General features: G+C 37.1%; 2 protein-coding genes, 1 non-coding gene and 1 pseudogene across 4 annotated transcripts; 3 read left to right on the top strand and 1 right to left on the bottom strand.

Moving 5' to 3' along the window:
• The first annotated feature begins 20,156 nt into the window (after positions 1-20,156).
• On the top strand, positions 20,157-30,008 carry LOC140859665 (uncharacterized; annotated as a pseudogene).
• Positions 24,969-25,074, top strand: LOC140851330 (small nucleolar RNA R71). The gene has a single exon (XR_012134082.1). It is a non-coding gene; the product is annotated as a small nucleolar RNA R71 (small nucleolar RNA).
• Positions 30,009-30,023: 15 nt separating the features above from the next.
• LOC105049741 (O-fucosyltransferase 13) lies at positions 30,024-40,704 on the top strand. The gene is given in 7 exon segments (XM_073261878.1): positions 30,024-30,155; positions 30,230-30,321; positions 30,505-30,575; positions 30,657-30,745; positions 30,832-30,956; positions 30,959-31,052; positions 39,888-40,704. Coding segments are annotated over 7 exon segments (1,329 nt in total). The 5' UTR covers positions 30,024-30,030; the 3' UTR covers positions 40,621-40,704.
• A 3,126-nt stretch (positions 40,705-43,830) lies between these two features.
• LOC105049743 (probable rRNA-processing protein EBP2 homolog) lies at positions 43,831-45,929 on the bottom strand. 2 transcript variants are annotated; one of them, XM_010929486.4, is made up of 2 exons: positions 45,797-45,929; positions 43,831-44,916 (listed from the first exon to the last, which is right to left on the bottom strand). In XM_010929486.4, exon 2 carries the CDS (start codon positions 44,913-44,915, stop codon positions 44,049-44,051), a length of 867 nt encoding a protein of 288 aa, XP_010927788.2. In that variant the 5' UTR covers position 44,916; positions 45,797-45,929; the 3' UTR covers positions 43,831-44,048. The 2 variants fall into 2 exon arrangements, with proteins under 2 accessions (XP_010927788.2, XP_010927787.2); XM_010929485.3 differs by having other exon boundaries at positions 45,724-45,872.
• Positions 45,930-72,089: the final 26,160 nt, after the last annotated feature.

Below are 72,089 nucleotides of genomic sequence, written 5' to 3'. Positions count from 1 at the left end.
CTTCATGACCCTGATTGATGATTTCTCAAGGAAACTCTAAATTTACTTCATGAGAGAGAAGTCAGAGGTCTTCACCAAGTTCAAGATCTGGAGAGCTGAGGTGGAGAAGGAGCAGGGGAGGAGCGTGAAGTGTCTGAGGTCAGACAATGGCAAGGAGTACACCAGCAGAGAGTTCCAGGATTACTGTGAAAAGTGTGGGATCAGAAGATACTTCTCAGTTAAGGGGACTCCACAGCAGAATGGGGTAGCCGAGAGGATGAACAGAACACTTTTGGAAAAGGCATGATGCATGAGGCTGCAAGCAGGGCTTCCAAAGGAGTTTTGGGTTGACACAATAGACGCAGCGGGTTACTTGGTCAATCGATCACCTCACACCAGGTTGGATGGCAGACTTCTAGAGGAGGTATGGTCTGGGAGGACAGTTGGGCTGGGCCATCTATGAGTATTTGGGTGCATGGCCTATGTGCACATTGGAGCTGGTGAGCGGAGCAAGCTAGACGCCAGATCACGCAAGGCAGTGTTTCTAGGCTATCCGCGAGGAGTCAAGGGACATAGGCTGTGGGATCCCTTGGAAAAGAAGGTCATCATTAGTCAGGATGTGACTTTTGATGAGGAGTCAGTCCTACGGAGGCGAGCAGGCATGGAGAAGCAGCAGGAGCAGGAGGAGGTCCAGCAGGGCGCTGCTGGACAGCTAACCTCTTTGATTTTGCCTCTTGTAGGTACTACTGGAGGATATGACATTCAGGTGGAGCACCTACCTAAGGTGTCTCCACAGGTGGAGAGGACTCGGATGGATGATCAAGGTGGAGAGGTCCAGCAGGAGCAAGCTGGACCGAGGACTGATATCGGTGTTGCCCTACACAAGCCCAAGAGGACCATCAGGCAACCAGACCGATATGGCTTCGAGAAGATGCTGTCATATGCCCTGATGACAGTGCATGGAGACCCATATACGTATCAGGAGGCTATTGAGAGCCAGGACAGAGAGCGGTGGGTCCAAGCGATGTCCGAAGAGATGCAGTCTCTCCACAAGAACCAGACGTGGTGATTGGTGCAGTTGCCACAGGAGAAGAGGCCCATTGGCTGCAAATGGGTCTACAGTCGTAAGAAAGGGCCTTCAGAGCAGGGAGGTATCAGATTCAAGGCGAGGTTAGTGGCCAAGGGATACTCCCAGAAGGAAGGCATCAACTTCAGCGAGGTCTTCTCTCCCGTCGTCAGACATACTTCCATCAGAATGTTGCTGAGCATTGTAGCAGCTCAGGATTTAGAGCTGGAGCAGATGGATGTCAAGACGGCGTTCCTCCATGGGCATTTAGAGGAGAGGATTTACATGAAGCAGCCACCCGATTTCAGGGATCCAGGATCAGAGGGAAAGGTTTGTTTGCTACAAAAGTCGCTGTACGGGCTGAAGCAGTCACCGAGGCAATGGTACAAGTGGTTCGACTCCTATGTGCACAGCATTGGACTTTCCAGGTGCGAGTTTGATCCCTGTGTTTATGTTCAGTCTCTTGAGGATGGTTCTAGGGTGTTCCTACTCTTGTATGTGGATGACATGCTTATAGCATGCAAGAGTAGGAAGGTTGTGCAGGATCTGAAGGCATCCTTATCTCGGGAGTTTGAGAAGAAGGATTTGGGCCCTGCAAGGAAGATCCTAGACATGAAGATTTTCAGAGACCGAGCTCGGAGGGTGCTGCATCTATCTCGGGGGGCTACATACAGAAGGTCTTAGAGATGTTCGGGATGAAGGGAGCAAAGCCAGCGGAGCTGCCACTTGCCGATCACTTCAGACTCTCGAAGACCATAGCGCCACAGACTAAGGTGGAGGCTCAGGAGATGGAGATGGTCCCTTATGCTTCAGGAGTTGGGAGCTTGATATTTGCGATGGTCTGTTGTAGGCCAGACATCGCTCATGCAGTGAGTCAGATTAGCAGATTCATGACGCAGCCTGGCAGGGAGCACTGGAGAGCTCTGAAGTGGATATTCAGATACCTGATGGGTTCAGTTGGAGTTGGCATCTGCTACGGACAGCGAGGAGGTGCAGTGGGATACTCTGACATGTCCAGGGAGGCTCAGGGGCTGATTGACAGTTATGTAGATGCAGACTTCGGTGGAGATGTGGATACCCGAAGGTCTACGACAGGCTTCATCTTTAGCCTGTATGGAGATCCTATTTCTTGGAGATCGAGTCTGCAGCCTATCACGGCCCTATCCACTACAGAGGTAGAGTATATCGGGCTGACAAAAGCAGCTAAGGAGGCAATTTAGCTGAAGCATTTATTGACGGAGATGGGCCTTACTCAGGAGGCCATTAGAGTGCACTGTGACAGTCAGAGTGCACTTCTATTAGCACAGAACTCAGTCTATCATGCAAGGATAAAGCACATCGACATTCGGTATCATCGAATCAGGGAGCTTGTGGAGGATGGCGAGGTGGAGCTGGTAAAGGTACATACCAAGGAGAATCCAGCTGATGCACTTACGAAGGTACTTCCACAGGATAGCTTTCAGAGATGTGTTGAGCTGATTCGGCTGATGGACAGAGTGGAGCTGGTTGAGGCCTTGAGACACCAAGGTGGAGATTGTTGTGATCCATGTGGTGTGCCCAAGGCCCAGGAGACCAAGGCTAAGATCAAGGTCCATCATTCATGAGGGATTCATGGAGGCTCTAGGGCTAGTTGGGCCTTAGGTTGAAAGGCTGTGGGCCTTTCGGGTTCTTGAGGTCTAGATTATGTGGGCCTCAAGGGACCAACTCTTTATGGGCCAGGTCTGGGCCCAGGATAGGTGAGATTAAGTCGAGTCATGGGTGTACATGGGCTTGGGTTAACCTAATCTCCCATAGAGTTGGTCAAGGGAGTTTTGGGTTTGGATCACTTGACCCTGTGTTTATATATACATGTACTGTGTATAGGTTTGATTAAGCCAAGAAAATACAGAACTCTTTCTCCCAAGTCTCTCTCTCTCTTCTCCCTATCTCTCCAGCCATTCTCCATGCCCCAGGAGCAAGAAACCCTAGGGTTTCTTGCCGTAAGGTCCATAAAAGGAAAGAAAAGCAAGGAGACGCTAGCCCCTTCCCCCTTGCAGCCGCCGACTCTCTCTCTTCTCCCTCTCTTGCAGCCACCCAAACTCCAGGTCCAGGACCTGGATCTCTTGTAAAGAGGTTGATACAAGTTTTCTTTAGATCTGGAGTTGATCTGAGGTCGTTTGAGGTGCGGGTGAGATCTCCATCAACAGATCTACAGGAAAGACTGCAGCAGGACAGATCTGTAAGGTCTGTCTCCATCTACCTTCTTCCCTGTCTAGAACATCCCGATTCAAGATCTAAGAATTGGAAGACCTCGGTCCAGGCCTGATCTGGTTGGGTACCAGATCTTGGATTTTTTAGAGGTGATTTCAGAGGCGTTCTTCATCTGGAACGAAAGGCTGACGAAGAAGACAGCAACCAGGCTGATTTCGTCAAGGGCCTTTGATCGAGTCCAGAAGTTTTCAGATCTATTCGTTGCTGGTTCCGCTGCACCCAAGGTCCATGGGAGGAGCCAGGATCGTGTTGGGCAAAGAAAAATTCTCAACCTAGAACCCAAAACTTGAGGATGGTCCTCCTTGGACAGCATATCAGTAACATACATGCGGATACATGTCATATCCAATAAATGGTTAAGGTAATTATTTAAGAACAAATTGATTCTTCATCCTTTGTTTTACTATATTTTTATAATTAGAGTTTTCGAGTAATGGGAGATAACCCACTTGGTGCTCTCTCTGGAGCTCCGTAATATAACTCCACAGAAAAATAAAAAATATCATGTTGGAAACTGGTTGATTTATAGAGGTTGCATGTGAATGCACAAGGTCCACATATGGAAAGGCAAGAAGGATGAGGAGATTCAACAGTTTTGAGTGAATGTCCCCTCTTTTTTAAGCTCACTTGGAGCCATCCACTAGAGTCAAATGTCATCAATTAAAGGCAACATCCATGCACTTCTCGATCAAAAAATAAACATTTAGACCTAAAGCAAGAGAGTTGATGACATGAGAGAGAGAGAGAGAGAGAGAGAGAGAGAGAGAGAGAGAAAGAGAGTATTGTTACCATCGAATCAGACCTAACTGGATCAAATTGAGCAAATCCTTCATAAATGGTATAAATATTAGTTCAATAACCTAGAAGTAGCCTCCAAAATTAAGACCCAATCAATCAAAATTGAGAAGGCATCCAACCTAAACCAGACCAAAGGTATGGGTGGGCTCAGGGTCTGCTTGCCTAAGCCCTGACCCACTTCAATCATAAAGTGCATAATACACAAATTGTCATGTTCAACATTCATAACAATCATGTAGCATCTTGGATCAATAGACTCCTAATTACGAGTTATGGCACATTATTGGTTCTAGCATCACCCAACATGGTAATGATGAGTCCACTCTTCAGGTTCATGGAATGTATGAATTCAATCTTCTAGCCAATCTAGAACGGGACTAATTTAATTCCTAGCAACTCTAATTCCAAAAAGAGAAGAGCATGACTCATGCTGCATTTTATTAATAAATAATACATTAATACCAAATGCTAATTAAAGACGACTACCATAGGTCAACCATATCTTATAATTGTTTAGGTGGGCATGTTAATTAAAAAAATCATATATGTAAGAATTAAATTAATACTAGTGTGGGTCTGATGAGAGTATGTGGACGAAGAACTCATTGCAGAAGTATCATTCATTAGTTTTTTTTTGTTTTTTTGATAAGGACATCCATTAGTCTTCAAGTAATAAACTATTGACACCCGAAACTTCCTCAAAGCCTACATCCACCAACCGTGAGTATTTTAATATGAGTTTTGCTTAGAGGAAGCTCCCATGGAGTTCGGATTTTCTGCGGTGCAGCTTTGTGTCGTCAAAAAGCTATAGTGAGACTCCTTGTTGCATGAGGTGTTGTACCTGCCGAATTGTAAGCAACGCTTGGAAAAATTAAAAAAAGAAAAGGTAATAAAAAAATGATTAATTAAGAATGTGTTTAAACAAAGGGAATTTCGTAAAAAGAAAATTATTAACATAGAGTACTCATTATTTCACCAATAAAACCTCTCAGCCAAACTCATCTTCCAGTACTCCTCTCTCTCCCCTTGTTCTCCTCCTCCTCCTACTTCACTATCATCATTATTGATTAAACTTGCATGGTTGTTGAGGTGGTACAAGAAGCTTAAACGGTGGATCGAATGCGTGGGAAGAGATCTCTTCCTCCCAATGATCCAGAAAAGAAAGAAGTCGTCCAAAGTTTTTCATCGTACACCTCAGCTCGTGCTGATGATGAACTTTCTACAATGGTATCAGCCCTTACGTATGTGATCAGCTCAAGCTACCAAGCAAGAAAAGAAGAGGGGGAAGGAGAAGAAAAAACTACCATGATTGAGGCACAAAATCCGATGGTGTTGGTGTCTGGTGCAAGGGAACTTAGTCAACCTTCTGAAGAGAATGGTATCATAGCCTCTCATTGCACCACTTACTTCTACTTGCCATTTAGTATAAATGGCCCCTAATGGTTTTTTCGTTTTTTCTTTTGCCTTTTGTTGCCTTTTGATGAGGAAATACAAGTGATCTTATTAACAAATTGTTTTTTCTCTTTCTTCCTTTCTTTTGTATATGTGTGTTTTCTTATTTTGCTGCAATATTTGTGTGCTTATTATATACTAAAAAAATACATTACTTTTGTTTTCTAGAACCTTGGTGATCGGCTGTCCCAATGATTTTATAAGTATTCAGTTGATCCTTGGCTTTGGCAGCTCAAAGCCTGGTGAAAATGAATGAGATGTGAGGTAGACTTACTTAAATACATGGATGCTTAATCAAGTCAGGTTAATATGTGTTACTGTTATAGCCCAAAACCTAATTCAGCCCACCAAAACGAAAAAAAAAAAGAGAAAAACAGAGTAAAATCGGGAAGAAGACTCCCGGTAGGAGTCTTCTTCTCCGGCGAGACCCAAGCACATTAGGAGTCCTAGGACCCCTCGAAATCCTAGGACCCTCTATAAGAAGGTCTCCCCTCTCTTTAGAATCGATCCATCGGCCTCTTCTCCATTTCTTTCTCTCCGATTTTTTCGAAATAGAGCCGCGGACACCACCTTGTTTTCGCCGTGATTGCTCTCCAACGAAGTCACCGGAGGTCAAGGTAAGCTTCCCTCCTTTTCCTCTCTTCCTTCTCCTTCTTTCCGTGCTCTTGTGCGCGGCTGCCGGCGACGAGAGTCGCCGATTTCTGGTCGGGGAAGAGACCTCTGTTTTGGTCTCTTTCCCGTGGATTTTTCCGGCACCGGCGATCGAAATCGATCGCCGGCCATGCTCCTCCGTGACCGGGGGAGTGGCCCCCGTCGGCCGCCGGCCTCCGCTGCGGCGGTCGTGGCCTGAATGGCCTGGCCAAGGATGGGCCACACCGTCCCCTGTTCCGGCACGGGAAGAACCAAGAAAAAGAAGAAAGAAGAAAAAAAAAAAAAAAAAGAAAAAGAAAAGAGAAAGAAGGAAAAAGAGAAAAAGAAAAGGAAAGAAAAAGAAGAAAAAGAAGAAAAAGAAAAGAAGAAAAAGAAAAGAAAAGAAAAGAAAAGAAAAGAAAATAATAATAATAATAATAATAATAATAAATATATATATATATATATATTTATATATATATAAGTAAGTAAATAAATAAATAAATAAATAATTGAAATTGAAATTGATGAGAAAGAGAGTTTCTCTCTCTTCTTTCAGTCTGAACCTTGACTTTCTCTCTCTAAAATTGGACTTTCTCTCTGCTTTCTCTCTCTAGAATTTTCTCTCTCTAGATTGTTTCTCTCTCTTGATGAATTTCTCTCTCTCTAAGTTATTCCTCTAGGATTAGAGAAGTGGAAGGCTTCATTGATGATCTTGATCGAGTTTAGGGAAGAGTTTGATTTTAAGTGAGATTTTGATTTTGAGATTTGTTAGATTTAATTTTGAATTAAAATTAATGTAAAAATATAATTTTGGATAATAGGCACGGAAGAATCTCCTAGAAGTTAGTCGATCTTTTCATTCAGTGCTCCGTGAAAGGTAAGTAATGAATCATCTTCTCGAGATATTTCATATTTATTCTGAAAATAAATAATTATTCTCTGAAATTATGCATGAATTATGAAATTATATTTTGAAAGAAAAGTACTTTTGAAATGTTATGGTATATCGATTTATGCACATATTTAGTGAAAGATTATGATATATATTATGGTACAAAGTGTTTTGATATAGATCGGATTTATGCTTTCAGCCTAACTATGTTTCAGTGGGCCCTGCCAATGGGGATTATACGTTGGTATTTGTAGACCCTGCCAGTGGGGGTTGTGCGCTGGTGTTTGTGGACCCTGCCAGTGGAGGTTGTGCGCTGGTATTTGTGGACTCTGCCAGTGGGGGTTGTGAGCTGGTATTCTGTGGACCCCGCCAATGGGGGTTAAACGTTGGTCATAGTCAAGGCTGTTGAGTTACGAGTGTTTTGCATCGAATCGGATTTATGATTATATTATATGTGAATATTTAAAAATATTTGATTTGTATTAAATCAGCATAAAATATATTTTTATGTTTATTTGCAGCATTATTCTTGAAAATTATATAATATGTGAAATATCTGGTAGAGATACTTGTTACTTACTGGGCTGTCTAGCTCATTACCGTTTTTTCTATTTTTCAGATTCAGATAATTAATTTCGAGCATGGGACGAAATATTGGGACAGAGCTTTTTAGAAGCGAGATTAGCATTGTCAACTTCATTGAACTTAGATCTATTGTTTTTTTTTTAGTAAAATTTTATTGGATGTAAGACATTTGATTTAATTACTTGAATTACAATTGAATAATAATTACTTGAATTTATTCCGCTGTGATGCATTGATATCGTGATGAGATGCCTTGCATGCTTATGGAGAGAGTTCTTCATGAGTATGCGGTGGTTGCCGCGACCCTCGATTCACAAATCTCGGGTCGGGGGCGTGACAGTTACTTTGTTCTTCTCTGGATGCTCTTGCACATCTCCTTTTCCTTTGGCTTGTTAGTATCATTTCTAATTTGTTTCGCTAGGATTTTGTTTTGCCTTGAAGCTTTCCATCTTTCTGTATTCTTATCTATTTTTATCTTCTTTGGATGATCAGGTTTTGCCGAATCTCTGGACCTTCTTCCTCGTTCCCTGTATTTTTTGATGTGAAAGAAAAATAATTCCTAGTGGTTTTCCACTATTTGTGGTTGGGAAAAAAAAAAAGAACTATTGATTTTTGAACATGATGCATGGCCATATTTACATCTATAGGTAATAACTAAAAGACATAGTCAAAAAAAAATTGCTGAGGTAACTATAATGCTAATATTGCAATTTTGCCGTGGCTTTTACTATTTATATTCTTATTTTTTGAGCTTCCTATATTAAGGTGGCTTTTGTTGTTTTATTCTTTCACATTTTTTTAAAAAAGTTGCTTGTCTAATTTGGTAGAAGGAAGTAATTCTTTCAACATGTTCCACTTAAATCTCTTTAAAAAATTTAGAAAAAAGTAGAAGAGTTAGTGAAAGTAAGGTCTGGATCTTATTTTCTTTCATTAATGAATAACAAACTGAGATGCACAGTCTCTATTTATACTAAAGAGTTCTGCTCTTATATAATTCTGATCGAATTTCTTTTCTAGTTCAAACAAAATATAACTTTTCTAAAATAGACATAAGCAATAGAAATAAACATGAAAAAACTAAAATCCTAGAGATCTCAGTTTTTATATGGACTTTGCTTTTATTTGCTCCACTTAATTCTTCCTAAATTTGAAGATACACTTGATCAAAATATTTTTCGAAAAAAATTTTGGTTAGAAAAGTTTTGATTTGATCGGTGTATTTCAAGACCTAAAGAGCTAAATGATAGAATTTGACCTTGCAATACATCCTTTAAAGGATAGAGCTACATCATAGAGCTCAAAAAATTACTCAATTTTTAAAAAAATTATATTAGTTCGATCGAACATCGTATAATCAGTTATGATCTTTGAAAGTTTGGAATGATTCAGCTTCACAATATAATGGATTTCGGACGTATCTAGTCTTTTTCTTAATGATCAAAGTGGTCCATATCGAGTTTAATTATTCTTTTTGATCATTGCTATAATAAATTAGGCTTTTATTGATGAGTTTAATGGTGGCAAAATAAAATTTGCCTCCAAAAATAATGTACAAATATAGCAACAGTATTAATTGCTTTTAAAAACATTATGGATGCTTTTGGTGATAAAAAAAGATCTTTTAAAAATTTCTATTTTAATGATATTTTTACTGTAATAATTTTTAATATTAAAATATAAATATTTTCATCAAAATTTTAGCAAGGATGACTATAAAGACTTTCTTTTGCCACTAGTCTAATGCTATAAATATCTAGAGACACTTTTATGACTTTTAATAGCTACTATTTTTTTTGCTAAATATTTATTCTTTGTATAGAATTATATGCCAATGGTGCAATATAGGAAACATAATACACTAAATTGATGGCTTCAATTATATCATCACCTTATAAATACATTAGCACCCCTTTATGCTCTCTTTCTCTCTCACTTGACACTGTTTTGGTGTATGAAGGAACACAAAGAGAGCACTATAGAGGAGTGAGGCAAAGGCCATGGGGAAAATGGGCAGCTGAGATAAGAGACCCAAAGAAGGCAACTCGTGTTTGGCTAGGCACATTTGACACAGCTGAAGATGCAGCATTAGCCTATGACGAAGCAGCACTAAAGTTTAAAGGCTCCAAAGCTAAGCTTAACTTCTCTGAACGAGTCCAAGGCCGAGCTGATCTTGACTTCTTAGTATCCAAAGATGTTAGTCCTAAACCAATCCTTGATCTAATAGTCCCCTCCTATCCGGACCTTATTCAATATGTACAACTTCTCCAAAGTAATGATGAGGATTTACAAAATGTGGCCTCTGCACTATATGTTAGAGAACCCTCGCTCTTAGGGACTTCTCAAATGCCACGAGCTTCTACTTTAACATCCTCATTGGCATTTGATGAAATCTATCTACAATTTGGAACAAGCTCATCCTCTTTGTTGAGCTCAAGGACTAAAGATGATCAAGAGGATGATGGTAAGAAAAATAGCCAACCAAGAGAGTGAAAAACATCGGTCTAGTTGGTGCAATGCAATAGTTTTAGGGATAAGAATTATGAGGAGAGATTTATATGGTCTATTAAAGATTTTTGTGTTTTTTTATGGATCTTCAATTTAGTTGATTCTTATATTATGTATCTGACTTTTTTTTTATTATTATTATTGACTAGTCTTATATTTGGTTTCTTGAACATAGGAGAGGTAATTGGTCGGATTGCGTTTACGAACTAGGTTTGGGTCAGAAAACCTCTACTAGAACACTCTATTTTATTTGTACCGATATCCACCTACTAAGTTATTTAACTTTCCATCACAAGTTATACATATAACTAAAAAATTAAACAAAATAGTATTCAAAGATCGTAGCCAGTAAAAATAAATTTAACTTCAACTATATCATCATAACTATGATAAACTTAAAAATTCAAGATGCACAACAATCATAGGCTAATTAAAGATAAACTAATTAAAATACAATCTTATAACCAAAAATCCCATGGCCCACCTTGATCTATAATTTCTTTTAGAAAAAGGTGAAATGAACCATATGAAAAAATTAGAGAAATATCATTATTTTAGGTATGCCATAGTTGGTTGGCACTTGACTAGATCATCATGGGGGACCCATTGGTTTCAGGAGCTAAATTCAAATCCATCCATTTAAAGTCATGTTGATTTAGGATTAACCCAAAACTAACATGATTGCTAAAAGGCACCATCCAAATTTATTTGTTTAGGATTCGCATCAGATTTGGCTACATTATCCTAAAAGCAATAAGGTCATGCATGTGGCTTTCTCTAATTGAATCCATAGTATTATTTCTTAATATGAATCATATGCCTTTTGTGTGTCTTTATTTAAGCTTATAATACAATATTCTATCACTATTTTATAACAAACAAACTGGCCATTAGGTGCATATAGTTTTTTACCTTTTTCTCAAAAAATCATAACACATGAGTATTAGGTGAATTAGCATTATGCCGCTAAACTAGTCATATTATATAAAAGGAGTTATGGATAATATATAATAAATTGAAAGCTTACATATTCTCATGATACTATAAGTAAAATTTCTGTAATTGTAATGAACAAGGCAAAAAGAAAAGAAAAAATATGGAGTTAAGCTCCTATGTAGAGTTTTGGTCTAATAACCTATCACGCCCTCGATCCGAGATTGTAAATCGAGAGTCATGACAACCGCAGTGTACTCATAGAAAACTCTTTCCATAAGCATGCAAGGCATCTTATCACGATATCAATGCTTTACAGTGAAATAATTACTCAATAATTTAAATAAAAAATATAACAATCTAAATTTCAACTTTAATATCTCAATAAAGTCAACAAAGTTTTATAGGCCTTACATCAAATTCAATAAGACTTTCAACCTAAAATAAAAGTATAGAGATTCTGCTTCTAATCACTCTTCCATTTATATCTTGTATCATCTTAATTCCTCAACATCTGTAAAAATAGTAAAATAGGTGTTGGGTATAAAATATCCACAGCCGAAGTCCTCAGCAGGATCGACTACATGACAACTCCGCCCGGACTCCTACGGGAGCCGGACTCCGCCGACAACGTCAACCGCAAGCGGACTCCGCCCGGACTCCTACGGGAGCCGGGCTTCGTCCTCAACTCCAACAGCTGCAAGCAGCCTTCGTCCGGACTCCTACGAGAGCCGGACTCCACCGACAACGTCAACCGCAAGCGGACTCCACCCGGACTCCTACGGGAGCCGGGCTTCGTCCTCAACTCCAACAGCTGCAAGCAGCCTTCGTCCGGACTCTTACGGGAGCCGGACTCCGCTGATAACTTCAGCAGCGAGCAGACTCCGCCCGGACTCCTACAGGAGCCGGACTCCACCCTCAACTCCAATCGCTGGTAAGCCCCCGTCCGGACTCCTACGGGAGCCGGACCTCTCCTTTGACTTTAATTGCAGGGAAACTCCACCCGGACTCCCACGGGAGCCAGGCTTCGTCCTCAACTCCAACAGCTGCAAGCAGCCTTCGTCCGGACTCCTACGGGAGCCGGACTCCGCCGACAACGTCAACCGCAAGCGGACTCCGCCCGGACTCCTACGGGAGCCGGGCTCCATCCGCAACCCCAATCGATGGTAAGCCCCCGTCCGGACTCCTACGGGAGCCGGACCTCTCCTTTGACTTTAATTGCAGGGAAACTCCGCCCGGACTCCTACGGAAGCCGGGCTTAGTCCTCAACCCCGACAGCTGCAAGCAGCCTTCGTCCGGACTCCTACGGGAGCCGGACTCCGCCGACAACATCAACCGCAAGCGGACTCCGTCCGGACTCCTACGGGAGCCGGACTCCATCCTCAACTCCGACGTCTACAGACAGACCGTGTCCGGACTCCGTCCGGACTCCTACGGGGGCCAGACTCCGCCAACAACTACAACCTCAGGTGGACTCTGCCTGGACCCCTACGAGAGCCGGGCTCCGTCCATAACGTCAGCTGCTGGTAAGCCTTGTCCGGACTCCTACTGGAGTCGGACTCTGTATCTGATTTTGATTGCAGGGGATTCACCTGGACTCCCACGGGAGCCGGGCTCCACCCATGACCCCAATCGCAAGGAGGACTCCGCCCAGACCCCTACGGGGGCCGGACTCCGACTGCTGCCGAGCTTCAGCCAGTAGATCTGCACTCCCAGGCCACAATCACGGCCACGACCCTGCTCCACTTCCTGCGACGGACTCCGCGCAGCTCCATCACTCCCTGACAGGCCGCAGTAACGGTCGCAACACTGCTCCACTCTCTACGACGGATCCCACGCCCACGCGGCTCCATTACTACCTGACAGGCCACGATAAACGGTCGCGATCCTGCTCCACCTCCTGCAACGGATATCGCACGATTCTCCCATCCGTTGGCAAGATGCGACAGCATCCGCGCCCCACTTCCCGGGCAGATTCCACGTGGCACGCCCCAGTGATGGCCACGGGTCTACTCCACTACTCTTCGCAGTAGATTCCTCCTGACTATGGGCGGCCCACTACCAGGCGGTTACAAACGTCGCCATCAATCCGTTACCTCCTCTGTCTATAAAAAGAGGGACCCAGATACGTTATTCTATAAGCTCATTTCTTATCTCAAAAACTCTGCTAAATTCTCCGTTCGAGCACTCCATTCTTGTTGAGGCAGAGAACTGACTTGAGCGTCGGAGGGTCTTGCCGGAGCAACCCCACCTCCGGTTTAGACTTCCTTTGCAGGTCCCGGCGGCGACCGCGGCTTCCCCAACTTCAGCTTCTCCGGCGCAAGCAGATTTTTGCACCAACAGGAGGTAATGAGCTAGACAACCCAGTAAGCAATGATCACTTTCAATAAATTTTTTTAGATATTTAAGTAAATAATTATTTATAAAAAATAAACATATAAAGTTTCTCAATTCGAAATCAGTTTCGATTATGCAACATAGTTCATGTCAAATTCATTTCTTTTTCAAAAATTTGAGTTTCTTTCGAGATTTCAATTTTTTTCATTCTTAAGTTCTTTTCATCAACCATGAGTTATGACCATATTTTTCTTATGGCAGAGTCATAATACCACGTATCTTCTTACGGTGAGCTGTGAATCATCTGGCAGCAAAGTTCTTCAGAACTGCTGGTCTCTCTGACGGTTTGTCGCTGGTCTCTCTGGTGACATATCGCTGGTCTCTCTGGCGACATGTCGCTGGTCTCGCTGGTGACATAAACTCTTAGGATAAATTAATTGCCAACGTGTATTCCCCATTGACGGGGTCCTTTATATAGTCAGATTGTCAATTCATATTGTTCTTATATCAGAATTCTTCATAAATCATATTTTATATTCTAATTTCGATAAGAAAATATATAATCATGTAGTATCAAATCAATCGATATAATGCATCATAAAATCAATATGTTCAATCATGCTTCATCATAATATATCAAAATATGATATTTTCATAATAAAATATCATTCATCCAATTCATGCATTGTTTCACAAATTATGTCAGAAAAATATATTATAATTTGCTGATAAATCTTGAAAAAGTGAAATATTACTTATCTCGAATGTATTTCAATAAATCCACATAATTCTATAAATTTTCTTCTAAGTTCTTCAGTTCATAAATCATATCATAATATCCGATTATCAGGTGTCAATGATACCTATACGATATCAAATTCAATAATTAGAAAGAATACAAATATCATATTTCAATGTTTAGATTGGGTCCGATCATCTAATTTCATCTACTCAAAATCTAATTAGGACATAAACGATCCAAAATTTGACTATCAGATCAAATCAGATTCGAAGTGATAGGACCAAGATTTGTTCATCGATTTCATAAAATCAAGTGAAGAAAAAAATCAGAGGAGAGAGAATTCATGAGGTACAATTCGAATTAATCAGATGCCATAGTCCAACATCTCGATTGGTGTGATCAACATAATCTAATCAAATCATGGTTAAATCGAAATCATGGATGATCAAATTGAGAAATATTCGATCTGATCAAGACGAGTACCAGCACATTGTCCGATAATCATAGATCAAGATTCTTCATTAAAATCAGATCAGAAATATTAAAAAAAAATTTATTCATAAATCTTTTTAGAGAAAGAAATCGATCAAAAGAGAGAAACAATTTTAGAGAGAAAAAATTCTAGAGAAAAAAAAATTTAGAGAGAAAAATTCATTTTAGACTCCTCAAATGATATGATTCGACAAATCCGATCGATCAGATCAAATCATGCCGAGATTATCATATGGATAATTTAATAAAATCATGAAAAATAGAATCTTAAAAATACCTAATCTGATCAAATGGGTGCCGGTGTACCGTCCGATGATCACAGATCAAAAATTTATCACTAGGATCATTTAAATTCATCATCATCCTTCTCAAAATTCTAGAAAATCTTAAAGAGAGAAATAATTTAGAGAGAGAAAATAGAGAAAAAGTAGAGAGAGACTAGAGAGAGAAAGAGAAAGTAGAGAGAAGAAAAGAGGGAGAGAGAGAAAGCAAAGAGTCTATATTTTTTTTTCTATTTTTCTTCTACTTTTTCTTTTTCTTCTTCTTCTTTTCCTTTTTCTTTTCTTTTTCTTTTTCCTTCTTCTTCTTCTTTTTCTTTTCTTCTTCCCACGACTTGCCTTGGGTCGAAACAGGGGATTCACACTCTCCTCAATTAGTTAGCCGACCGATGGTCGATTGGCACGAGACTGGTCGGTGACAAGAGGGCGACGATGGGCGGCTCGGAGGGACCCAAACTGGTGGCCGACAGCGACCACCGACGTCCGAAAGATCGAAGAAAAGAGGGTAAAAATAGAGATTTCTTCCGCAATAAAATCCGACGACTTCGGTTGCCGGTGATCGTGCACACGGGCACAGGAAGGAAGGAGGATAAGAGAGGGAGAGAAATCGGGCTTACCTCGAGCTCCGATGACTGCTGTGGCGAGGAATCGAGGCGAGCACGGTGACAGGCTCTTGCGAGTGATTTCTAACGATCCTCACCGTTTGGCTTCGATTTTCTTTGTGAGAAAAAGGGACAAGGGTCTCCCTTTAAATAGAGCCGGAGGGGAGGAGTTTGACTCCTCTCTGCGGTGATTTTTAACTTCGATTAGGAGTCGATCGAGAGGAAGAAGACTCCCTACGGGAGTCTTCTTCAATTTTTTTTTTTTTTTTTCGGCTTAGTGGGCTGGGTTTAAGGCCTAATTGGGCCAGGCCATAACATAACCTCCATGTTCAAACATCATTCCTAGAAAACTTGTTAAAACATTTGCATAATAAGAGAAAAATAGTAGAGAGAGAGAGAAAGAACTTTATAAATCTATTTCAATCACATTCAATAGATCTCAAAGTTTATATATACTAATGTATAAGTTCCTTATAAGAAAAATAATATAGGCTAATACAAGATTATGCTAATAAAGAAAAATATTATGGGCTAATATGAGTGGTCATATGATCCCTAAAACTATATGATCTCTAAATCATATAATCACTTAAAATCATGCTAACAACCCTCCTCAAACTCAAGATGGTATTATAGGTGCCAACTTGAGTTTAGAAACTAGATTATGAATATACTTAGAAGCTAATGTGGTAGATTTGAAGCTGATATGATGGACCAAGAGCTGACATGGCAGCTAAAAATCCGATCTAATAGACTAATGTGTCAAGCTGATGTGACAAAACAGAATATGATATGGCAAAACATGAGTTGACATAGTTGCTCAAAACTGTTATAACAGATTAGGAGCCGACTTGGTAACTCAAAATCTGATATGGCAAACTGATGTATCAACTAATGTGACAAAATAAAATCTAACATGATAGAACAAAATTGACATAGCAGCTCAAAAGTTGATGTAGTAGATCAGAGAGCTAATACAGCATAGTAATATGTCTAGCAATACTGACGTAGCTAATGATATGACAGACTAACACTATAGAGTGACATGCGATTATTGTGGCTATGTTAGATGACGTGGTTATGAGAAGACACAAAAGGTGGCAATTGCAATGGGCAAGCACTCAAAAGAAGCAGTCGAAAGTCGACGATCCTTATAGATGGAGGCATCATAGAAGAAACAAGAGGATCTTTATAGATGGAGGCATCATGGAAGAAACAAGAGACCTCTAAATGGATGGTGAAGGAGCTGAAGATAATAAGTGAAACTGAAGATAGAGAGAGAGGCCAAACGATGATGAAGAGAGATGACCGAAGATCTAAAGCTGAAAAAAAAATGGTGAAGAGGAGCTACACATTCATCAAAAAATAAATGATCTCTAGATATTAATCTACCAAAAATAGAGGATCTATAGATGCATTGAAGAACAGAAAATTTATAGAAAAATAGAGATCGATAAATCGGCAACGGGATCTTCAAGGTCTCTAGACACAGCAATGATGGCCATAGCAGAGGTGAAAGAGATGATGACAACATATTAGGTAAGTGGTGGCTCTGATATCATATTAAAATATTTATAAAGAAGAAAAAAATAAGAGAGAGAGAGAAGAAATTTATATTTCTGCTTCAATCACATTCGATACATTTCAAAGGTTATATATACTAGTGTACAGACTCCTTACAAAGAAAATAATATAGGTTGATATAGGATCATATTAACAAAGAAAAATATTATAGATTAATATGGATTGTCATGTGATCTTTAAAATCATGTATTTTTTCTAAAATCATATGATCTCTGAAATCATATAATCACCTAAAGTCGTACTAACTAAGCTTATGAAAATCCAAAATGTTAAAATCTCTTGAGACTTTTGTTTGTTAATAGAAAACCTTGATTTGATATTTCTTACCATGTCAATATAGATAAGGTCTAGTTGGGTTTTATCTTTTGATTCTTAAAATTAATTTACTTAGCAACAAACTTCATGTTGTTAGTTCGCTAGTCGATACCTTCCTCTCTAAGTGGTCTTAGGTTTAAACCTGAGTAGTTCTGGTAAATCTCAAAAATCTATTCAATAGTACTGGTCAATTTGGCTTTCCTTTCACCTCTCATATAATAAGATATATAAATTTACTTTTATCATGCATCACACTCCCCTTTTTCTATCTTTATAAAACATGAATATGATTCTAAGGTCTTGTCTGAATCCCCAAATAGATTGTAGGGATAAAAAACCTACATGATGACAGAAAGGTGAGAGGAAGAATGGTGACAAGAGTGAAGAAACTAAAGCTATGAATTGATCTAGGCAATCCAATCAAGCTCACCTTGAACTTAATAAAGTTGAGCTTGAACTTGACTCTCAAGCTTAAATTAATTTCAATTTAAATTTGAGAAAACCCTAGGCTTGAAATTTATATGTATACTTTTATAACTATAGATAATCAACTAATAAAATAGATTCAATAGTTGTCGAGGTGCAATTAAGGCTTAAGTTAGTGGATTATTGTAATTGTTAGAATCATGTTAGAACTTTAATATAAGCTCAAATCTCTCTTTCTCTCTCTCTCTCTCTCTCTCTCTCCTTCAAACTTAAACAGAGCTTAGTTCAAGCTTTATACAAGCTAGATTGATGTCAGCTCTACTTATGGTTATCGAGCCAATTAAAATATGCTCATGTTTGGCTCACTTCAAAATTAACTTTGATCAAGTGATAAACTAACTAAGCTTGATCTCAAACTTCATGCTCAAAACTATATTTTTCAGGTCCAATATCGGTCAAGCTTTACTCAATTACAATAGTTCAACAAAAACTAATGCAATTGAAGAAGGCTCTAAATTATACAATCCCAAAAAGTTCGTGATGTTGGCCATCTTTCACAATGTGATTTCTAATATGTCAATTTTTTGAGTTAAAAGACTTGAGATTTCTATAGTAAATAAAAAAGCCTCAACTCCCAAAACACTCGGAGAGAAAAAAAATCTTCTTAAGAGATGTTTGGATATTCGATAAGTTTGGGATGAAAACCTGAAGGGAATTGGGTATATTGGTCTATCTAACATGCATTCTCTAATAGCCTATCCAAATTCAGTCCAGATCCTAGTTCCTGGGTTGCAGGAAAGAAAAGATCTATGGAGATCTTTTTTCTTTCCACAGGATTTGAATTGGGTAAAATTTAGTTGATACAAAGCCTGCTTAAATAAACAACCTAATCTATAAATTCTACAAAATTCTTAGTCCAATCTAGTAGAAATAGCTAAACATGCCCTTAATATTAAACATGTAAGGATTAGTCCATGAACAATTTATGAAGCCATCCCAAATGTGTCCTGCTTTTTCCCTTTTTGTGATTTACATACAAATTAATTTGTTATAGGTTATATACAGATAGCACAAGCAAAGATGTTTACACACACCACTAAATTTTTCAATTACTAAGTTCTTAAAAATTGTCTAACGACCATGTCTACAATCTCATGCACTTGAAAAGGATGATGATAATTTTTTTTCACAATCTAATCGAACAATAGTTGTAAGGACTGATTTTTTGAGCTGTTTGTTTTGGTGCAATGACACTCGTCCTCATTCATCGAAATAAAGCAGGGCATCATGTTAACTACTTGTTTTGGACCCTCACCACCAGTGCGGCTCTCATTTTGACGACAAAATTATTCTCAACATTGCATCTAGCATGTGGACATGCAGATCATCAATTACAACTACTCATTTGAATAAGAATAAGCAACATTTTTGTGCATCATTGGCGGTATAAAAAAATCTGACGTGGAACGTACCACTTTATATAATTAATCCATATAGCCATCGCTTTTCAATACATGTTTGATATCCACAGTTTTATTTTTTGATTTAAAAATTTTAAATGACAAAAATATTCCTGTCCTTTGTAAAAAATTATGACATCTTATGCCATATTATGATATCCTGCAAGCATGCAGGAAGTTATAATTTTAATACAGAATATCATAATATACTCCAGATATTATAATTTTTTTCAAAGAGCAGAGATATTTTTGTCATTCAAAATTTTCAAACGAAAAAGCATAACTGTAATATTAAATGCACTTTGAAAAGTGATTGGACAAAAATGCCCCTTTTATATTATGGCATCCTGAACCATATTATGCATCCTGGACTATATTATAATCTTACATGTAGAAAGTCATAATTTGATACAGGATGTCATAATTTTCTAGGCCATATTATGACATCCTGGTGTATAGAAGTCATAATATGCCACAGGATGTCATAATTTTTTCAAAGAGAAGAATATTTATTATGCAAAATTTTTAAAAAAAAAATAAAACTGTAAGCATTAAATATTATTGGGAAGCAGTGACTATGGGACTAATCACATAAAATGATACACTCCATGCCGGATTTTCTATACCAGGTGCACAAAGAATTTCTCCTCGAATAGGAATAAAGTCCTCCGTTTTCATCCGTACAGCTCAGTTTCAAACCCAGCCCACAGCCGAATTCCAGTCCAGATACCTTCACCATGGGCCCACCAATTGAAGCCCAATTAGCCCAAGCCCAGCCTATCATCAGGCTTTAAAAGAGGAAGCCGGGAAAAAACGCGAGTTATGCAATGTCATCGGCTACCATCAACTCCTCCCTACCCCCCGCTCCTGGCGATTCTCCTCTCCTCCGCCCCCTTGCTTCCACCCCGCCTCCTCGGCTCAAAGGATCTCCGATCCATTCCCACTCCTCCCCCTCCGGCGATAAGCCCGCCTTCCCCAGCGGTCGATTCGCGGTTCAAGAAGGCCCCTTCTTCCCCTCCTTGGCTTCTCGGAAGCTCTCCTCTTACTTGGCCTCCATCTCCTGTTCCTCCCCTTCTTATTCTAGGGTTTCGGGCCGGATCGGGTCCGTGAGGTGCGAGGCTATCCGAGAAGGATCGCAGCCGTCCTTCGATGATCGGACAGTCTATCAGGAATATGCAGCCCGTGGACTGTTGATCCATCGGACGTTCGCGAGGTACAACGTGTTCTGCTTATCCTTTTTAGAATTTCTTTTCGTTTGATTTGTATTCTTGGTCTCTGTGGATTTCGATTTTGGTCTATGTGGTACTTCGATTTTGATAGCTTGGTTTCTTCGTGCTAGCTTCGAGAAAAAAAGATAGAAACTTTGTTATTAAGAGTAGTATGTTTCTCGTTTGGTGACAACGTTGACCGAAGAAGTTGTGTCTTTTCTGGATGCAAGTGTACACTTAGAAAAGGTTGCACAAAGATGTTGTTTATAAATGAAATACAAGTTATGGGGAAAAAAATATAGTATTAAAAAAAGAGAGAAACATACAAGACTCAGAAAGGATGATTAATCAAGGCAACCAAATTGACTTGTGTTGTATGGCAGCATATACGTCTTGCCAGATATGTGCATGATATGGATATTTGATTTCCAACAAACAAGCAATTTCTGTACCAGAGCATCAGTTTGCTTCCAAATTTCAAGAAACAATGACCTCCAAAAAGGCATCTGATATAATGATCTTGTTCCAATTTCGCATAACAAGCATGTTAGCTCTTACTCAGAAGTTAAGAATCTGATTGGTTTGGTGGTGTAAGATAGGCTTTTCATAAAATGGAATAGCATAGAGTCTTGTGGATCAGTTTGTTGAACTTCAACTCTGCCAATCTCCTATCCACAATGCTCACCACCACCAGCACCATCGCCTGTCCACCACCCTTACTGCTATCAATGCCTCCACTAACTTTTGGCCCATTCTCACCTCCTTCTCCAACACCATCCTCCACCATCATGTCAAGAAACATGGATACATCTATCAAGGCCCACTGAAAGACTTTTCCCTATGAATGCCATCTTCTTTCTAGTGTGAAACACTCTAATTCATTCTTAGCCTCCTAGACGCGGTTGGTATTGGCAAACCATAAAATGTGGCGGTTATTGTACATAACCATAAGCAAAATGCTGCCATCATAACTTCCATATTTTTAAGAAGATGTGCATAGTAAAACACCATTAACATTACAATCTGGGACATTGGCTAGCGTGGAAGAACTTGCCATTGGTGGTTGGAGGGTTAGGCTATGCTCGTTATGACGCAAGGATATCTTTGGTTGACTCGCTTTCAAGGCCTCTTTATCCTTTTCTATCAATACATATTCTTCTAGGTCAATGATATATTAACAATCTTAACTTCCAAATCGCTTTGCAAGAACATAGTGAAGTCTTCAAAGCTTGTTATCAAAGTCTTAAATCCTTGGTGTTATCTCAAGATCCCATAACATATCTCAAATCATGGATCACCTTAGAGAATTATAGTGTTTCAAATCATAGGATTGATTGATGCATCAATTGGTGCTGAAGCCTGTAGTGGGATGGCTATTTCTTCTCTTGGCAATCAACACCACCCAACCCACCTTTTGTTCTTGAATGACATAATGAAACCCCATCTTTCCATAGATTTTTGTGTGGATTCTAATCACATGACTAAATTGGCATCTTGAACCAGAGGACGAAATGTTGCTTTCACTTTATAGTGGTTAATGCATGCTAGGTCGATCTAAGTAAGGGAACCTTTCACAAGCATCTTGTACTTCATCCTTATAGCCCTTTGCATACAACTGATAGGTCGTGGGAAGTAACAGTGGCTATTTCCAAATTTAATCTATGCAACATTCTCCTTTATTCATGTTTGTCCACTTCTAATTTTGTGACCTTGACCAAAGGAGAACGATTATCTTCTTCTTAGCTGGTGGCTGTTATGGAGCTGGTCATGTTGAATGATTGGGGTTCATGAAACAAAAGAATTGCTTGATGGCTCGACAAGTGCTAGGTCAACTACTAGACCTCTCTCTCTCTCTCTTTTTCTCTCTCTCTCTTTTCTCTCTCTCTCTCTCTCTCTTTCTCTATCTATCTATCTATCCTGTGGCGGTGGAGTGTGGGAAAAGGCTGACTGGTCATTAATAGGTATGGGTAAGCTAACTAAGACGAAAGAGTCTCAGAGTGGTCATATGGACTGCCAATGTGGAAGGTCTAGAAGGAAAGTTCTATTGGTGAGACCAAAGCGGTTCATAGCACCACCTAAGAAGAACTATCACCTTAAGTGAGCCTGAGGTTTTATTGTTGAGAGCAAAACAGGAGTTTCATGGTGGCATTAGGGGACTGGAGTTCTTACTTCTTAGACCACAAATTGCTTGGTGGGTCCATCAGTGCTTGTACCATCGTTAGCCCATTGTTTCACTTCCTAGGGTACAATTGGAGAGAAGGATGGCTGGTTGTCAGTGGGAATGCGGTACCATGAACATAGAAGGAACATATATCTTGGCTGCTTCGACTGTTTCTGTAGTGTTACTAAGAAAATGTGGTTCGAACAAGGAGATGGGGAGTGAATGTCTGTGATTCTATGAAGGCATGCTATAGGTGGAAGATGGTTGATTTGAATTCTCTTCAATTGTTTTGGCTGTTAGAGCATGGATCCCTAAGGTGAAGATCTGTGTTGAGGCTGCCTTCCTAACAGAATTGCTACTTTCAGCTAAGAGGAGTCAAAATGTTCATGATATTGTTACTTGTGCTCATGATGTTTTGAGGAAATGACATTTATTTCTATATTTCTTATAAGTTGGCATCATGCCATAGATCTTGAGAAAATGGTGGATTAAGATTCCTATATTGGTGTTCTTTCCATATGGAAATCTGTCTTTTGTGCCTTTGGTAATAAGGTTCCTAGTTTTGGATACATGGCTGGAAGGGAATGGATTGGAGATTATGCTTTAAGGTATACAGAGCTTGTTTCTAGATTTTCGATTTTTTTGTTCCATCGCACTTCATTTTGAGCAGTTCCTAAGGATTAAAATGCAGCAAAAAAACCTCGATGATAAAACTATATTTTCCAGCAGTCAAATGGCAATTCTGTTTTATCCCTGTCTTCTTGGAAGCTCTGTCCTTACATAGCTTCTATCCTGATTCATCCCAGGTTATTGTAGATTCCTCATGTCTCTTATTGATAACTAATCATTGTGCCACTTGAGTTAATAGTGAGACTAAAATAAAGTGCAAAACAATAACCTGTCATCGTTGTTTTTAATGAAGCAAGCAGTAACCAACCAATGGCAACTAATTAGACTACAAACAGAAAATCTAGAAAAATAATTTTATGATCATGAATGGAAAAGTTGAAAAATGAAGGATGGGTAGCAACGTTGTCAAGGATTTTGTGATTCTAGTGACCTCTAACAGCATATGTGCCTGACAAACTTTCTATTGACCTGGCTGGTTATCTTTAACATGAGCAAAGAAATCATGAGAGGTCAAAAACAACACAGATTTTCCTTTTTCTAGATCATATATGTTACCATCAAAGTATACTATTATAGCATGCTGGGAACTAAATTTAGTCAGAATCAAGAAAATGGGGCCTTGGGCAGATGAAGAAGTGCTGATAGAGTTGCTTCATCCCTCAATTTCGGATCCTCTTATCTTTGAGCAATTCTGACTTAGTCAAAGTTTCATTTTTGGTCTCATTGGTTTTACTAAGTTGCTTTATGGCCTTTCCATTCCTGAGAGTCATAACAGATTTGGCATATTCTGAAAAAGTTTCAAGGGCATTGGAACTGTTAGCATATATTGCCCCTTCGGGTTACTCTCAGTCTCAGGTTGACTAGGCAACTTTCCTCCTCTCCTATTAAATGCAGTAGCTAGCTGGCCGATTTGGATCTCTAGCTTGGCTATGGATTGCGTATGGGAGTGAAGGATCTGGGTGTTGGTTTCTAGTCCTTTCAATGCTTGTAAAATCTTCTCTTCAAAAGGCGAATTATGGGTAATTAGAGAGGATTGAGGAACATTTTGAAACTGTGGACAGGATGTATGCTTATAGGTCGCATCCAGGTGATTTGGTCTTTGTACAGCCGAGTTATTCACTGATTGTGATTTTCATAAAAAGTTTGGATGGTTTTTCTAATCTGGATTATAAGTATTGGAAAAGGGGCTATTACCTAATCTATAAGCAGTTTAGATTTGGGTTTGGACTTGCTGAATTTGCTTTTGTATAAACTCAAGAAATTGGAGTGCGGCTGGGCATTCACTCACAAAGTTGGTGTAAATCGAACATAAAGCACAAAAATCTTAAGCAGGAAAGGATGGAGCAAGAGAGTGTCTGATGTCTAGTAAGCGATCAAATTTTTGGGACAACTCATCTACTTTACTGTGGATATCTATGAAATTTTCAACTTCATAGATTCCATCTTTTTTGGGCAAAGATGGGTTTATCTCTACAAGAGGCAGACATGTGATGTAAGAAATTTTCACCAAGGGTTTCAAATGATTGTCATGCCTCATCCTCACTTTTAGCATAAATGTCTCTCCGCATGAGGCGTCGATCATTTGTCAGTGTTTCTCTGACAATTTATCATAGAAATACTGAACCAATTGCTATTTAGAGACTGCATGGTGTGGACATTTATGAACGAGGTCCTTAAGTTTCTCTCATATTTCATGGAACAATTCTTCATCCATTTGAAAAAAACTAGTGATGGCTTTCTTAATTTGATTGGATTTTCCAATTGAAAAGTATTTCTTGAAAAATTCTCTTTGGAGTTGGTCCCAAGTTGAAATGGTCACTGAGTCTAATGAATTTGGCTAATGTTTGGCCTTATCCTTGAGCAAAAAGAAAAATAATTTCATTCTAAGAGCATCATCAGAAAAATTTTAGATTTTAACAGTGCAGCATATCTCAAGAAATTTATTTAGATATTTGTATAGGTCCTCGTTACTAAGTCCATAGAAAGAAGGCAGTATTTGAATGATACTAGACTTAATCTCATATTGGGATGCCTCTACAGGAGGCATCTGAATACAAGAAGAATATATATATGAGGATAGGATGAAATACTCTTTTAATTGACAAGGAGGGTTGACTTCACCATGTGCAGCCATATTCCTTGAACGGATAGTTCAATAGTCTTTTCAATTTCTTCGTCTAATGGCTACAATTTTGATTGCAAAGATCGACGACCAAGCATGTAACCAAGAGTTCTAGATTAGAAGAATCCTATTCTATTGTATTTTTTTTTATTTTAATTGCAAACAAGTTTTACACAAAAGATAAACTTTAGCTAAGGTTTAATCTAAATCTAAACAGCTTCTAACTATTCTAAGTTTATCTTCAAGCCCTCCAAGTTCAAAATTAACCAATCAAACTGACCAGATAAGTATAAGATTGATGGGAGGCTTCCTATGCTTTCACAATGGTCCTAATTAAATAACCACGCTCTTCAGGATTGTATATCCCTGAACTACTTTTCTTAGACACCAATCGATCGATCAATTCCAAATTTGGTCCAACTTTAAGTTTCCTTGTTCTAATGAGCTCGAATTCCTTAGGATCTAATGTCTAATTAATTTTGTTTAGGGTTAGATTAATGCAAAATGAAATGAACTTATTTGTGGGTCAAAGAAGAGTGATGAAATCCTTACCTTATCTTGTATTAAGATTTGTGCCCTTAAGATTGATTTGAGAATGATATGCAACAAACAAGATGTCCAAACAAATTAGTTTTTTTTTTGTTTTTGTTTCTAATGTCACTATATGTATTATGATATTTCTTTTTAATGTTGAAACAACTATGCTAATGGTTTCCGACAACGGTGCCAAAATTTGATATTGTTGCAAGCACCAAAGATAATAATTTACTTTGACTCAACTATTATGTAGAATAGTGTGAGATTAAGTGTCGAATCTTAGGGATCAATGGGCTGAGTTGTGTTCAAATTAGAGAATATGGTGAAGAAATAAGAATTTTAGGATTTAAGAAAAATAAAAGAAACAAGTTGATAGAGATAAAGTTTGAGAAAAATCAGGTAAAAGAAGTGCCTCAGGATTTTCGAATTCGTTCTTAATCATATATTAGTATTTTAATTAAAGCAATCTAGATCACTAAAAATTATAAGCCTTAGTGATGAGTAAGAGATAAATCTATAATTTAGTACTCAACATAGTTTATCATACTGAGCACGAATTGTATCTTCAGATCACAACTCATCTCTATGTAGTCATAAACTATTTGAGAACAATTACTACAAACAAGAAGTATTACTATTAAACACCATGAATAAAATCATAGAAATTATTCATATTTGCAAAATATTTAATACTATTTAAAAAGAAAGAAGCCTTACAATATTCAAGTAGTTGATTGCGTAAGAAAAAAATATACAATAAGATTCAAGAAATCAAATACAAATATGGACTTAAGGATTTATTTACTCCCTGAAGATGAAATGTTTAGCGCTTATGGGTTGGATCTTGCTCGCTGCCAAAAGCTCTATCTTCTTTAAATATTGGGGAAGAACTTGAAGAAGAAGAAGAAGCAGAACCTTCTTATGCCGCCACAAACTCTCTCCCAAAACTCCAAAACCTGGCAGCCTCCCTCTGTTCCTCTCTCTTTACTTCTCTACAATTTTTCTCCTTCTCCCCTTGGGCTGCCCACACCTCTTTTTATAGCCCTCAAGACCTCACAAAACCCTAGTCGCCCCAAGTCTTTCCTATCTTGGCTCTTTCCCCTTTTTTCTTTGGCTCTCCTCTTTAGGCAGCATCTCTTGATGGACGGTGGAGATTTAGAGACCTTGCTTTGCTTGTGGTTGCTTGTGTTTTGTTTGTGGTTGCTTGTTACAGCCACACGCCTCTTCCATATTTGCTTTGCATCCAAATTTGCTATGAAATCTTCTCCATTCATCAAGCATTGTGACCCTCGGGCTTGGATGTGCACATGACAGGCTTGGGCTTGGACTCAAGCTTCGTCTTGGGCTTGGTAACAGCAAATGTTGGGGGTCTTTGCTAGTTGGTGTGTAATTAAGTCTTCATAATTAACAATTCCTGGAAAAGAACATAAGAAGTATCAAATACTAAATAATAGAGATTAAATATCAAAATTTTAATACTTCTTATGTCATATTAATGCACTGATCACTAGTCTCAATAGATGGTATGGACAATTAATGAATGCAATTGTATGTAATTAACATAAACAATGCATACTTTTGATCTTGAAAAGACATATCAAATTGATTTGAACTACAATGTGTGTAAGGATATCTAGTTCCTTATGGAGTGTCTTTGCTGCTTGTAGATATCAGGATCCTTCTTGATCATAGTTAGACCGGAATTTGGCTCTAACCAAATATGGTGCTCAACTACTTTCCACAATTTGAGCTTCTTAGATGACCATCCTGATAATAATCTGATGTCCAATACTAGGCTAGCCATCCCATCGAAGGGAAGATCGAGGCAGTAAAATCAGACTCATAATTTGGCTAAGATTGTTGAGGGTAGCAACCACCCAAATGCGATGTTTCAGACATGGGATATCTACAAGGGTCATATTGTGGTTGTGCAGAATAGATTTTGGTGTATCATTCGTATCCAAATACATCTAGGGACCCTATTCTACATGCTAGATCATCTACGATGGTGCTATGTCCCAAATATCATGAGGGGCATGTCTTCTATCTCCTGTATGCTATCATATTCTTGTGAGCTATAGGTTGTGCACCATGGTCGGTATCCTATGAGGCATAAGCGAACTGCAACTTACCGATAAATCGACTAAGATGGTTGCAAGTCACATGCACCCTCGACTAAGACCATAAGGTTATAAATTGCATGCGCTCTCATTGTGTCCATTGCTACTTCCCTAATAATTAGAGGCATCATTACTCGAACCATCATTGTCATCAACACTCGTATTGTGAGATGATCTAGACAACCGCTCATCTGACGGCTCATTGATCTCAGAAAATTAATATCTAAATATTTCTCCTTAATTTTCAAAGAATAAATTAATATATAATTATATAATATCTAAAAATAATTTAGTTTTTAGTTAATTTACCATTAGTTTATTTAACACAATAAGCCCTTTTGTGCTGTATGTATACGCATGACCTAATATTTTCTGTTTTGGCTTCAATTATTAATAAACCTACGTAAAGAACTCCACTATGATGGTAATCAAGTGAAAGGTTCTAAAACCCAAGTTGCATGCACTAAAATAACAACCCTGATAGAAATGCTGTGCCTTCTTTCTAGAGATTAGTTTGCTGCATTTGTTCTTGATTTATAAGCATGTAAAGGTGAAAATTTTGATAGCATGCATAAGAATAACAGCCCATGTTGTCAGTGTTCATATTATGACTATGTTGTGGCCTGTAGGTGGCCAGATTAATGTGCATTTATGTACCATAGATATGAAGTTCACATTCTTTTTATTGCATGATTAAGATTTACCTGATTGGTTAGTTAACTTGTCACAGGTGATCTTATATAGGTCTGGATTAGTAACAGCAGCTTTGTCATTAGTAATTGCTGCTTCTGCAGCTTTTCTTCCTGAAGGCAATATCTTGGGGGATGTTATCAAGCAGGATATTGACTTCTTGTATATTATTGGTGCTGGAGGTTTAGGTTTATCATTATTACTGATTCACATATACATCACTCCTATTAAACGCTTCCTCCAAGCTTTATGGGCAATTGGTGTTTTTGGATCTGTTGGAACCTATCTAACTCTTGCTCAACCTCTTGATGAGAGCTTGGTAAGATATGTCATAGACAACCCAGCCGCCCTGTGGTACGTTGGGCCTCTCTTTGCAGCATTGACTGGTCTTGTCTTTAAAGAAGGTACACATAAACTTTTTATGTTAATATATAATTTTCTTCATCAGTAGCATGCCACTTTTCAATGGTTTCTTGCATTACCATAATTATATATTTTTTCTATGCCTCAAATGTTTAACTGTTGAATTATGTCTCATATAGAAGATATTGAATTGTGTGCCTGCAATAATACGTCTTTTCTTTTTGTTTGACTAAATTTCTTTCAAGTTCTCTGAAGTGGCTCATTTTATGAAGTGTAAGGTTCTCTGATGTGGCTCATTTATGAAGCCAGTTTTATAAAATCCTGTTTGGGTAAATGTCATAGCTAACACAAAACCAACTGTTTGCTATTGGATTTGTTCCCAGCTTTTAAAATCCTTTTAAATTCTAGATTTCTCTCAATATCGGCCTTTCTCGTCTGATTTTTTGACACATATCTGAAGCATTCTCTGATCCAAGTACTTGTTTGTCACTACATTGATCCATACCACTTTACTTCGTGCTTAAATGCATGCAGGATGTGCCTTACTAACATCTCTCCACATCTATTTTGACTAAGGTTTCAATTTCAGTTCTGCATTGATAAAAGTAGTCATTTCAGTAATTGCTTTATTATTGTTTTTTCTAGATCTTTTCCCTCTAAAGCTTTCCACTAATTCAATTTGGCCTTTGAATAAATCCAGATTAAATGGCTATCATGTAATGACACCTCATTGAATCCAGATCCCATTCTGTCTATTGAACGAGTTCCAGATCTCATTGTTCTCCAGTTCTTTATCATCGTCCCAGTTTCCCTTCCCCTCTCTTCTAATCCACACTAGAATCCTGTACGGCTTTCAGCGGTGGTGGTGCGATGCTATCCAGCTTATGGAAGAATCCCATTAGACCCCTCTCTTACGGCCTCTTCCTCCTTATCCCCTTCCTCACAGCAGTCTTCTTCTCTTCCTCCAACCCCTTCTCCGCTTCCAGCTCCTTCAAGTACGTATAGATCTCTTTTCTCTCCCCTCCTTCCCTTTTTTCCAGCCTTTTTCCCCTAATTCCCTTGCAAACAGGTCCTTTTCATGGGAGAAATCGGAAATCTGGAGCGCCCGTAGGGTGGTCGACTGGAGGCCTTGCGACTGGTGGAAAACTGGAGCTTTAGCTGGTCGGTAGAAGCCCCGACATGCCCTTTTGTATACTGTTAAGGCTAGGGTTTGCAGGATCTTGGTCATTTGTTTGTGCTCTTGTTGGGATCTGTTTGTGTTTGTCTTTTATTTGTACACCTGAATTTATGGTAACTGGCTTCATTGTAGAAGATTTCCATTGGTTTTTTGTTGAAATGCTGCAGCTTTGCCAGTGAGGAGCAATGGCTTCATCAGGGTGGACTGCTATGGCGGCCTCAACCAGATGAGACGCGATGTTAGTGATGTTTGACTTTTTAATTTTGGCTCTTCTTGTGCTTTTAATGAATAAAAATCTGAACTTCGGTGGTAATTATAGTTATGTGATGGCATTGGGATAGCTCGGCTTTTGAATGCCACTCTAGTTTTGCCGAAATTTGAGGTCGCTGCTTATTGGAATGAATCGAGGTATAGTAATAAAACTATTGAAAAAAAGGGGTATATCTTTGAATCATGATTCATAGAAATTGGTGTTGATTGGAAGTTTCTATCAGTGGCTTTGCAGATGTGTTCGATGTAGACTACTTTATTCATCAAACAAGAGGTTACATAGAAGTCATTAAAGAGTTGCCAAAGGAAATTGCATCAAGAGAGCCATTCAAAATTGACTGCAGCAAACGGAAGGAAATTTTGACTATGTTGAAGCAGTCCTTCCTGCTCTGTTGGAACATCGCTATATATCTATCACACCAGCTATGAGCCAAAGAAGAGATAGGTATTGTTTCTGACTTGTATGTTCATTGTGTCTGATGTGTTATTTCCAAACACATTCTTCTTCCTGTTTAGTTTCTGATTGGTTTGGGTAATGCATTACTCTGTTCATATATCTACTAAGTTTGTATGGTTGGTGAAATGTTTTCAGCCTTCCTATGTGATTTTTGTTTATTGTGTTATGGGTACATCTTGTAGTTCTTTGCTAATGCTGGGAATGTGGGAGAAGTTAGATCTTGCTGCTTGGAGAGACACTCTTTTTGTTCATGAAAAGGGTGTTGGTTTCTATGATATGCTAGAGAACACCTTTATGCAATTTGTGCTGACAATATGCTGAAAAAAGAAATCATATAGAGTGCAGAAGCAATCAAAGATGATTGCATTACTTGTTTGATCAAAATTGAGTTTTGTACTGACTACCGATATAAAGCAAACAAAGTATTAAAAAAGCAAAAGATCTAATTCAAAGTGTGACACGAGAGACACCCAGCAATATTAACAACTCATCTTGGAGGATCTGCCCTCTCAAGAAACGATTTGGAGCTTCTTCTACCTACTCAACTGCATAGAGTTGAAGCTCAAAGACCTAGCACTCCTTAGATAGCCTTTCCTTAAGAATGTGATGGTCTGTTTTTGTTGTACCGAAGATTCGCAGACTCAGTATCGAAACTTATGCTAGTCGGCTGTGCGGTATAGATCCGTATCGGACCAGACTGGCACGAACCGACACAGGCAAAGGAAGCGAATTGGGAGAAGAAAAAGAAAGAAAGAGAGAGAAATAGAGAGAGGAGGGGGAGAAAGAAAAAGAGGGAGGAAAAGCCATCGGAGAGGCTGTCGGACAACCTCCGGCTGGCTGCCATGGTCGTTTGATGGTGCACTCCACACGTGCGGTGCCACGGACATGAAACAGGAGCATCGCCCCTGTTTCACAGGTATTTTTTTTAAAAAATCTGAAAAATCATGAAGCCGACAATTGGCTTGCCGGCTTTACTCAAGTGAAGCAGGCAACTTATTGCTGACTTCATTATTTTTTGATTTTTTTAAAAATGCGATGAAGGAACAGGGGCAATAGTGAAGCAGGCAAACCTATTGCCGGCTTCACTGTTTTTTATTTGTTTAAAAAATGCGATGGAGTAGGGGCTATCGCCCTTGTTCCACGGCTGCGGCTCCACTCGCGTGGTTTCCGTCGTTCGGTGGCCACTTGGCAAACTCCGACGGCCTCTTTGCCGGCTGCGCCTCCCTCCGATACGTTGCTTCTCCCTCTCTCTCTTTTCACTTGTTTAAAAGCCCTGTCGCGTGATAGTCAGTCTTGGAGGCTTCCACAGCCCTCCGACAGCGTAGCAGGCCATCGTCGGCCGCCGACGTGTCTATGCTCTCTCCCTCTTCTCTCTCTCTTTCTCTCTCCCTCCTTCAGTATACTGCTTTCTCCGATCGAACCATCCCGATTTCTGTCGGTTCGGCTCGGTACAGAATGTACGGACCGGTTAGGGCCGATACGGAATTTCTTGGTTGTACCTATTAAAATCTATGGAGGGGAACAAGACCCATTCCCTCATCCTTTCCTTATTCCACCCAACCACATCATGAGCTATTTAATGTCTAAGAATGTTATTTTTGTTTTGATCTTCTTCTACATAAGTAAGATATTCAGAATTATCTATCCGAACTTTGTGTAACAAATATGTTGTTCAATTACATTACCTCCATGTTAAAATTGTCTCAGGTTAACTAATCCTTATTAGTTCATCAATCCGATAACATAAGCCACCATCAACAAGAAAAATAGGACTGCACAAAAAATTCCAATATTGACCTATTACAGTATTTTTCAACATCTTAAATTGAGAGCATTGGTAATTATGGGGAACATTGATCTTAACTTCTGTTGCTCATATATTGGATATCATGCTTTTGTGTTGAAGGGCCACTAATGTTAACAATTTTTCTTATGGAGTTATGACTTTGCTCAAGTCCAAGAAAACCTATATCTAATAGCAATAGAACCTTCCACCTGATTTCTTTACTGTTTTATGGACAATTGAATCTCATCTTGTTTTCTATTGTTTCCCTTCTGTTGCTGCTTTCTTCACACAATATACATATAGAAGAAATTGCTCCTTGGAATGATGTTCTTGTCTCTATGACCATTTTCAAAGAGGCTTAATATTCATGGATTTCCATGTCCTAAGCTTAAGATCTTTCCTCGCACCAGAACCCATCTATCATCAAACTAGCTACAGGTCTAATTCCCTATCTTTTTGTGATATAGCTTAAGACCATCAACTAGGGGCCTAGACATAGATAAGTTATTAGTCTAGACTTAACTATTTCCTTTTCTCCAATATTCTATTAGGACCGCAGGTCTACCTTTTGAAATTTGAGTACCTTTAGCTAAATTTATGGGGTTCATCAGGTAAAACTCATCTTTTGGATGTGTTACATATTCTAGCTGAAAATGTTTTGACTAAGTTCTTATGGCATGAAATTGCTAGGACAAGATATGAGACATAATGACATTTCCTTCAACTATTGTCATGGTAAGTTTGGTTTAGCAGTTGAGATTTGTTTAGTCAATAAAAGACTCAAATTAAGTCTAGATCTTTTACTATTCAAGTTATTATGGCTTGTATATATATGGGAAAGGCTAAAGGCCATATCAAGATGTCAAAGATGGTTTATCAAGTTCTAAATTTATACCCCATTGTGGGAAATTGGTAACTTTGTACCATTATCAATATTTTAGTTTTTGTTTCTCAATCACTTCAGCAAACTGGACAAGATTATGAATGTAAAGGAGAAACTTGGGCTGCTAAGTGCTAATAGACCTAGGCCAAGCCCATAAGTGGGGCCTTCTTTGGGCCACGAGGGGTTATAGAGTAGGCTATGGGCCAGCCCTGGGCATCAAAGTTCTGGGCTCTAATCTGTTGCAAGCTTGATTTGGGCAGGTCCAAGCTTGGCCCTGGGCAGCCCATGGTACATTGGTGCTTTAGAAATTGAGCTCTACCACCTATTCTCCAAATCCCCTCGCTTCTCCTGTGTTGTGTTCTCTTCTTCTCTACAAGACACAAGTCATGGCACTATTGGACGATGACGTGGAGGTGGTGGCAAGAGTTGGAGGGAGGGCACAACAGTGGAGAAGAGCTATGGAGAGGATGGTTTGACAATGGTGGTAGAGGAAGCATGCAATGGTGGTGGCAAGTGACAGAGGGAGCATAGGGTGGAGGGAGCACATATGTGGGTTTAGGGCCAAAATTCGATGAGATCCAGGCTGGGTTCTTCACGAACTGCTTAGAGTTTAACCTCTTATGAGTTAGGACTTGGTTAGGGTTTTTTGCTGTTTGAGATGGGTTAGGGTTCTTCATTATTTTTTTTTTTAGTTTTGCTTGACAGTGAGAAGGAGATCATGTACTTTTGTTGCCCTCTAGTTGAGAAGGATTTTTTTTTAATTAGAAGTTTATCTGGCTGTAAGCTAGGTCTTGAGTAAGTCATCATGGGCCTTGGTAGGTCCCAGGCCTTACAATATTTTTGAAATGAGACCTGGCCTGGGTTGCCTTCATATTTCTGTGAAGGCTTGAATTCATGACTGGTTGGTGTAAGGTTAGCCAATTAGCAGCCTCGGAAGAAAATGAGCTGCTGTTGTTGTCGTGGCCTAAAGTAGCTATGAACTTCCTTTAAGAAGAGATTTGGATACACAAGGTGAATTTTAAGCATTAGAAACTATGTTCCTTTGGTTGCTAATTGGTCAACTTGTTAAGGATGGTAAGCATGGTTTGGGTGGTTTATAATTGAGCATTATCCTTTCCTTAATGTAAGTATTCACAAGAGTGAAAACTTGCTAACCGTGAGAAATAGATTGGGCTTTGCATAAAAAGCTAAGGTTCTCCTAAATTGGATGAAGCATGGCAAATAAAACTTAATGTGCCACTTTCACTATAATCCACTTATATAGAATAGTAAAAAGAGCCCTTCTATTAATCATAGATCATAAAGATCATTACAAATATGAAACAATAATTTTTTGCCTTACCAACTTGGTCTTGTTGCACCTAGTAACAAACATACATAGACCATTTCTTGAAGTATGCATCCAAATAGCCTAAAGTCTTGATAGTTGCATTGATTTCACAATTCATCACCATCCTTACAAGAAGGCAGACCTAATATGTTGATCAAATCCTCTTTCACATCTGTGGTTTGTTTTGTTGGGGGGGGGGGGGGGGGGAGTAGGCTATTTGACAGAATGGTTAGGTGGCTATTGGAGTAAGTGATAAAGTGGGCTAGATGGGCTTAGTAGGCTCCAAGCTACAATGTCACCATTGTGAGTGATATGTTTCAACCGGTTAACCATAAGCTCCTATGGATATGTACATGTAGTTCCTTCAGGAAGAAGGATAATAAGAGGGGATCTTCGATTTATCTGCTTCTTCCTCTTCTGGGATTCTTACTTTTTATATAAAGTATATATGTAAAGTTGAGTCTGTCCACGTGAACCAACTTGCAATGTTAGAAGAAAAGAATAAAGGTGTATTGGGAAGAATGAGTTCAAACAACCTTTTCATTTATCATCATTCTCTTATCGAATAACAAGATGAGAATAGCATGTAATTCTGGTGTATTTGAGCAATTGACAGTGTTGCTATCATCAAAGCAAAGAAAGGAGCTTTCTCTCAAGAATGAACTGTGGAAATGCCGCGGTGTGAAACTGAATTCATCTTTATGGGTAACATAGGAGACATGTCACCTTTCCCTCGGGTATCTTAATTACCATTATTTAGCTTTCATTTTGCCACTAATTATTAAATTACATATGAATAAGTCATCTTGTCTTTGAAACAAGGGGTAAACTTCTTTGTGTGCTTCAAACAATTTTATCTTCTCCATATTATCAGTATCTCTAGAGTCAATAATTTTCAATCAGGAACAATATTAAGTAACCCACCAATGGAGTATGCTCACAAGAACTGAATTCAAAGGAATTGACAAGGGCCCGTGTAAGCGATGGAGCATGTGGTTTAGTTCAATGCAAAGCAAAGAACCTTACCAGAGCTTGGCATGCTGTGAATCCTCTTGAAAGACGGTTGTCTTCAGAATTGCAGACACAAGTGGTTGAATGGCTGTTGTCAGCTTGTGCCATAAGGTGTTGGATTTATCTTGCTATGACTGCAACCCTTGTGTTTGGTTGTGGCCGTTGAATTTGGGACCCTTAATAGACCACCCATGACAAGCTGGAGGAATGTGAGGATGGCATCGAATCACCATCAGTTTGATTATCATGTTATTATTTATTTATTAAAAAATATATTTCATCAATCTTTATAATGTAGTATCTGTCTTATGCATTGTTTTTCACAAATTAAATTTCATTTTGCATGCACGTGTGACCACATTAGGAATTTTTTAAGAGTGAAGTGTCAAATACTATGAAATGCCTGGACTTGATGGATAACATGGCTACTATTCTTGCACCAATTTCCAGATTTAAATTTCACACCCAGATACATTTTCCAGTTTGCAACAGTCACCTTATCAGGAGTTTTTGGAGGTTGAAGTAACCATGTGGAATGCTTTGACAAATTTTCCAATTGCATAAATACACAACATATAAAGATGCAGACACAAAGAGATATATAGTGTAAACCACTTGTAAGAATATGTTTTTACATGCTACTGGATTCAAGATGGGGAGCTCTGACATGGAAACATGGACTTTCAAATATAAATTCTACAAGATTAATAATGCTTATAAACTGAAAATTGTCTTTTCAAGACTTCTTGTTTATTTATTAAATTGTCCCAAAATCAATAGTTCAAATGACAATACAATGTCAATGTGTTGATTTTGGGACAACTTGATGAATTAGCAAGCATCTTTAGAACATAAGATTGTTCCTTGTGGGCATTTTTAGGCCCTGTAGGCTTATGCAGTTTAGATTTTCATTGAACCTGGTAGTACATGTAAAATCCCTTTTTTTTTTTTTTTTGCCCAACTTGTGTGCATTATGACTTATATCCCCTCTCCTCTGAATGGGATTGGGAGCTCCAATCCTGCTTGTTCAAAATCAAACATGGAAAATTTAAATTAAAGATCCAATGGTTGATCATGATCTGCAAAAATTAAAATACCTAAACTAGTAATCATGTGTTTTGAAGGTCATTGGCAGATGCATCAAATGGCAAGCCTATAGACAACATAAGGGCTTGGTGCAATCTTGATATGATTTAAAGTTTAGAAGCACTCAAATTAATTAGATCATAATCAGCTTGGTTGATGCAAAGGTCGTGTGCATTTATGATCTGTTTTGACATAATAGTGGTATTGGCATTGTCCCTTTCATGTCTACTTGATGCCTAAGTAAATAAATTTCCTAAACATTCGATTTCTGATCTCTAGGAATGTTTAGGTGTTTTACATCATGATCAATGGTTTGGATCCTTCATTGAAGACTAATGTTTTAGAAGATTGGAAGCAGTACAGAGGTGGATTGGGGCTTCGTTACGCCTAGGCGGTAAGTGGATGCCCAGATGTCAAGGCAGCCTGAAAATTATAAATCTGAAAAACTTATCAGAGGGGTAAAATAGTTATAATCCAAAAAAGTGAAGAACATCTCAAATAAGATGTAATATGTGCCAATTCATTAATAAATATCATCCTTCATACTTTTGAGCTTGATGTAAAACATAAAAATGTGCCCCTTGCTGACCACCATGGTAGCTTTACAAGACATTGTTTAAAGTACTTTCCAGTAGGATGGAAGCTACGTGAGTGAGAGAGAGAGAGAGAGAGAGAGAGAGATGATCAGAATTTTCTAAGCATTAAGTTGCAGGAGTTTTATTTTCCATTTTTCAGACTTCGTTTCAGTTTTGATGATATCTATTAGGAAGTCTACTTGATGTAAGGTTGAGATCAACTGTTCTAGTCTCAACATTAAAGTGCTGAATCATTATAATGTATCGTTTATGCCTTATGGGTATTGTTCATGCTACAGTGCTATGAACAGTAACTGTGGCTTATAAAGGATATTTGAAAGTAGTTTAGGCATTTGATTTGGGGGTTATAGTTAGCTAATTTCAGTTTTATTTGTATTTTGGGAGTCCTAATTGAAGGAGGAATAACTGCTGACCAAGACTGTTATATAGGAGCGATTGGCCAGTTGTTAAGTGGTCTATCGGAGTTTTAGGAAGTGTTCCTTTTGAGATTAAGAGTTGGCCACAGGTCTTTTGCTTCTCCTCTTCCTCTATACTTCTCTTATTTCTTTCCTCTCTTCTACTCTTCCACTCCATTTTCTCTCTCTTCTGTGCTAAAGCACTGCTATTGAATAGCAGATTCTTTTTTAATGTCAGATATAAGAACAGCTCTAAGACTTTATGCTTGCGGCAGCGAGAAGACATCAAAAAGTGCACAGAATTCAGATCAAATTTCACATCTGCATTTGAATCCATGAGCGATCCCTAACATCCATGGCCTTCTTGTAAGAGGAGGGGGAGCGATTTTGTTGGGTGGGTTAAGAAAAGCGGCTTTGATGCTTCTAGGGCACCCATATGAAGAAAAACCCAAATCATTGACATATGAATGTCTATTATATTTCTGAAAACTGTTCATTTAGTGATAACATCATAGGAAGTAAGTCTCCAAAACTATGAGATTTTGTTTTTTGATAGTGTAGAGATGAATGGTGTGGATTATCTTTTATGGATATCCCAGCATACATTTTAAGTACACAGCATTATTAATGTGGTTAGGACAAGAAACCACTATGCTACTGCCATTGCCATGTGATTTTGTTTTTACTTATTTCCAAATATTATAATTCTTCGTGATATTTTGCCCAAAAATTTTGACCTTATGATCCATATATGGCCTTTATATCTTCATTTCCTTGTTGCTTCAAGCTAAGGCTTTGTTATTGTTAGCTGTTTTCCTGTTATAGGAGTGGTTAGGACAAGAAACCACTATGTTACTGCCATTGCCATATGATTTTGTTTTTACTTATTTCCAAATATTATAATTCTTCATGATATTTTGCCCAAAAATTTTGATCTTATGATCCATATATGGCCTCCATGTCTTTATTTTCTTGTTGCATTCAAGCTAAGGCTTTGTTGTTGTTAGCTGTTTTCCTGTTATGGAGAGCCCATGTCCTTTGATGAATATTATCCTATTCTGTGACTGCAGAAGCTTGCTAAAATTTATGTACCAAAGATTGAGTCCGGAATCCCAGTGGATAATTGTGGACCAAAGAGCAAAAGTTGAGCAAAATTGCGGCATATGTGCAAGAAAGCCATTCAAACAAGCTTACGTCAAAAGTTATTTGTTAGAATAACAGATTGGTTGTTTAAATAAGCTTCAGAGATATGTGCCTTAATCAGTTGACTGGAAGGAGTGCAAATGAATTTCTATGATAACCCTCCTAGTTAAGGGCCTGCATGGTGGTGTTGTTTTGTGCCTTTGTTCCCCAACATCTAAGTGAAATACCACATGGTGATTGTTGCTGGAGATAGCATTTGCATGGAACCTCTGCCTTCCAATGCTTTTATTTTTCCCTCTTTGAAAGTAATAAATCTTTGCTGGCAATAGCTCTAAAAGTTTTACAAACAATTTAGAAAGCAGAAGGGTTTCATCAAATGGTTTAGAGTCTTCCAACATGAATTAGCTTATAAGAGTCATATTTTATCATGATGTTTGTTTTCTGTTTATATTATACCAAATCTGTAGTAAAACCTTCCTTTGCCTTTTAAAGAATCTCTTAGGATGTTGTTTTCATTGTTATACTATTCAAGAGAAAGGACAAGAATGCCAGCAAGAAGTCAAATGTTGTTCTTATTGTGGCTTTCATTGCAGATATCCATTGTATGCTAGAGCTGCCCTTTGTCAAGGTTGTTACAATGCACTGCGCCTCAACAAGGCCTTGGAAGCTAAGGGTTCTAAGCTTCTTGAAGCCATACCGAAACCCTTCCTATCCCTTCACCTAAGATTCGAGCCGGACATGGTAGCCTATAGTCGGTGTGAATATCCTGGGCTTTCTTCCACATCTTTGGAATCCATTGAAGCTGTTCGTGGGGATAGAAAACCATGGACTGGTGAGGCTGCTAGTGTGTGGAGGAACCGTGGGAAGTGCCCTCTAACACCAAAAGAGACTGCATTTATTCTCCAAGCTCTGAATATTCCAACAAACACAACTATCTATCTGGCAGCTGGGGATGGCATAATGGAAATCGAAGGCTTTACATCTGTGTATACTAATGTCTATACTAAATCTTCCCTTCTAAGTAGTAAAGATTTTGTTCAAATGCATGGCAACACAAAAGCTGCCATGGATTACCATGTTTCAATAAACAGTGATGCTTACATTGCAACTTATTTTGGGAACATGGATAAGATGGTGTCAGCAATGAGAGCACTGAAGGGGCTCTTTAAAACTCTGGCTTTGAGCAGGAGGGATTATGCAAACTATACTGCACAGGGGCTATGGGGTGAAGAGTTGGCTAAAGCCACGTGGAAGGCTCACAGAGAGGATTTTGTGATGGGTATGGGGACTGCTTTACCTGATTGTTTCTGCGAGCTCAGATTGTGATAGTTTATTTATTTTTTTGTAATACGCAAGAGTGCTACGGCGAGTTTCTTCTTTGATAATGCAGAATGCAAACATTTTTTTTCAGCGAAGAAGATTGCAGATATTTATCATTAGTCACAATAGAAAATGGTTAATAGGTTCCTTCTTACTATATAAATGTTGCTAATATGGCTGGTTGCTATATTCTTTCGCTGCTTATCTATTCTGCCAATCGTTGTCTTTGTTGGTGATAATTACATAATTGTCGCATCATAATATCTAATAACGTTCATGTTTGATGTTGGATTCCAAGGTGTGCTCCCACCGTTCTCCCACATCCAGGGTGTAAGATACCTAAGACGCCAATGATTGACTTCAAAAGACAAACCTAAGAAAGTTTAGATCTCAATAAGTGGCACATAACAGCAATATTTTTAAGAAAAAGAAGAAAAGAAAATTAATGTACCCCAGAAGAATTTGCTCAGTATAATAATTTCTTAGGCCCAGAAGCATGGTTTAAAATAATGGCAGTCTTCACTTTATGGTGGCAATGCAACAGTTTTGGAAACCTCCCGCAACATTAGGTATATATAGAAATTTTTTGTGCACCACGTGTGGTGTAGAAAATCCGATATAGAATACATCGCTTTACATGATTGATTTATATATCACTATTTTTAATGCATATTTAATGTTACAGTTTTTTTTTTTGTTTGAAAATTTTGAATGATGAAAATATTTTTTCTTTGAAAAAATTATGACATCTTATGTCCATATTATGATATTTTACGTGAAAAAATCATAATTTTGATACAAGATATATAATATATCATATGATATAATAATTTTTTTTAAAGAGCAAAGCATTTTCGTTATTCAGAATTTTTAAATGAAAAAGTAAAACTGTAGCCATAAAATGCACGTTGGAAAGTGATTGGACAAAAATGCCCTTCTATATTATGATATCCTATGACATATTATGACATCCTGGACTATATTATGACATCCTGCATGCAGAAGTCATAATTTGACATAGGATATCATAATATACCACAGGATGTCATAATTTTCTGAATCATATTATGACATTCTGCGTGAAAAAGTCATAATATTACAAGATGTCATAATTTTTTCTAATGAGCGGAAATATTTGTCATTCAAAATTTTCGAACAAAAAAATAAGCTGCGACATTAAATATGTTGGAAAGTGATAACTACATAGACCAATTACATAAAATAGTGCGCTCTATGTTGGATTTTCTACCCACCCATGGTGCACAAAAATTTCTCTAGGTATATAGCAAAGGAGTTTAAAACTGTATGTAATGTGGCTTTAATTTGATGTTTTCAATTTTCATCAAAACTAAATAATATTGTTTGTGGAAAATAAAATAAAATATCTAAATTCAAATCTCCATTCCAAATTAGAAAGTTGATTTTATAATTTGATGACAGCTACTTAGTCTAATAAGGCCCATTATTTTTCCATTATCATCATTAACTGGGTGTTATTATCCATTATTTCCTGTCGGCGATGACTACTGTTAGGAAAGCCAACATTTTTATTTTTTGAAAAACCTAGAGAATAATTCATACCGGTAAACAAATAACAGCTCTAAATTATTTTTTAAGAGTTAATTAGAGTAATGAAGGGGTTCATTATTTGTGGGTTAACATCAAAAGATTTAACATTACTAAACTACCTCATCGAGTTTAGAAATGATTCGATAACACAAATTTTCTGCAAGAATAATCACATCGGTGATGATGCGTCTCTTCCCTATCATCTCCTCTGACGGTGTCAGTATGAACTGGCATAATAAAAATTTTCACGTCAATCGTAAGATTTTTCTCTTTTTTGTTTTCGATACACATAAAGATTTTCTTTTAAATGGCACGTGATTTATTTCTTAAGTTTTCCCGTTACTTTTTTCTAAGCCAGCTTCTTGAGCGGCAAGAACTGATTAACTACTAATTTCTCTTGTGTAAGACTTCCATTTTACAACTTAATCAAACAACAAAGATTTCAGTTTCACCAAGTAGTCCCCCAAAGGAAATTAAAATACCATAGCTGAAAGAGTTCCCTTTTGAAAAATTTCATTTTGAGGCAAAATAATGATCAATTGTGACAACAATTCATTTGCTTAACAACTATTGAAGTTAGAAAATGCTGAAAAACCCTTAATCTGTTTGCCCGTCCTAAAATATCATGAGTAGTTAATGTAATGAGAACTTACCCATTGTTCATAACATGAACAATGCACGCAAAGCTATCTTAATGGTCAGAGGAAAAACCCTTTTTTTTTTTTTTTTTTTCTTTTTTTTGGTTACAAAAAGACCCGTAGGCCATTCCGTTTAACATCAACTGGACAACAATCCGGTGCCATTGCTCAACCCGGTGGACCCAGTTTACCATGAAACAGCAGCACCCTCTCTTCTTCGTCATCAATGCCATTTGGGGGATTACTTGCAGCATGTTCTATTTTTGATGGTTAATCACGTAATCATATATGCGGGTGAGCTACTCACAATGTGTGGTGGGTTGTCTGTAGCTTTAAACACTGCTTTATTTCCTTTTTGACTCCAGCAGTAGCTCTGTTTTCTACCAAAAAAAAAAAAAACACCTAGACAAAACAATCATATCCTCTCCAAGGAGATGGATCAAACACAGCCATATCTTGCTCAAACAAGTACATGGACTGGACCTCACAATTTGGATGGCCAGTCACCTGGTTTGATTTTATTCCTACCAATGTATATGATGGATACATCAATCACCTGGTCTATATTTTGGATCTCTATTTTCGTATCCCGCAGACCATACCCACCAAAACAATATAACATAGTCCATGTGCTGTACTCTCATGTTCCTCCAAATTCTGAGGGAAAGGGTAAACTGTGCTTTATCAATGTGCAAATCAGACATCTGAGTAGCATCACTAGACAGATATATTTAAAAAGGTTGACAAAAAAAAAAAAAAAAAAAAAAAATGAAGACCTAGAAAATTAAAAGCATTCAAAATTTAATTTGGGCAAGCGCAGGCAACAAAACCAAAAAATGAAATGTAAAAGAATAAAATAAACATACAAAATCTGGAGAAAAGAAAGCAATGGAGTTGAAAGAGGTACTTCGCAGCCCTTAGAACTCTTACAGAGTCTACTTATCTGCAAAAGCTATCACATTAGTGCAGGCAAAATTCCTGGAATGAAAAAAAAGACAGAAAACTGCAATATCAGTAAATGTTTGCAAAGATCTAGAATACTTCATGTCTTAATAAAGCGCAGCCCCCAAACACTGAGTGCTTTAAGTTCTTGAGTACAAGCTGATTAATGCGAGAGAAATTTAAAAACTAGATATCACCAAGGTTTCCAGACACATTTCCTATTTGAATTTAATTGTGAAATTAAGCACGAGCCTCCTTTTACATCACCCTTTTCTTCCTTTTACATCACCCTTTTCTTCTCTTATTTTTGGACATGTCACCATCGTTGAAGCCTCTCAAGTCATTTGTTGTCTCAGCAATATTCTGTTTTCTCATGCCTTTCCTACCACCATGACCAAACTTAGCATCTCTAAACTCCCTTTTCTTCCCACCTTTCTCATTGCCTCTTTTTCTTGCGAATCCTCCAGATCTATCACCAGGAGCCACCCCAGGCCTCCTTTTCTTTGTCCTCTCAAAGTCATCGAAAGCCAAATCCACTTCATCACCCTTTCCTCTGGCAAACCCATTTTGCTGCCTCTGTTTTCTCCATTTTTTAACCGACTCAATCTCCTCTTTCTTGCGCTTGGCCCTTTCCTTGGCCTTTTGGGCTTGGAGCTCTTTTGCTATCTTTTTGGCCTCCCGTGCCTTCTTCCTCTCCTCGGCCTCCTCAATCTTCTTCTTCTCTACTAATAGCTTGCCTTTGATCTTTAACATGTGGGCATCTGACTTCACCATCTCAGCATAGTAATCAGGAGGCCTAAGAAAAGGGATCCCCATAGGCTGTAATTTCTCAAAAGCTTGGCGAGTCCCATCCAATGCCTGTGTGTAAAATGCTAGCTCACGAGCTAAGTCGTCATTCACATCGATTTCCTTCTCCTGATCATGATCATGATCGACAGTTAGTTTGTGAATCCATTCAACATTTTCTGGCCATGATATATCATCAAGCTTCTCGAGAAGGCCTTCTTTATTGTACACAGCATTCTTCGCAGGTTCAGATAACGCCACTTCTTCAGGTTCAGACTCTGATTCTTCATCATCTACATCTTCCACATCATCAGCCATCATTGTTTCACCATTAAGCAGAATTTCTGTTTCTTTGAATGCAACCATTCTGTATGGAGAAAAAAAAAAAAAAAACTTACAATTGCTTCAAAGTACACATCACAGTAATCTAGAAGTTCGAATTGTTTAAAGTAGACGAATATAAAAGTGAACCAAGAAAATATTACCTGTCCAAAAAAATATATATAGCAAAAGACTCATATGAGAATATCAATGTAAAGCACAAAACAAACAGATTGAAGGCCTATATATTACCATCCAAAAGTATAAAAAAATAACAAGAATATATTACCTATCCAACCATGATATTCACACCAGTAAGCTGATGTGCACATTCAACTGTTCAAGAGTAAATCAGAAGCCAAAGTACAAAGACAAAAATAATAAATAAAAATATTTAATCTTAATGAAACAACCAGGAAAGAGGAGTCGTTTAATCTATTATCTTCGCAAGAAAATAATGCAAAATATACTGTTCAAGAGTAAATCAGAAGCCAAAGTACGAAGACAAAAATAATAAATAAAAATATTTAAGCTTAATGAAACAACCAGGAAAGAGGAGTCGTTTAATCTATTATCTTCGCAAGAAAATAATGCAAAATATAATATGCTACTTCACTGCTAATCGAACTAACAAACATATATTCTCTTGAACAACAAAGAATAGGTGAAACAGGCAGCAGAACTTGAGAAAGCAGAAATCCCTAAAATTTGGAACATCCAACAAATACACGTATAGATGCAAGAATTTCTTGGAGATATTAAAATGATTTAGGCTGCATCTTAGCAACAAAAAGTCGTGATTGATAATAATACACTTAAAATTATAATCTTGTTTCAACGCAACGAAAAAAACCTCATCCAAGAGCAAATCCAATAGAATCGGCAACGTGGAATTCGAGACGAGATATGTGTGTCTGCGCGCGCACCTTGAGCGGGGGCAGGGGATATTCGGCGCGGCGGTGGTGCAGGCCGGCGGCGAACGGGTGGTATGAGAGCTGTGAGAGATGGGGAGAGGGATGGGGGAGAGGAAACGTAGGGTTTAATGAAACTAGACTAGACGGGGAGGTTTAGATGGACGGTCGAGATCTTATCAATTAAAATTGTTAGTAGTATTTTAATTAAAGACTTTCTCTATTTTAATTTATACCAGCAAGTTGAGCATGAGCCAAGAAAAAAATAGTAAATATATTCGTGGAAATACATGTATTGAAAGAAAACTATAATTAAAATTTTAATATTCTCGACATTTTCGGTTGGAAAATTCTAAGAATGAATTTTCTTTTTCCTTTCAGTGCATTTGATATCTGTCTGTTGGCTGCTTTTGTGAATTAAACAAGACCCTTTCTAGCCGACGTGCTGTTCGAATCTTACGGTTAACATTTTATATGAGTACATGGTGATCAAATGCAAGGATTAGAAAAAATAAATTATACATTAGTTAGAATTAATATGAAATAATTTTAGAAAATAAAAGTAAAATAGTTATGAAATATAAAATCATAGAAATGAAATATATAAAATTAAATTTTTGATGAAAATCTTAATAAACTAATAAAATTATAGAGAAATTATGAATTGTCGGGATAATCTATATATATCATCAATGTAATAAATATAATTTTTCATATCATTAGCAATATTAACAATGATACTTCTGTCACCTTTGTCAAGGTTAACTTGTTCTTCCCTTGAGAAGGTGAAGAGGAGAGAAATAAAGTACCAAAAATATAATATTAGATTATAAACATGATCCTTAATTTTTAATATAGAAGTATCAAGAAACGATGATCGTGTGATGATCATAATGATCAAGTTTCTTAATTAAATCAGAATATTTAAATATTATGTTACTCTTTTTCCAAAAGAAATAGTAGGAGATTCATCTATATTATAACTATTAATATAAACTTTGGTTGTAATTGATTTGCTAGAAACTCAAGTATTCTTAATTGATTTATGATTAGAAGTGAAAGTCTTTAAGCTTTTTATCGAGCCTAGCTTCTAAGTTAGAGTCATCTAATTTTAATATCTCCCCTTCTCTCTCTCTCTCTCTCTCATAGAAAGGAGAGATTTAATGCTAATTTTTTAAATACCAGTTATGATTAATTTAACAATACTGACTTATTGTATTTCTTAAAAATTGATCTATTATGAGTGAAGTCTATATTAAATTGGAGAATATTTTTTCAATTTTAAAAGAACAAGAAACTCAATAAAAATCAAAGATTGTAATGCTCTGTGATAAATATAGTGGGATTAAGGGGCTAAGGATCCAAGTGATCTCAGCATCTCAAAATCCCATTTTAAGAAAAAGGTAAGATCCTAAGTCTCATGTAAAATTTGACTTCTAGGTTTTATAAGATACATATATGTTCTTGAAATCCATCATATTATCTTGGCTATTAGAGTTTTCATGAAGATTTGGAGGAGGATTTCATCATCTATAAAGAAGCAAAAACCAAAGTACTCCTTGTAACTGATTGTTAATAAAATCTATAATCAAACAGACACTATATTTATTTGGTAAAAGGACTCTTTGTAATTAATTGTGAACCATACCTAATTAGCACCGTAAGTGTGACAAGTGTAGCATAAATAGTGAGATTGATTTGATAAGATCAAAAGTGCTTTAATGATCTTTGAAGAGAAATTATGGACACTTTATGTATAATATTAAAATAGAATAAAAATTTATAAGTAATTAAATAATATTTAATATAGCATAGATATTAAATAAGAAATCAATAAATTTAATGCATGAAACCAAATTAGAGAGAAGGTCATGTAATGTGGACTTACTTGTTAGAGAGAAAATATGTCTAAAGACTCTTGAATGATTTAAATTTGAAATCAGTGGATAGATTAGTTGGATCGGACAATAATTTAGGGAGATATAAAATGCAACACATTATTTTAGATATTAACTAAAAATATCATTAATATTATAATTTTAGATAGTATATATCTCAAAAAATAAAGATTATTTTAATTAGCAAATTTGATAGATGGAATATTTTCAATCTATTCTCTTCTATTATAATACAGTTTGTATAACATCTATATATTATATATTTATAATTTAATATTTTAGAAAGGAAAAATTTTAAGGCTTAAAATATGAACTATGTGGTTCTTTGTTATAAGCTAAAAGATGCATTATTCGGAGTCTTTTTAGTTCTTGATTCAACCGAAGGGATCTAGTATTTTAATTGTGACATCTTACATACTAAGGTTCTGATTGAGAGGACTCATATAGTATATACGGTGACAAGTTGTATAATAGCATGTGAGGCTCTCATAAAATATGGATAATTGTGATTGAATATTGAGATTAGACCTCTCTAGTGCAACCCTAAATTGGATAGGATCTGAATTCGGTGTGCATAATTTTTAGATGCACAAAAAAAAGGCAATTAACAAGCTCTTTGGTTATTTAAAGAGTCTATGAAGTTGCACCTATATGCAAGGCTTTTAATTTTTTTTCATTATTATTATACCTTTGTAAAGATGATTATAATATAAATTTTTTATACACATATTGAAAAAAAACTACTTAGACCTAGCCTTTAACCCCACCCTTCACTTTCTCTTAGCACCTCCTTCCCTCAAAAATTTATAGAAAAGAATAAAAAGAGAGATCTTAATGGGCTCACAAATAAAAGACTTAATAGTATACTTTATTTGTACCACTCGGTCTCCACTCAATCATGAGCTCTAATGTTGGCTCAAAAAACCCTCACATCTCTCATCCTCCCTATCTCCCTCTCCTCTATATCTCTCTTTCCTCTTCTTCTCCCTCTCTCGCTGATAGATAAATACTTAAAAGAATATTTTATCTCTACATTAGTTATTTATTAATATAACGTAAACTCCAAGAGGTGAATCTCCCTACTTATCTCTTTTTCTTTCACATGGATGCCCAACCCTTTCATGAGTACATCTTCATCCCATCACACACCCTTCTTTTCTTTTTTTCTTTTTGCTTTTACTCAACTAAGAAAGCATGTCAATAGTAGATAGAATCATTGGATAAGGGACAAACATGTGAGAAAAAATATACATGGCTAAATAATGTGATCCATCTAATTGAAATTTTTTTTTACTCTAAACATCTTTATAAATTTAACGCAATTTTCAGCTAGTGAACAGTCATATATTTCTATCTATTATACTTAAATTAAGTTGATAAATCAGAGGAACAAGTAAAAAAAAAATGGGTGTGTAAAGTAAAATATGAATTTATCTAAAAAATTATACAGAAAAATCTAGTAGAGTGCACAAACTATGTATTAGAAAATACAAACAAGAAAAATACAAATATTGTTTAGAAAAGTTGGTATCAACCTTGAAAAGAAATGTTCTAGTTGTCATTATAATAGATGACCATCTATTATACCAATATAACTTAAATTAAATTCACTTAAGATTAAAAATTTAGTAGTAATATTTCATCATGTAAAGTTGTTTAGCATTTTGCAAGGAAATTATGCAATTTTTGTTATTACTTTTGTCAAGTACTGATTTGTTAATTTTAAGACGGCCTTAAGGATACTCATGGAATAATCATATAGTAGAAGTTGATCAAGTGAACCATTCAAGCTCTATCATTATTTTTACTATATAATGGCTATGGACTTTCAAAACTATCATGAGCCATAGGAGTTTGGCCAAAAGTAATTTAAAGACCAAGCCTGATGCTTTTTGATCATTAACCAAAATAATAGGATCTATAGATTGAATATCCACATGTGCTTATCTATAATAGATGTATCATACTGTTGTAGTAAAGTATTGATACTAGTATATCCCTTCTATATTAGTAAGTTAAAAAGGAAATTATCTAGTGATGGAAATTAAAGAATCTAAAAAGATTTGCTCTTTGACTATTTATGTACTCATGGGAAAAGGCTAAACAAGAAGAAGCAAAAATCATCGGAGAAAAATCTATTAAAAAGAATGAAAAGGAAGAATTGAGGTGAAAAGATTCAAAGAAAAAATGGTTGAAACATCTAAGATATGGTGATGAATGAGTATTACATAATAACAATGAAGAAATAAGTCAAAGCCAAAAAGGAAGATATGAAAAAAGATTTCATTAGGTTAAAGGTCTACTGAGCAAAATGCACATTTCACTATCATAAGATTGGTTATAATCTATTAAAACATTGATTTCATAAACTAAGTTGAAGAATCTAATTATTGTTAGATAAAACATCTAATTTTATAATATTTTCATGATAAACTTTATAAAAATTCATTCTACATACCTAACATGATGTCACAAGAATGTCAGCTCCAAATCCTCTTTTGAATAATAAAACAAATTCTCCATTGAATAGTGGTAAAAAAAAATTCTCCTTTGAATAGTAATAAAATATATCTCTAAGTGATTGGCTTGTTTCATTCTGCCTAGCTAGATCTTTTAGTATGTAGGACCAAATAAAATATTTATAGACTTCCAATATCATACCAAGAGACTTCTCTTTATGAATTTCATAAACTATATTTAACACCTCAATAAAGGTGACAAAAGAAGATAATGAATTTTGAGAGATAACATCTCATGGGAGTTATCTTTCTACCTCTCATACAAGATTAACACACTAGCCACAAGTTCTTTGCATTGAATTTATACATTGAATTCATTCCTATTTATACACATAATTTAATTCCCACACCTAAAACCATTACATGACATATTCCAAAATTCAATGTAGAATTAGATTATAAATTTAGTTTAAAATCCTTTTTTGAAACCAAAAATCCAATAATCTTCTACTTGGTTTCAAAATATATATATGTACCATTATTTAGTCAAAATAATAGCTATTATATCGAATCTTCTAGTATATACTTGTGTAAGCAACTCGGGTCCACACAACATATATATTTTTGGATTAGAGATTGGGAGTAGAATCTATATAAATCAAAATTAAATGGTCCACCATTCATATCATACTTAGAACCTAGAAATCTGGATAAGGTTTCATTCCAATTTGAGTGTTAGTTACTAAAGAGATATGCCCTAAATACCCCATAGGCCTGAACACTTTGAGATTTAATCCTTCCCATTGAGACCCTCATGTATACACTTGCAAGTGCAACCTAGTAGGGAGTCTAAAACTCAAGGTATAATTGTAAGCGCTCACCAAAACCAATTCAATGACTAGTCATAAAATAAAAATATGATATATCATAAAGTATTCATTCCATAGAATTATTATTAATGCTCAAAATATATGTTACAATTCAAAGTTTAGAATACATCAATAGAGCATTAAACCCATATTTTCATCATAATTATTAAATACCATTGCAATAAGATACTTAGTGAATGGATCTGCTAGGTTATCTTTAGAAGACACCTTTTCAATAAGAACTTTTTGGTTTTTTTAGCATATCTTTGATGTAGTGGTATTTCTCTTCAATATGCTTTACTTTGAAATGACATTTAGGATCTTTGGTGATAGCAATTGCAAAAGTATTATTATAAAGAATCACTATAGATTGCTCCGTACAAGATACCATCAAAAGAATTCTTAAAAATTTTCTAAGATATACACAACTTTCTTTGTAGCTAAATTAATAGCACTATATTCAACCTTCATAGTAGACTGTGCCATAGAATCCTGTTTCTTACTCTTTTAAGAAATTATACCTCCACAAATGTAAAAACAAAACTAGAAGCAGAATTTCTACTATCCATATAGCTTTGAAAGTTGAAATCAGAGTAACCAATCAACTGTAACACATCAGCTTGATAAGTCAGAACATATGACTTAGTTCACTTTAAATAGCAAAATACTCTTTTAATCACTTCCAAATGAGTTTTTCCAAGATTAGATTGAAATATACTATGGATTCCTATTACATACACAAGATTAGGCCTAGTACATATAAAAGCATATAAGAGACTCCCTAAAGCTGAAGCATATGAAAATTTGGATTCATCAATTTTGTCCTCTAATGAGTCTGGACAATCATTTTTAGACAATTTCTTTGTTCCATCATAGGGAATTGAACCCTCAAAGAAGCAATCTATTTTAAATCGATGTAAGAGTATCAATATATTTCACTTAAGACAAATAAAATTTTCTTTGTAATCTATCTCGAATGATCTTGATTCCAAGAATATACAAAGCTTCATTAAGATCTTTCATCTCAAAGGTGTGGAATAACCAACCTTTAATCTCTATAAAAAAAAACTATGTTGTCACCAACTAGGAGAATATCATCAATATATAAAGTGAGAAAAATAATATTGACTTTCATTATCTTAACATAAACACAATGATCTTCTGGGTTTTAAACAAACTCATACTCTTCAACTTCATTATGAAATCTGATATTCCATTGCTTGGATGCTTATTTCAAGCTACAAATTGATTTATTCAACTTACATTTATCCTTATTCTCAGCTTCAATGAAACTCTTAGACTGCTCCATGTAGATATCTTCATTAAGACTTTCATTCAAAAAAATAGTCTTTACATCCATTTGAAATATCTTATAGTCATAGTAGGCCACCGAAACAAAAATTATTCTAATGGCTTGGATTCAAGTAAGTGAATCCATGTAGAGAAAAGATCTCATCATAATCCACCTCAAATTATTAAATAAAGCCTTTCACTACCAATCTAGCCTTAAATCTTTCAACTTGACCTTTGAAATTGTTCTTTCTAGTAAAAATCCAACTCCACTTCAAGAGGGCTGTGCATCAATAAGTCTCCATACTTTATTCTTATACATTGGTTTCGTTTCTTCTTCTATAGCTAACTTCTACTGCTTAGCATCCACATCAATAATAGCTTCCTCATAATTCTTCAGATCAAAAATATCTTCATTCAAACTTATCCATTCAATAATTTCACTAGCAAATGTATAAAATATGGATAAGGAAAGTATTAAGCTCAGCTTTCTTTCTCTACTTCCTTTCCATGTTGGCTCAACATAATCCTTCTTTTTATAAGATGCTATCTTGGGTACATTAATCGGATTGGAAGAAATTTCATGTCGAATATGCTTTTGAATTCTTCAAAAAAAGATTTTTTATAAAAAAATTCAGTACAATCAAATCTATCTTCATGGAATCTCACATGCCCACTTTCTATAATTGCCTTATCCACTAGATCAAATAATTTGTATCCTTTTCTTTTTGTAAAGAATGAAAATTAATATTAATACACAATAGCAATACAAAATATAAGAATGTTTAAACAAGCCACATATGCCTGAATAGCAAAACAACAATCCAAACTAAAGAAGACAAAGAACATATGCCAAAAGAACAATAACAGCTTACAACCAATAACAAAAAAAATCTGAAATACATCACTCGACACAAACAAAGCTACTAACAAAACTCAAAAAGCACATAGCAGTATCTAAAATAATAGAGGCAAAAGCAAAAATGCTATAGCTATGAAGAAGTAGCTTTAGAAAAAACATCCAAGATATTGGCAGATAGCTAACCGAAAAAGTGCCTCCAAGAACCCAAGTAGTAAAGAACTTGCTGAAAGCTGAGCATAATGTGAAACTGAAAAACATCCCTGAACCAAATAAATATTAAGATTAAATTGAAGGTAGGAAGAATAACACTGTAAGACTCAACAAGCTTTAGATATCATTGAAGATAGTCTATAGATATAAGATAATATATCAAGGTAGCTAATAAGAGAGAGATGGGTCTATTGAAGCCATGCACAGTAAATTCAACTAGAAAATGGAGAAGATAATACAATAAGCACCTTTGTCCACTGAATGTTGAAGAGGAATAGTAGCTTTTGCAAGAAAAATTGATTGATAACAACCAGATGAACCAAACATAACCACTAATCTTTATGTAGTAAATCTAGGAATAAGAAAAAAACCCCTAGTGGTATACAATATAACGACAACCTAACTTCCTTTAAAGAATGAGAAGAATGGTATATAAAAGAAACAAGATTACCAAAATAGTTGAAACATTTGAATAATATAACGGCATAACACAGCTCTAAACTAAGAATACTATGCATGGTGATAGAAGGAAATAGAAATAGCATCAGCTACTAACAAACGGACTAAATCTGAATGATAATAGTCCTGGTCAATAATTGAGGAATCATCATTAAGTACATAATTAGTAGCCCAATCAATAGGCTGATTGCCTTCTCTTTTAATAGGGGATACTTGAAAGTTAGTAAAGAAAATCCTTTCGGTATAAAATATCTTGAAAAATGGGAGAATGAAATAGCTAAGTAGAAGAGTGAAATCTAATCCAAGAAACCACTACTATTGAATCTCCCTACAACCAAACCGAGCATTGAGCTATGAAATAATTGTGAACAAATCCAACCATGCACCAATCATCTTAGTATAAGGAATAGAGCAGTAAGAGAGTTTTTTTACCACCCATGTGATGCAAAGCACCATCATGATTTCTAATAACAAAATCTAGTGCAACAAAGTGATCATGAACTGTCCCATCCAAATTCACCATAAGCACTCCTAATGGAGGGGGTACTGAACGAACAAAAGAGGATGAAAGTGTCATAGATCAACCAGCAAAGTAGTACCCCACTACTTTAATGAAGTACCAGATGAAGTCAGAAATAAGAAAGAGGACGATAGAAAGGAATCATGATAGAAACATAAAGAAACTCTCATCAAAGATATTGGCATGCTATGTTCCTACTAAAACAAGCATTTATTTCTAGTATTCCATATAAGGCTAGCCATATATGCCATCATCGCTCGTACCTCCTTCCCTATGAATGCATTAGCTAAGAAATTAAGTGAGGCCAGCAAAAAAGATGGTTTGAAGCTAGTAAAATATTGAGCTAAAAGGGTTCAACACTATTCAACAAAAATACAACACACCAAAATATGATGACTATCCTCCGAGCAATGAGCACACAAGTCAATAGGCAACACTACTTAGTGATCGTTTCTTCTTTTTCATTGTGCCATGAGATCACCACTGTGGTCTATTCCCATTAGATCATCGGTGATCTGACCAGTCGTCGCGAGTGTCAACGTCGGAGAGGATGGCAAGCATCCTTGGGAACCACCTTGGGGCCTCGAAGGCAGGAGATGGGCCAGATTCAAACTGGAGGAGGACTGTGCAAGGGTACACCATGTGGATCTCGCCAGAGCTATCACCAGAGGAGGTGAAAGAACTCATCAAATGATTTTCAAAGGTGGTTGAGATCTTAGAGGAGGATCTAAAGGAGGAAGCGAAGAGTTGGGCAACCTCGGTGGTGGCGATGAGCCTTGGTCGGAGTAGGACGACGATAAGCCTTGGTCGGAGTGTGGCGGTAGAGGTGGTGGCGAGAGAGTTTCGACTATGGACTGGGTTGAAAGGGGAAGTGGTGGGGTACAGTCTTGAGAGAGATTTCCCCTCTTCAGGTTCGAGGAGATCGGAGAGAGTGTTAGCCATGTACCAGCACACACCCGATGAGACCTAGGGAGGGGTTGCCAGTTGGAGGATGGCTGATTATAGCTGAGGGGTGGCTAATGATGTGGCAATAATTTTTTATGGGTTGGTAGGGATTAAATGGGACTGACCACCTAGCCTGCCACATGAGGATGATCTGGCTTGATGCGGGTCAACTCAGGATTGTAGGGTTCTATCCAGTTAATAAAGATTAGTTGATTAGGGGCTAAAATCTAATAACTAGTATCAGAGTGAGATTGTGGGATCGAAACCCGATAGGCCCCCCGAATGTCATTGGGGGGAGGGAGATTATTGGCCATATACCAGTGCATACCCGATGGGACCCAGGAAAAGGTTGCCATAAAGAGGGTGGCTGATAATAGCCAGGGGTGGCTGATAATGTGGCAATAATTCTTGTGGATTGATAGAGATTAAATGGGACTGACCACCCAGCCTGCCGCATAAGGATGATCTGACTTGATGCGGGTCAACTCAAGATCAGAAGATTCTGTACGGTTAATAAAGACTAATAAATCTCATCTTCCCTTAGGCAATTATTTTTTGAAAAGTTGATTAGAGGCTAAGGTCCAACAGAGAGAGATTTGGTGCTCTATCGACCGTGGATGGTTGTCAGACAAGTGATGCAGTGGAGCCCCGACGGCTCGAATTTTTTTTGTTGGAGGGGGCCATCAGTTTGGCCCTGATTTGGGTCCTACTGTCATGGCTCCTGATGGAGTTTTGGGGAGAGGCAGCAATCTAGGCATCCTCTACCTAGTCGAAGAGCTCTCATCAATGGATGACTATACGATGGAGTGAAGAAGGATCGATTTCGCCTGAGCATGTGTGAAGGTCGACATCTCTCAGTCATTAAGATCGGGGGTGCAGATCAAGGGCCTGAAGGGCTTCTTCTGGTAGAGATTCATCTACAAGAACATTGATGGGATCTGCCTTCGGTGCAGTTGGTTATATTTTTTGGGAGAGGTGTGCCCAGTCAAAGGGGGAGGAGTCTCAGTGGCTAGTTTAGGCTTGGAGATGGGTGCCCAAGCCGAAGGGGAGAAGTTGGAAGTGGCTACGGATGAGCCATGCATGGGGCCATGGCCGGTGGCTGTTTGGCAATGGTAGCCCACGCTGGAAGGCCAGTGGCTTGAGGAAGGAGGCTAAGTCAACTTGGCCCTTTAAGTCTGAGCCAAAAGCAAGTCAGACGGGCTTGGATCAGGCTGACTTAGTGGTGGGATCCTATGGCTGAATCCAGCCAGCCAAGATCAGACAGCAGAGATCACCGATCTGACCTAGGCCCGAATCAATAGTCAGATTAGGCATTTTGGGCATCGAGATTGGTTCAATGAGCCCTTTGAGCCTAAGCCCAGGTGCGGTCCAGCTCGCTAACCGCTTTAGCCTACTGGCGCTAGGTTGGGATGTAGGCGAGGGTCCTTCTGAGGGTGGGCTAGAACGATCTTTTGTGACAGGCTCAGCCCAGCCCAAAAGGGCCTTGCCCCCTAGTTTTGATGTGGGTCGGGCACTTGTGAAGACTAGTGGACAAGTTTTAGGGCTTGTTGGGCCCAAAAAAGAATCAATGAACCTGAACAAGACTAGAGGCAAGGCCCTGACCATCTCGGAGGCCCAAGTAGAGTCCACAGCTAGTGTTGGAGGCCCTAGGGTCTTAATTTTCTCTACTAGGCCCTCAGGGGAGGAGGGGAGGGCATCTTTCAGCCGAAGAAGGTGGCATGTGACTCCGGAGCCCAAGGCAAGTAGGGGCATTCTAAGTAGGGGCTAGAGCCTCTGAGGGAGCATGACCTTGCACTTCTTAGAGGAGAAGACCCTGTGCATATGGCAAGGTAGTGGGAGGTCAAAACAAAAACCATGAGAATGCAATTGTTCAGTTGAGACAAGCCATCCAAGGGGAGAGGAAGAGTCTATCAGTAATGGACCTAGCAGCAGTTGGAATGGAGGTAGATATTCAAGCTGAGGGGGGTTTTAGTGTGGATCCCCTTCCCCGCTAGTTGTCCTATAAGGATGCTAATCTAGAATACCGAAGGGGTAGGGAAGTCCTCATTCTGATTGACTTTCAGTAGATTGGTCCAATAGCATAACCTTGATATTTATGTCCTGCTTGAGACTCGACTTTTGGAGGTGAGTCTTGCTTATGCCAGAAGGTGGATTCTAGTGGAATAGAGCACCTACGTGATGGAATTTAGAAACTTGTCAAGGGAGATCCTGATGATGTAGAGGCATGGTTCAATTAGGATGGATGTCTTTCATAGATATGAGCAGCAAGTAACTTTAGTCATCTCAGAGCAGATTAGAGAATCTTGGATTCTATCTGGGGTGTATGTGAGCACCAAGTACAGGGAGCGGAGGATGTTTTAGTCCGAGATCTCCAAGATGGTGTCATAGTGCTTGTCCTTCTTTGTTGCTGGGGACTTTAACTACATTCTAGGATCCTACGAGAAGATGGGAGGTAGGCAGCATGCAGATAGCATTGATTTCAAAGAGTTTAGGGAGGTCATCAGCAATATGAGCCTGATTGATCTTGACTACTCTGGATCCAGATTTATCTGATGCAATAATCGGTAGGGGATGATTAGAATTTAGGAGAGGATCGATCGAGTGCTTGCCACCACTAACTAGCTCCAACACTTTTTTGGGCACCAAGTTTAGCACCTTTCGAGGATTGCATTGGATCATTGCCCGACTCTCATTGGCACTGATGGCCTACATTTGTCTAGGAGCCCATTCAAGTTTGAGAAGTTGTGGACCTTCTATCTAAGATTATGAGATATGATTAGGGAGGTATAGAGGATGTCGGTCCATGAGGATGCAAGATATTGGGTGACATAAAGATTGGAGCTCATCAGACACAGACTCCATCGATGGAACCAACTTGAGGTTAGTGACATCTTCAGATGGATCGAAGGGGTGGAGGTGGATATTGTGGAGTTATAGATGAGAGAGGATCAAAAGAGTGGCCTCCAAGAGTCTGACTTAAGGAAGCTTCGTCACAAGTTCTTGATGCACTATTCTTTGCTAAGACAACAGTAAGACATTATAGAGGCAAAAGTCAAAGGTACAGTGGATCACTGAGGATGATCGAAATATCAAGTTCTTTCATCAGTTCATTATGATATGGAGGTCGACCAACTATATCAGGTAGCTGAGGAAGAGCGACAGTAGAGTGGTGGATGATAGTGAGGAGATTAGGGGGCAGATCTTTCAGTTCTTTAGATCATGATGGATGGTGCCTTTAGATGAGGATATCTTCTTTTAGAGATCCTAGCTGATGATCCACATCTCTGATCAGGAGAATGAGCCCATGACTCACTCAGTGTCTGTTGAGGAGGTATGGGGGGCCCTTTGATCTCTTGGAGAGGACAAGGCCCCAGGACTGGATGGCTTCCTCTCCTTCTTCCATCAACATTGGCCTATTGTTAGGGAGGAGGTGATGGAGGTGGTGCAAATGATCTTTGATTCGAGAGATCTTATAGAGGAATGGAAGGGGACTTTGATCACCCTCATCTTTAGAGTCTCGATATATTTATCCTTGGCATTTCAAATTGATTAGCCTCTACACCGCTCTCTATAAAGTATGTGCCAGGGTCTTGATCGGATGGCTAAAGCTGATTGTGCCTCATTTGATTAGTTCGAGTATGGTACTTTTGTCAGTGGCCATTGCATCACCGATAATATCTTGCTTGCCTAAGAATTCATGTATAATTTACGATATGCTTCCATTCATCAAAATTTTATGGCAATCAAGCTAGACATAGAGCGAGCTTATGATCAGATGAGCTGGCACTTCCTACGTCAAATGCTTCAGGAGCTCTACTTCCAGGAGAGATGGATCAACTGGATCATGGACTATGTGGAGACCCCAAGCTTTGCCATTCTGATCAACGATGCTCCGATGGAGTCTTTTCACTTGATGGTTGGGCTTCGCCAAGATTGCCTTCTCTCCCCCTATTTATTCACTTTATGGGCTGATACTCTATCCTAAGCATCGAGGACGATGGTTCAAAGGTTGAAGATGGAGCCCTACTAGCCCACCCCTAGGGTCCAACCTCCTTCGCACCTCCTTTTTGCAAATGACTATCTTCTAATTGGTCGGGCCTTAGTCCGGAATGTGAGATGCTTTGCATCCATTATTGATGCCTATTATCGGACGTCGGGCTAGCTTGTGACTCTATACAAGTCTGCGGTCATCTTGAGCCCCAAGATAAAGATCCAGATGAAGTAGATGATTTGTGATAGACTAGAGATACAGGAGTAGACTGGGGCCCTGACCTATCTGGGGGTTTCTATCATGGGTCGTCATCTTCAAAGGACCGACTGTAGACCTATAGAGCGCAGATCCATAATCATCTTGAGGGCTAGCAAGCCAACACTCTTTTCATGATGGGCAGCCAAGACTCTTTTCATGATAGGCAGCATGACACTCATGAGATCAGTCCTGAGCTCTATTTTGATCTACCTCTTGGCAAACATAATGGTGCTGGGCACTTATCTTAGGGGGCTGGAGCAACTATTCTAGAACTTCTTGTGGGGCTCAAGGCAAGATGGCCGTAGGCTCCATCTATTATCTTGTGAAGTGGTCTGTCTGTCTATAAAGGATGGGGTTCTTGGGTTTCAGTCTTTTTTTTATTAGGAGGGAGGGTTTGATTGCCAAACATGCAACTAGATTTCTTATCCAGCTTAGTGTTTGTGGAGCAGGATGATGAGGGCTCAATATGAAGTATGGAATTAGGGATCTAAGGTCCTAGCTAGTCATGGCTGCTCCTTCATCTGGAAGGAGATCTATGCTTGCACCCCTATAGCTTTGGCTCAGGTCAGATGGTTGATTGGAGATGGGAGATCGATGGATGTGAGTCAGGATGCCTGGATTTCCAACTTGTCTTTTACTCATTGGCTAACTTATATTAGCAAGGAGATGGACGACCAACTTTGAGTCTGTGACTTGATCACTACTGATAGTAGGAGTTGGAAAGCATAAGAGATCACCCATTTTTTTGAAGGCCCACTCACTGATTAGATTCTCGCCATGCCAATTTCTATTCATCATAGCCAAGACTTGAGGGTGTGGGGTTATTCATGTTGGGCTAAGATTTCCACGAGGGACCTATTCGAGATGTGCAGGCCTACAGTGAGTAGGAGGATTAAGGTAGCTTGGATGTAGAGAGTGGTTGCTCCTCCCAAGATGAGGCTCTTTCTCTAGAAGATTGCTTAGGATTGGCTTCCAATATGTACATTACTTCGGGATAGGGGTATCGAGCTTTCAATTTCTTGCCCAGTCTGTGGGTTGGAGGATGAGTTGATGAAGCATGCCCTCCTATATTTTTCAAGGGTAAGGTTGATTTAAAAGAAGATAGGTGGTCAGTCTTGAGAGACAAGTAGTGGCCCTTGGCTAGACCCTTCCTAGATGAGATCTGCTAGAGTACTGCTGAGGGGCTGATCTATATCTGCAGGGATAGGATGACATATGTCTCCTTGCAGATCTAGCTATCTAGGAACAGCTTGATTTTCAAAGTCGAGGTGGTGCCTGCTCATCCGGTATTGGAAAGAATCTTTTGCTTAGTTATGAAGTACAGCTGCTTCGATGCTACCAATCTGTTCCTTGATGCTTCTAATTGTTAATACTCTCATGCTACTCCTGCAACGGCCTATAGAGTAATCTTCATTTTCTGGAACCCCCTCCTTCAGGGTTTGTCAAGATCAACTTCAATGGTAGCATCAAGAATGGTAGGGGTAGTGCTGGTTTTATTATCTGGGGTTTGGATACCAGGTTGCTGGCTGTGGGGAGCTCACATCTCTTCAAGCCTTCTATCTCAGGAGCTGAGCTTTGAGCCACTTAGATAAATATTATCTATGCCAGATAGGAGCTACGGATAGAGAGGATCCTCATTAAAAAAATTTTTGCCACGATTATCAGCTGGATTCGAGATGATATGGAGCAATTGGAGGCCCATCCTCTCCTTCGTGACATTTGGACTTCCCTGCGCTAATCCATTGTGGTGTCTATCCAGTATGTCATTTGGGAGATGAACAGTGCGACTGATTAGATCGCTTCTTATGTAGCTGAGTACTCTAGTGACTAAATCTGACGATAGAATCAGACGTATCTACAAGCCCTACAAGATATTTTATTTTTTGATTTCATGGGGTGTTCTTGCACTAAAGTGGTGTGAATACCAAAAAAAATAAGCACACAAGTCACAATGAGTAGATGAATAAGATGAAAAGATACCATGAGAATGCAAAAACTATTTAGTAGCTAATCTACCCCACTAAAGCTTCCAACAAAAACATCGAGTCCTTTTAGGCATGGCTAAATCCCAAATCCATCCAAAGGAACCCAAAGTGAAAGAAGGTTGACAAGTAAAAATGAAATACATCATATCCTTAGTTGTGATGGAATTTGATTTAGAAGAAGCCCATCCAAGTTGATCAAACCAAGAATTTTGTGTTAAGGGCAAAACAAGTATATTGGTCATCATCTCAGTAGGAAATAATCGAGATAAAGTATTGATATCCCATTACCAACTAGAAGTAATATAATCTGCAATAATGAAGTGGGCAGATCAAGTGAAACATTTGTACAAGAGAGCCACCTACTTATAGGAATTTGTGAGATCAAATGATCATTCCAAACATTAAGGATTCGATTGGTTCACGAGAAGTGGAGGGGGGAAGAGGTAGTTTTTGAGAAGTAGAGAGTAGACTTCTTGTTTGATTAAAGTTTTAAGAGGAGAGAGAGTGAACAGATCTTTCTATGGGAAGATACTTCCCACATTTCATAGAAAGTGAAAATCCATGGGGGAGGTGGTTTTTGGCACTTCTCATGGGATAAAAATTGATGGTGCTTTTTTCTTTTCAAAATATCTTTTTAAGATTCATAATTAAGATTTTACAAAATATCAATAAATGATTAGGATAAAATACTGAATAGTGATATAATATTATATTAATATATTAATTTAATATTATATCTAATATTATATTTATATCTATATTAATAAATTTATTCTATTTAGATATTAATATAAATAATATTATACTAATATAATAAATTATTATGATCTAATATTATTTTATAATATATTAATATTATATTTATATTAATATAAATATAAGATTTATATTTATATAAAGTTTAGGAGTTAAAAGGTATGATTTTATATCCACTAAAAATATAATAGATATTTTACATAGTCTTTCCAAAAAAATGAGTGCTCAACTAAACATAAGCTACTCTATAATAAATTACTTTTTAATGGTCAATCAAACATGTTAAAATTTTATTTTCAAAAAATAATTTTTTAAGAAGTAATTTTCTGAGAAAAGTTTTTTTTCTGCGAACCAAACGAGTCCTAATAGAAGTGCTATGACCCACCAGCCACAAAAATTGAAATTGATTTTTTCTCCTTGAGCATGAATTTTACACCAAATCAATGAATAATTTCTAGACTTCTGATAAAATATCCAAGAACCTAAAAATTGATACTTAGTTGAAGTAACAGTGCCCATAGAGAATTTGGATTTAAGACAAGATTCACTGCCACCTTAATAAGCCAAGCTTACTACAAGTTGAAGATAGAATGAATGCCCAATCCAAAAGAAGACTTAGGTGAACAAATCCCAAGCAATGTGATGAAGACCTTTAGAATATGGAGAATGACCTCATAAGAAAGCTTCAAATTCACAATCCAATATTCTTAAACTACAATTGGAATGGAAAGACAAGACATGGCATAAATAGGAATAGATGAAAAAATTGATTGAGGAAGGGTTGCTTGTTTAGCAAAGAAAAGAGCTTTCCACTTTCAATCAGCCACTTTGGTCAATACCTTTCTACTAGAAAAGTAAAGTCAGCCACTTTCAATTGTTTATCATCCATCGGGACCCCAAGATATTTCCAAACCCCTCTTTTTCGAGGTATATCAAAAAGATGACATATGAGATGCCAAACATTAGGTGATGTAGAGAGACTAATAAAATAAGATTTAGCTGCATTAATTTGCTATCCCAAATAGTTAAAGTAAGCATCTAGTAAAAGTTTGAGATATAAAGCATCATAGACTATTGCAATTGTAAAGAAAATACTATCATCTACAAAGAATATATATGATAAGTAAGGCCCATGACCCCCACATAGATAAACATGCAACAACTTAGCTCGAAAAGTTGCTTGTAAAGGTAAAATCAGCATTTCAAAATAGAACAAGAATAAAAATAATAATAATGGATAACTTTGTCATAGATTATAGGCAATATCAAACCAAGAAGAAAGAGAGCCATTAATCATAAGTACAAAAGATGGATGTGAGACATATTCCACAATCCAAGGAATAAACTGAGGATGAAATCCATATCTTTAAAGAATCAGTGAAAGATAAGGCCATTGAATCCTATCATACACTTTCTCCATATCAACTTCAACATCATGAGAGGTCTAGAAGAAGAAGCTCGAGACAGAGAGTGCAGAACTTCCTAAATCAACAATATATTGTCAATGATACTTGTACCTAGAACAAAAGCTCCTTGTACGTGAGAAATCAAATCAGACGTAAAAGGTTTGAGCTTGTGAAGTAAGATAGTGGCTATTATTTTGCAGATAGAATTACAAAGACTAATTGATCTAAAGTCCAAGGGAGTCACCAAATTAGGATTCTTTGGAATTAAAACAACATAGGTTTGCTTTCAATTAGCACTCATATGAAAACTCACAAAAAAACTATTGGACAGCTTGACACATCTCATTATGCAATACGAAAAATTTTTGAAGAAAAAAATTGAAAAACCATTTGGTCCTTGTCCAAAGACATGGTCTGACTAGAAGCTTCAATATCGATAATAGTAATAGGAGAAATAAGAATACTATTCTACTTCTCAGAAACCAACTTAGGGGGCTTAGATAACCATAAATCTTTCAATGTACCATGAACATCCCATCGCCAACAAAAATGATTAAGAAGTAGAGTCTTAACATTATCATCCCCCTCCATCCGACTCCCAACTATAGGTTGCAACAAAAAAAATTTATTCCTATGATGACAAAGCACAATGGACTGATGAAAAAATTTAGTACCAAGATCCCCTTCCTTTAACCAAGAAACTCTTAATTTTGCTTCCAAAATAACTCTTGCATTTACAAATTAAGATGATATTTTCTTAGAAAAGATATCAATTCAATAGATTGTTGAGAATTTAGCCCTCCTTGTTGACTTTAAAGATGTTGCCGAGAAAGATAACAACTCAAGAGAGGGAGGTAGTTTAATTGGGTTCTTTAAAAAAAATTCAAGTAAATCTGAAATCTAAGCAATAATATGCTTCAATTAACTTAATTTATGTGATTGTGAAATGAAAGTAATATACAACAATAGCAATAAGAGATAAAATAAGCTATGCAAGAATTAAGACAATGCTAAGCAAGAAATAAAAAATAAATCAAGCAAGAATGAGAAGGCACAATAAAAATATGATCAAATTTATAATGATTCAGTGCAACTCCACACCTACGTCTACTCCCCAAGAACCTTTTAAAAATTTTACTATAATCTTTTCAATTATAGTATATTTATTTTAATCGAGATCACAGACAAACTCAATTGATTTTTTGGGATCACCAACCACAGCCTATACATCGATTATTTTTTAAATTTATAATCAACCCAATTGATTTTATGAGCTCACCAATCAAAATCTATATTATCCAATTTTAGGCTTGGACGGGCCTAAACTCTAAGTTTTTTTTTTCAAAGAAACTTGTAAGAAAATAAAAATACAAGATGTAGAATTTCAGCATAAAAAAATAAAAAAATAGAACTTTTTTTGACTTAAAGAAATCAGTGAAAAGCTACTCTTTTGATGTTTGACTTCTCTTCTTTGATGCTTGAAAGGATATTATTGATGATGGAGAAGATTGCTCTTGAAAGCTTGCTGAAATTTATGGATAAATTTTTTTTTTTTTCTTTTCAAAGATATTCAATGAAGCTCTTATAAATTCTTGGATTTCTCTTTTTAATCATTTTCTCTTGCTTTCTACTTGATTCTTTAGCTTTTAATAGATTTGAAAGAGACTGAAGAATGAGTTTTGATCGTTGGAAGAGTTGGAATAACTGTTAGAAATAAAAATTAATCATTAAAAATAATACAAAAAATAAGCCATTAGTACAGTTCCAAACTATGAGTCGACTCACAATCTAAACGAGTCGACTCAAATTGCCAAACGAGTTGACTCATAAACTTGAGTTGGCTCTTGCAAGGATTCTAAAAATGTAGTATTCTATCTTCTCTGAGAGAGTCGACTCACTGTCTTAATGAGTTGACTCGTCGTCCATGCCAATGCATTCCAACATACTAGAGTCGACTCTTCACTCTCAGGAGTCAACTCCTCTTAGCTAAATATGTGAAAATTATTCTTTGAAGTACTTTGGCTTGGCAACTTAAGAGGATCTCTTCCATGGATGATTACTTCATTGTGAGCATTTAAAAAATTCTGCATCCACTTTTAAAATACATGATTAGTATCATAATTACTCAATATTTTATGATCATCAAAATCAATATAGGGTCAACACAAGGGATTATAATAACAATAATTTGCCATACAGCCTTTCTCCTTTTGCAATGATATTGCCCACCTGTTGCCTATCCTGTAACAATACCCCTTACTAGCTTTGTCCAAAAGATAAGATAATCGAGAATGCAAAGGCAAGTCTTAATAACCTCATCAAGCTTTTTGAATCACCTTGTAAACACCAGGACATAACATCCAAAACTTCTCAAAACAAAAAGGCCTAATGAGTGACTCGTATAAGGAAGGCGAAAGAAATAATTTTGGAAAACCCTTCATCAGGAGGGTGATGGAGCTAGAAGGGGTGGTTCATCCCCTCGATCCAGCTTGTTCTTCGAAGCTCTCTTCAGTGTGATCATTTGATCAATCTAATGGGCATAAACAAGGAGTGGATTCTCTAATGCCTTTGGTTGATCCAAGGTCCAAACTAGCAATAGGGTTCTGACAGCCAAGTTCAATGGTTATGGATCTCGATCCAACAGTGTTTAGGAGTTCTTCCTCGATTTGACCTAATGACTCCTCTATTCATTCAAGGAAAGAGGTTTCTTCTTCTCCACCTATGGTTTCAATTGATCCTACAATTTTGAGATGAGGAAGTACTGGGCTCAAGTGGTTTAGGGTGCTTGAAGACTTTGCTGGAAAATGTCTCATGCCTTAGATGCAAATATCTTTCTCCAAGAGCACTTCTCCTAGGTCATAGCCTTCACCAATGATGAGTTGTGGTGCACTTAGGGCTGGCAATTCGTGTTCATGGGTCGTAAACGGGTCGTGTCCATTTGGAGATATAATACAGATTAGCTCTATCTGAATACGATCCATTTAATTAAATAAATTGATCTGTGGAACACGAACATGACACGAATATATATGGATTGACATGACACATCCATCTGACATGATTAATAATCGTGTCGGTGGGTCAAACGGGTATACGATCTACCTAATGATCTGTTTAACTATTTGACTTATTTATAAAATTTAACTAAAATAATAAAAATTTAATCAAAAAATTAAAATAATATAAAAATAATTTAGTTATCTGCTATACTAATTCACAGCTCTGAATTTCATTATTGTTTATTTTAGATTAGGATTATAATTTTTTGATTTTTCTCATTTGTCCTCAAATAATCTTAAAACAAACATGTTAAATATATTTAAACATGTCGTATAGTCTATTAATCTATTTTAATCCATTTAGTTAAATAGATCAAAATGGATTACGTGGGTCAACTCGCTTAATATCTGAATTTGTTGTGTCATAAATGGGTCGATCCATTTATGACCCAAACATATTTATCTCAAATCTAAACCTGCCTAAGCATGTGTCGTGTCATATCCGTATCAATGGATCGTGTCAAAAATTACCAGCCCTAGGCTCATCGCTCATACTTGCAAGTCTACTCTTATTGCTCAATTTTTAGGGTTTGGTTTTCCCTTAGAATTTGTTCAATAAGAATTAAGGGTTAGATGGCATTTGGAAGGTGATTTCAAGTGCTGCCTCTTTCTGAGGGTTTCTTTTTGTTTAAGGTCCCCTCTTAGGAGGCCAAATAGAGGATCCTAAATAAGATCCCCTAGATGTTGGCTGGCCAGTTACTGACCTTGGATAGTTGGCATTTGACTTTCAAGCTGACTAAGCACTCTTTTCAGCATGTTGTACTATTCTAGATGTGATTTTCTGATCTTTTTTCGCAAGTATGGGATTAAGAGATGATTCTCAAAATTGCTTCTATGGCTGGAGTGCCTGAGTTGATGACTAGATGGCCATTTTTGCTTGTATGGGATTTACTAGGGTTAGTATTTGGATCAATCTTACTAAACCTATTTGTCCCAGTACTCGTATCTGAATCAAGGATGATTATGTCTAGCAATAGTTTGTTTATGAAGATCTTCCTGACATTTGTTATGGGTGTAGGCATATTAGGGTTACTATTGATACATGTAGTACTTGTTAGGGATCAATGGATTCTCTTTCTAAATTTTTATATGGTCCTTGGATTCGGGCTTCCCGAATACCAATTTCATTGGAGTAGCTCTGAGAGGGTCATTAGACTTCTATTCCCTCATCTAGTGGTTCTCCATAGGATTCCTCTTGGTCAAAGTCCAAACATCCTACTTTTAAGAAGTCACCCCCAAAAGGTGGTAGTGCTGACTAAGGAATTGAATGTTAGGGTTGAAGATTTCAAGCTTTCCAATCAGAAGAAGATATCGTTCATCAAATTTGACACCAATGGAATTGTAGCTAGGTTACTAAGCAGCATCATCAATAGGTGGCTTCTACAGTTCTTATAGATGAGGAAGTGATCTTCTATCTAGGTGTTGGCCTCTGGTTATTCTTTTGATTCAACTTATTCTCCTTAATCTAAAGTTGTAGTTCAGAAAGAAGTTTCTAGTGAGGGTTCATTCCCTGCTTTAATGTCTATAGTGGTGGTGGCAACAACATGGAAAAAAGAGGTGTGGCATGCAGTAGGGACCAATCTTGATGATGTTTCATGTTAGTTGGATAGGTCTTTTGCTGTGTGTCAACCTCATGAGGATGTGGGTGAGCCTCACCATTACTCTCCTACATCAGCTACTCAACCACATGACTCTTTAGTTTCTAATGTGTTAGGTGATCATGTGGCTGGTTCTTGGACATTGTTGTAGATCATCTTATGCTGAGTCCAACTATTTGTCCTATAGGTGTTTCTTCTAACTCAGGTCAAGGGATTGATCCTTCAACTATTCATGAGGATAAATAATATTCCTTAACTACTAAGTCACTATGAATGTGCTTTTATGGAATTATAGAGATGGGTGCTTTTATTGAATTGTTGAGGTGCGGCAAAGCCCCCTTTTGTTCGATACATTACGTTATTAGTTCGATGTTTGTTCCTGATATTTATTATTTGGTTGAAACTCAATTGGATGAAAATTTTCTTCCTTGTATTAGCCAATTGTGGGCCTAGTCTGGGACTCTTATATGATACTAGCTGATGGTTTGTCAAGGGTGAAGGAAAGAGTGACGGTTTTGTGCATACATTTTTTAAAATTTTACAGTGAAATATATATAGATTAAATAATTTAATCTACAATGCATGCATAGATCAAATCTAAAACTACCATATAGAATCTATGACATGAATTAATATGTATGTATATAAATATGAAATCTAAAATTTAGCAAACATAGATCTTATCTATATTATATTTAGATCATATCTAAATATGAATTGAGATCAAACCTCGATATCTGAGCACGGATAGTAGATCACCGCATCTAAAATTCATAGTAGTTGATTCTTTATAATGCTCAGCAGTCGTACACGTGTTCGACCTCTATGGATATCCATACGAAGTCCTTATACTGATCGATATCTCTGGAAGTACTAGCTCATGAAGATACTTTTTATTGACTGATTAAGAGAAATATGAAAAAGATGAAGAACAAGGAGATCCTCTCTTCTTCTTTCTGGATCTACGCATCAGATCTCTACGATAGAGATTAAGAGAAGAATCATTTTTTCTCAATTCTCTAACACACAAGAGAGAATCTTTCTCTCTTCTTTTTATGCCTTTAATTTTTTTTTTAATTTTTTATGATAAAAATTAGATCTAATCTAATTTTTTATATAAAAAATAATATAAATTTTTATGTCTTAAAAAAATCAAAAAGAAAGATTCAAGAGAAGAACCGTTCTTCTCTTTTCTTCTCTCTTTTTCTCCATGATCTAGAGCCCTCGGAAGCCCCAAACATCCAATCAAATTTTTTTGATATTTTTTCTCTAAATTTTTATATTAAAAATTAGATCTAATCTAATTTTTATATTAAAAAAATAAAAAAAAATTAAAGAGAAGAACTCCTTCTTTTTCAAGACTGTGCACTAGAAAGAAGATATTTCTTCTTCCTTCTCTTCCTCTCATAAGGAAGAATCTTTCTTCTCTTATTTTCTATTATAAAATCAATAAGAGAGGCTCTCTTTGATACCTTAAAATTAGCAACAAACTCTCACAAAAAATTCCTTCAAAAGGGATTGGAGAAGAGGCTTGATGTGGAAGAGTATAGAGCATCCAACCCTTGGACGCCCCATCCTAAAATGTAGGCGACAAGGGAGAGAAGGGAGTGCCAAATTTCTTCATCGAAGAGAAAAGAGGGCATGACTCTTCTTTGGGCATGGATATCTCACAGTGAAAGGAGTGGGGCATGGAGAATAAATAGGCACATGGGGTTAGGAAGTTAGTTAGCCAAGTTTGGTTGAGTCCTAGTCCAAATAGGACTCTTGATTCTTGATCAAACTTTAACTAATTTTTGGATCCAATCCTAACTAATTTAGGATTGAGTTATAACAAACTAACTAATTAGGTTCTAGCTCAATTAGAAAATTAGTTAGATAAAAATTTTGTCAATATAGGGATTGATTTCTTGGATATAAGATCATGTCATAATCAATAGGACTTGATCCAATCAAGTCTATTATCCAATAGGATTTAATCTAATCAAATTTAAATCAAATTAAATTATTTTTTTAATTAAATCTGATTTGTATCCCTAAGATCAATTGAAATAAGTCCTGTTATCCATTAGGACTGGATCCAATCAATCCAAAGCAAACCTAATTGAATCCAATTCAATTAGATTTGATCCAATTTTTATTGCTCAATCAAATTGAGCCATTTAACAATCAAATTATTAATTAATTATTCTTTTAATTTATCAACTATTAGTAAATAATTTATTATAATCTTTACATATAATTAATTATCAATCATATTAATAATTAAACTCTTCAATGATTCATAATCATCGATCAGTCATTTGATCAGATAGGTATTTCTATATGTATGACCCCATAGGTTCAAATCTAAGTCGGTAGTACAAGAATAATTTCTGTACTAATCGATATAACCATCTAGCAATGGGATCCAATATCTAGATAGGCTGAATATATGTCCAGCAACACTCTAGAACCTACATGGATATAGTTTTCGTATAATTCATCCCTTTGACTCTCGATACTTAAGGATGACTTAAGATTAAACTGTCAATCCTAGATGAGTGGTCCACATTGTATCTCAACCTCAAAAATTCTGTGACTTCTCACTAGGACTACTCTGATCAGAGTTTTGCTAAATTGAAATACAGTGATGCATCATCTCTAATTTTACTTGGAACGGTTAATTCCATCTTGACTCACACCCAAACTTCATAAGTATTTGACTGTATCCAAAAATCTTTCATCATCGAATTAAAAATTCAGATAGTTCGATACTAAAGTATAGTGAGTTGCTTGTAAGTCATCGAGGTAGTTTCAGATCAGAGGGACACTTATATCCATATCCCATCAGAGCAATTCTTGGATGTAGAGTGCTCTGAAGTTGGTCATACTTAATGAAACATACTCCTATATTTTACCTACATACCATATCCATGTCACCACCTGCTTTGATTAAGAGGACAACCAACTAATATAGCACATAATGATCTACACTCGATATAATTATCGTTCTTATAATATTTATATCATTTGATCACGAGCAGGATTTAAAAACTATATGATAAATCCTTCTTTATCATTTTAAAAGTAGTTCTAAGGACTTCATCATAACACGTAAGTTTTTTTTAGAAAGATGTATTCCTTATGATAAGTTTGCCAGATAATATTTATCAATTTATAATTCATATACATGCATGGAGCACAATCATCTATAACTTAGATGATTGGTTTTAGGACACATTTCTTAACAAAGGGATATTTTGATGTTTTGGTGCAAGATTGGTGCTCAAATTTCTTTTACTCAAATCTCTTTTACTCATCAAGATTAGCAACTTTGTTTTGGGGTGGTTTCTACTGCAGTGGGATCTTCTTGAATTTATGTGTGGCTTATGCTAGTTCTTTTGGTTTCCAATGGTTTTGAGATAACCAACAAACAAATACCTTTTAGTTCTAGATTGTAATTCATCTCTGCCAGGATCAGGAATGTGAACATCAACAACACATCCCCAAACTCTCATGTAATTCAGCTTAGGCTTCTTTCTACATCATAGTTCATAAGGAGTTTTCTTAATTGATTTTGAAGGCACTGGATTCAACATATGAACCACATTAAGAAGAGTTTCACCCCAAAAACTAGTGGGCAAATTAGCCAAAGCCAATATTCTATGTCCAGTAAAATCATGTTATGCCTTTCAGCAATCTTATTTTGTTTTAGAGTATGTGGAGGCTTAACAAGTGCACAATATCATTCTCTTTGCAAAATA

This window comes from Elaeis guineensis, chromosome 8, assembly GCF_000442705.2.
Source record: "Elaeis guineensis isolate ETL-2024a chromosome 8, EG11, whole genome shotgun sequence".
Taxonomy (NCBI): Eukaryota; Viridiplantae; Streptophyta; class Magnoliopsida; order Arecales; family Arecaceae; genus Elaeis; species Elaeis guineensis.
This window is presented reverse-complemented; position numbering and strand designations above follow the sequence as displayed.